Below are 72,089 nucleotides of genomic sequence, written 5' to 3'. Positions count from 1 at the left end.
TAGCTGAGTTCCTAGCTCCCCAAACAGAGAAATCTCCAAAATGGTAGGCTTGTTGAGTCAGTGATCTGGCCACTCCCACCCATGCAAATTAAAAAACCGCCCTCATAGGTAGGAATTCACAACTCACTCAGGATTAAGGTCATGTTACCTATGGTCATCTTAGTGAAATAAAAGTCTTAATTATGAACGACATTATATAAAGAGACTAAACATTTCGTGGTCCGGTCTTATACAAACTCCTTTGTATAGAATATCCTCGCTTGGATGTCTAATATATGAATGATCAGGGTCAGATCATTTATAGCACTTTACAACCTCACCTACAAAGCAGACCACACTCGTAGTGTTACCAGGATAAGGTATCCCTCCTTATCCATATACTACAGACCATTTAGGTTATCACATAAGACACGATCCACTTGTATGTCTCCACATACATGTTTAAGTTACAACGATAACCATGGATCTTAGTTTATTGGTTTGTGGTTAATGCAACTGAAATATCAAATATTTCAAAGACTAGAGTGAATAAAATATCATATATTAAAAATCACAAAAATTTTGTTTATACAAATGTTTACAAACTACAGGACCCTACAAGATTTAGGACATCAAATCCAACAAAAACAAGTAAGATTAGGGAACGTAACTCATCATAGATCGAACTATGTTCAACAAGGTTCGGTTTCTCCTTTCTGATACACCATTCCACTGAGGTGTACAAGGTGCCAAGAGTTGGAATAAAATTCCATGTTCCATTAAATAGTCCTGGAATTGTAAACACATATACTCTCCACTTTGATCAAATCGAAGTGTCTTTATTGTTTTACTTAATGTATTTTCAACTGCAGCCTTGTACTTTTTTAATTTTTCAAAGGTTTCAGATTTTTGATGCATTAAGTAAAATACCCATACCTTAAATAATCACCTGTAAAGGTGATGAAATATTTAATGCCTCCTCTTACCTTAACATTCGTAGGACCACAAAGGTCTGAATGTATAAGTTCTAAAGGTTCTTTGGCATGCGACCCTTTCTAGTAAAAGATCTCTTAGTCATTTTGCCTTCGAAGCATGACTCACATACAGGTAGAGAATTTTCTTCGAACTCACTTAAAAGTTTATTATTAACCAACCTCTCAATCCTACTGAGATTTATATGATCTAATCTTAGGTGCTAAAGATGGACATTGTCACACCCCACCCCCAGACCACTTTCTTAGCCTGGGAGAGGGATGCGATTGCAGCAGTTATCAACCCTTGAGCTGACACTTACTGCCTAATGATTCTTGCGGAATAACTCTGATACCATTCTATAACTTATACACAGCGGAATGATTAAGTCAAGAAGATAAACTATAATGGATTAAGTAGGCCTATCTTTTATTACGATAGTGAAATAACGTTTATACAACTTAAGAACTTAACAACAAAGTTTACAACGACAACCGTAAAAACCCATCCGAAGTGTAATTGGGGCACATGGCAGACCTTGACCTTAGCAACACCCTGGAAATCCTCATCTTCCGCTACCTAGGGGGGGGGGGGATTAAGAAAACATTTTGAAGAGTGTGAGCTACTAAGCCCACTGAGTGGTTCTTTTAAGATGAAATTCACTTTGAAAATCATCATTTTTGAGAAATCAATCACATAATAATAATCACAGTGTACCCATGCATGATCATGGATTTATTCATGCAATGATTAACCTTTATTCCAAAATGCTACACGTGGCATGCATATCATATCATCAATCAATGCAATCACCTATGGAAAGCTTCCTATGACCCTAATTCTCGCCAATGTGTACATCGACCATTTTATTTATCCTGCTAGTCATGTAGTCGGTGACGACCAGCGAGAAATATGGTCAAGTACCTAAGCATGATTAGTGGGATAAATAAAATGGTCGATGTGCACATTGGCGGGAATTGGGGTTATAGGAAGCTTTCCCTAGGTGATTGCATTGATTGATGATATGATATGCATGCCATGTGTAGCATTTTGGAATAAAGGTTAATCATTGCATGAATAAATCTATGATCATGCATGGGTACACTGTGATTATTATTATATGATTGATTTCCCAAAAATGATGATTTTCAAAGTGAATTTCATCTTAAAAGAACCACTCACTGGGCTTAGTAGCTCACACTCTTCAAAATGTTTTCTTAACCCCCCCAGGTAGGGGAAGATGAGGAGTTCCAGGGTGCTGCTAAGGTCAAGGTCTGCCATGTGCCCTAATTACACTTCTGGAGGGTTTTTACGGTTGTCATTGTAAACTTTGTTGTTAAGTTCTTAAGTTGTATAAACGTTATTTCACTATCGTAATAAAAGATGGGCTTACTTAATTCGTTATAGTTTATCTCTTTGACTTAATCATTTCGCTGTGTATAAGTTATAGTATGGTATCAGAGTTATTCCACAAGAATCATCAGGTAGTAAGTGTCAGCTCAAGGGTTGATAACTGCTGCAGTCGCATCCCTCTCCCAGGCTAAGAAGGTGGTCTAGGGGCGGGGTGTGACAGGCATTCTCTTTATAGTAAACCTTTTGTCTTTTGTTTTGAGTTACCATGATTTAAAATAATTCAGTATTAAGGAGGGCCTTTGATGCTAATGGCCTTAACACGTAAAGATTACTCTCTAACTTTGCATAACAAATCTCAACATCATTTTTATAAATAAACGCTTTATTCACATTAAAATTCAAAGTGTATGATTGTTCCAATATGCATTTTACAGAAATCAAGTTTCTTTTTAAATAAGAACTACATAAACATTTTAAAATGAAATCTTCTCACTGTCACAACTTTGAAGACGTGCCCAGTTCCTACTCACATCGTCATCTTACCAGTTTTCAACTACTACTAGGAACTAATTCCCTGAAATAAAGAACAAACATGGTTAGTGGCGCCTGAATCAATTATCTATGAAGAATTATCATTCTCTATTATACAAGTTTCCAACACTAATAAATCACATTTACCTTGTTTGGCCTTCTTCTTTTCTGCCAAATATTTGGGACAATTGTTGTTTTAGTGTCCCTCCTAGTTGCAATAGAAACAAATTTCCTTTGCAGCATTGGTATTCTTACACTTTTGGGTAGCAGCAGGGTTAGCTTTTACCTAACTTCCTTTTTTCTTATTCCACTTTGTGGTGTCAGAGGAAGAAGGTGCAGACTTTGTTCCAGAGGTCAAACCTCTATAGAAGTTTTTGGAGGACGAGGTAACATTTGCCTCATCCTTTTGTTCCTTGACTTTCATCAAGGATTAGTATGTTTGCAGCTCATTGAGCAGAGTGATCAGGTTGGAGTCAAGTTTGTTCATAACAACGTGCTATCAAACTATAAGAAACTTTTAGGTACAGTTTCGATGATGAAGCTAACTTGACTGCCTTAATCAATGACAGACCCGTTCATCTCTAATACATTGAAATGGACCATCATGTTTAGAACAATTCCTACTCATATCGTCATCTTACCGATCTTCAGCTGCTACCAGGAACTAATTCCCTGAAATGAAGAATAAACATGGTTAGTGGCACCTGAATCAATTATCTACGCAGAATTATCATTCCCCATTAAACAAGTTTCCAACGCTAGTAAATCACATTTACCTTGTTTGGCCTTCTTCTTTTCTGCCAAATATTTAGGAAAATTGTTGTTCCAGTGTCCCTCCTGGTTGCAATGAAAACAGACTCCCTTTGCAGCTTTGGTATTCTTACACTTTTGGCTAGTAGCGGGGTTAGCTTTTCTCTAACTTCCCTTTTTCTTATTCTATTTTTGGTATCGGTGGAAGAAGGTGCAGACTTTGTTCTAGAGGTCAAACCTCTATAGAACTTTTTGGAGGATTTGGTAACATTTACCTCATCCTTTTGTTCCTTGACTTTCATCAAGGATTTGTATGTCTGTAGCTTATTGAGCGAAGTAGTCAGGTTGAAGTCAAGTTTGTTCATAACAATGTTGCTACGAAACTGTAAGAAACTTTTAGTTACAGTTTCCATGATGAAGCTAACTTGACTGGCCTAATCAATGACAGACCCGTTCATTCCGCTATGTTGAAGTGGACCATCATGTTTAGAACATGTTCACAAACTGATGTCCCTTCTTTCATCCAAGCATTGAAGATATACTTGAGAGCGTCATGCTTGAGTTATGAGGATTGTTGTCCAAATATTCCCCTCAAGGATTCAATGATCTTAAGGGCCATGAGCATGAGTTCATGTTTCTTGGCCAATACTTCAGACAAGCTGGCTAAGATATACGTTCAGGTCTTTTCATTCTCCTTAACCCATCGCTCATATGCCTCCCAAATATTTTAGGCTACAATGGCAGCTGGGACTTGAGGACACGCCTCAACTAGGATGAATCGCAGATCATCATTAATGAGTACAGTGTTAATAGTATGTTTCCAGCTCGTATAGTTATCACCATTTAACTTAACAGTGGAAAGTAGATTTAAAGTAGTGCTCGTCATTATGTAAATGGTGAAACCATACAATTTATTTATATTAGTTATTTGACGTATTACCCAGTTAAACAACCAACCAATTTAGCAAAATTCTAATGTATCCTATGTGACATCTATTTTGCAATGATATTTTAACGGAATAGAGTAAAAGCTGCTATAAAGTGATTAGTTACCCTTCATTGAATTGAGACAATCTCAACTAATAATTACACAAGAATAACTCCTATTCCTGTAATTATTAGTCACCATTGTTTCATCTAGAAAATGTTAACTTGCTTAACATTTTCTGGTAAGTGTAACCTTTCATTTTTCCACCTCGATGAGCCAACCATAGGAAAAAACTGATTGGAGCAAAATCTAAAGCAATCCTATCAATTTATGGAGTTTGAGTAAAAATTCATGAAAATTCCATCCGTAGGGGGATACATGCAAAGGTGTCTCGAGATCGAGCATGGAAGTTTACTTCAAATTAATGAAAGAGATTGTGGGATGTGTTGATACACTTCCTTTTCCTACTTAATATAAACACTCTCTCCATTCACATTGTTATTGATATGTAAACATTACCTATAGGGGGACACAAGAAAATCTACCTCGAGGCCGAACATAGATCTCATGGTGTGAACTTTTAGGGAGAAACATGAAAGAAAAAAATGAAGTATCATATACTCCATTTTTCTCCCACTGGGTGTTTTACCTAGGGTTTATTAACTTAGAAAATTCGGTTAATTAATTTTACTAAGTGTTTGTTAACTTTGCCCAAAGTAACATTTACGTTTGATAGTTTAACAATATTGATTACTATTCATTAAACATTTTAAGAAATTTTAATCATTCAAGGCATTCTTGTAACAAATCTATCTAATTCACCTTCCAGGTCAGTTCTCAGGTAGAGGTTTTTCGTTTTCGTCAGCTTAAATACCCAACCTAGATAGAACTACCCTTAGAAAAAGGTCTCTTATAGATACATTTATTACAAATTTAATCTTTTATTCAATAAATCAATTTAATCCTAAGAAACTGAATTAACAAATTAAACATATTTCTAATCAAATTAGAAAATTGTTAAACACAGGTCTCATATGAAACCAATTATAAACTACTTAAAAACGATTCAACATATATTAGCATGCAATTCCTTTTTCATTACATTATACATAATGATTATATATAAAAGTAATGAAAAATATACATATATCCATACAACTAAACTATATATTATAATAATTATAATATAAATTATGCATGAACATGCTTGATATAGCACACAATCTTACAATATAATATTTATATTAAAAAAAAAATTATGCATGAACATATGCATATCCTATGGTGGAATTTTTTTTTATGAAATACATTGTGACATATATTAAAATAAAAAATCATACATCAAATGCATAAATAAAAGCATTAATTTGGACCAAGATTGGCTTTCTAAACCTTTAGTTAAATTAATATAACAATTATATTAATTTAATTAAACCAAATTACAATTCAAACTAAATAATTATAAAAAAATGAAGATAATCACTTAAACTGAACCACTAGGGAGCCAGACCGTCGGACCGTAAGTTGAACTCTTGAAATGTACGCGCCTCTTCAAATCTAGAGCATCGCAAAGCTCTTCACCAGTGTTGCAATCGCAACGTTGCAATGCTACGGCTAGAATGTTGTGACACTAAGGCTTTTGTCTTGTAGTGTGAGGGCAACGTTGTAATGATTAAGCCCGATGCTATAAGTCAGAATGCTTGTAGTTCTTCGACTGTTCATTTGTTATTCTCCATTCTTACTTCGTTTTCCACCAATTTGAAGCCGAAATGTGATCACAAACGACATGAATATCAAATATAGACTCGATAGCAAACAAATATGCCAAAAACAATACATAAATCAGAATTGTATGGCAAAAATTCTAAAACCAATCTCGGAAACATCAAAATGAGCAAACCACATTCAACATACATCTATGCAGAATAAAAATCCCACCATCATTTTTTTTCATTCGAAAATTAAAATTAGGACAACAACATTTGCTCTGATACCAATTGAAAGGATACGCAAGTATCCATAGCGAAAACAATCGTGTCCTAATTCTAATCTTACATAATATATTGAAAATATAAAGGACAGAAACAAGATATACATAATATAATAAAGATGTTTTCGTATAGAAATCAAAAAGGAAATACAAATCCAAAGATCACATACCTTTGAGACTAACCTATTGACAATTCCTCTCCGAATCTAGAACACAACAAACACTTCAATCGCAAAATCTCAGCAACAAAATTCAAACAAATTAAACACCATCAAGCAGAAATCTCGTTATTCTCAAGGTAGAGAATTGTTGAGAGTTTGTGGTCTTCAAGATTAATTTGAAAAAGGAAATAATATTGATTTGGGAGGGTAAAGAACACACCAAGGACCACCATCCCCTTGTGTTTAATATGTATTTTTATAAATCCAAGAAGAAGATCCATCTTCCTCATCTTTTGCACTTCCATTTCCACATTATAAATGAGAAATATAATGGAGGGAGTTATTCAAAATAACTCTCTCCCTGATAATTGAATAATTAAAAATTTATTTCTGAATTTTCAATTTTCAATTAATTGAATATATATATATATATATTATACTAAAACCATATGTTATATCTAATATAACATATAAGCTCTAGTTTATATTATATCACATATAATATAACCTGAAGTTTAATATTTTCTCACTTAACTTATAACAATTAATATTAATCAAATTCAAATAATTATTTTTTATAATGTATCATATATATTATATAATAACTAATTCTTTTTATTAATTTGAGTAACTCAAAATAATCCAAAACTAAATCAACTCTCATTAATTCCAATTATTTGAGCTAACAAGGAATCCTTATGTACCTATAGATTGAAGCTCCATGATACTTGATTAATCAATTAAACTCTTTAATTGAATTTAACTTTCATTAACTTTCAACCACTCCACTAAAGACCGACAACTATATTCTTCGCACTATAGATGTATTTCTGTGTCTATTGGATATAATCAATACACAGTACATTGATCTTTCAAAAATTGCTCGTAAGTACAACTAGGCCAAAATTACCATTTTACCCCTATAGTTACATATAACTCCTTAAATACCACTGATCCCTTTAATGAACAATAAATTATAGTTCAACTATAACCAAACCCCTCTCAGCCCAAGAGAGGATGGCGCCACATTATTAAAGCTCTGAAATCAACCCTTAAGGGAGCAATTTCTTACTTTCTCTAACTATAGAAAATGAGTGAATTTCTTCTTGTGTAATTGTATTCTTAGCTCCCGATCGGAGGAATCTCCAAAATGGTAGGCATATTGAGTCGACGAAATAAGTCACTCTCACCCATACAGATCAAAGGATCGTCTTCATAGGTATGAGTTCACAATTTACTTAGAATTCAGGTCGGTCAAGTCATCCATGGTCATCTTGGTGAAATGTAAGTCTCTTCTAGTAACGGTATTATGTAGAGAGACTAATCATTTCGTGTTCCATCTTATACAAACTCTTTTGGTAGAATACCTCCGCTCACATGTCTCCACAAGAATAATGAGGATAAGATCATTTGTAGCACTTTACAATAATTGTAACAACTACAAAGCGGGTTGTATTCGTAGTGTCATTAGGATAAGGTACCCAACCTTATCCATCTACTACAGACCGTTTAGGTTATTACTTAAACGTGATCCACCTATATGTTTCTACATACATACTTAAGTTACAAAAGAAAACCCTAGATCATAGTTTATTGATTTTTGTGGGTTAATGCCACTAAATGTCGAATGAAATATCTCTTGTTTTATTAGATAAATAATGTATTTGTACAATATTATTACAAAGTACAAGACTCACGAGATTTAAGGCATCAACCCCAACATAAGTTTACTATCATTCCATTGCTCAGAATCACTTTCTTCTTTCTATCATTTTTTTGAGTGCTCGTAGGTCATTTGTGGGGGACTTTTGGGAATAACCCATATGCACCATAGGTTGAAGGCCTACTAAAGGACATGGGAGTGTACCTTTCACTTGTCCCACATTGAAGAATTAAGGAATGGGTAGAAGATATATATAGAAGACCACTTCTATAGATTTGCAAATGTGGAAAGAGTAAGAGTAAAGACCCTTTCTCCACACGTGTGCTACCGCCGTTCATCCGATCGGATGGACAAAGAAATAGTTTGATTTCTTGTGTTTTAAATTTTTTTTACAAAATCTTAAACATCTAAAAATGTTTAGGGTTTTTTCTGGTGCAATTATTTTTCTATTCATTTCGTTGAGCTTCTTCTTCTTCTTCATAGCTTTACAAAACTAGAGCTCTCATATATGAAAAATAAGCTTTTGCATCCTTGTTTCGGCTTCCTTTCTTCTTCTCTAATTCTAAGAAAACCAAGCTTCTCTCATTATGATTCCAACCCTCCATTTGATGATTGCACGTCTGAAGGGGGGAGTTGTGTTAACCTTGGGAAGCAACCTTCAAGAATGATTAATACCACATTAATGTCGAATTTACTTTCAATGCAGTGATTTCCACGACGCAACAATTAGCTTTCAGATCTAATGACGAAAAACGAAACTAGTAACATTATATCTTCCATAAAAAATGTGGTGGTTGATAATAATTTTTGGATGATCTAAAGATTGGTTTTGAGTAGAGATGTTCATGTTTTACAATAGGAATAAGGCCCTGCGATACGCTCATGCAAATGGGGCAAGAATTCCTCATTTAGGCTAGAATTAGGGGAAGGAATGATGGAAAAATCTCCGTAACTAAAAGAAGACGGGGATGGGGATTGTTTCCCACCCTCACCCATACTTGTTTGTCCTTTTAATTTATTGTTATCATTATCGTTATGTTGTTATTATTATATAAATATTATATTAAACAAGTTTTATTGTTTAATAAATAAAATAATTGATATGTTTGAAATGAATATTTTAGATTTAGATTATATAGATGGATAAATTGATATGCAATTCATGCTACTAGTTCTAAGTAATTCTCTCTTTAATTCAAACGGTCCAAGTAGAATTATTCATCAAAATAAAAAAGAATTAGTGAAAAATTAAATGTTTGATTAAAACTTTTTAATTGAATTTATATACGTTCATAAGTTTCTTTTCTTTTTTTTTTTTTAACAAAATGAGAAATAATTCACTCTAGGAAATCCAATCTCTCGTGAATTCTTTGTGGGGAATTCCCTCCATTTCCACAAAATTAAATGGAGAATTTCGCGAACATGTTGAATGAAATGGAGAGTAGAGACAAAGACAAAAAAGTCATCTCTTGCCTTGCCCCTTGAACATCTCTAGTTTTGAGGAAATTGTGTCAACACTCTAAATAAAATAGCCTTAAATGTGTTTTGAAAGGAGCTTAAAGTACGTCACAATATAAAATAACCTTAAATCTTAATTCAACACTCTAAATCAGTCTCTACTATAAACAAAAAAGTCACTTAAAGTTTTAACTGATCTTGGACACCTTAAACGGGTACGAACATGTACTTGAATACTTGTTGGAGAAATATCCAATTAGGTCTGATATCAGTCCAACATTACGAAGAGAGAAGTGTTAAAGATTAGAATCTAAGTACAATACGTAAAACTATTTGAAAGGAGTCTAGAGAACTTTCAGCTATTAGAATGAACGAATGACTTAATGAAATTTCTCTTTCAAATTTGAACGAAGTAAATTTCAGCTACTTTGTCATATTCGTCAGATAGAACTACAAAGCCTCTATATAACCTATAAATTATGTAAGGACAACAATATTAGAACGAAAAGCAAATAATGGCATAGCCCTCAATGTCATTTGAAAAAGAAAAAAATATAACAAGAACCCATCAAGTTCCTAATACTTAAAACAATAAAAACAATTCAAGAGAAAATTTCATTAATTAAGGTAAAGAAACAATTTCCACTTGGTAATGTAAATAAATGGCTAAAGCCTCACTTGGAAACTAAAACTTCCTCTAGGAAACAAAATAGAAAACATCATCCACTATACTCTACGAAACAAAATAAGAAAAACATCATCCACCTTAACAAGTAGCTTATGAGACTCTGATTAAAGACACTAAATAAAGAGTTACAAAATGAATAAATCAAACTCAACCAATTGATACTTTTATAACAACACTTTAGTATGCCGATCACTACCATATCACCACAAGAGTACAACATACAATTCAAGAACGTTGATAATTTTAAAACATAACCATTTGGTAATTAAAACATACAAAATGCTAGCACACAATAAACCTACCTAACAAGTAGAATTATACTTACTAAAATTGTTTCTAAAAGAATCCAATTACTCCTAAACAACAAGAATAAGATTTTAGAGTCCAACTTGGTTCCAAAATTTAGACTCTAAAATCTTAACCAATGTACAACAATATTCAAGGACCAAAAATGATTTTTAGTATTTGAAAAATGAATGGATAAATAAAATACAATAGTATCTTTATTTGAATAAATTATTTTGAGAGACCATGGTGTAGAACTTAAATAATTTAGGGACTGAATTGAAAATCTAACAAGAAAATAAATATTTTAAAAATATATTATATATTTGTTCTGAAAGTCATGTATTCAAATTTATACGGTAGATAGTTGGTTGGGTTTGACCTTTAAAGAAAAAATACTTCATATGATTAAAATTTATAATATAGGAATAATCTTAATTATTATATATATATAATAAATCGATGAAGCGTTTGTAGTCCAACGGTTAGGATAATTGCCTTCCAAGCAATAGACTCGGGTTCGACTCCCGGCAAACGCACTTTTCTATTTATATATATTTTTTTCCCAGTTCAGTTTAATTTTATGTTTGTACTTTGATTAACATATGAACACATCTCCTTTCTCCTAAGCACACTAATTTCTTCTAATGCATATGACTTTAAACGAAAAATAATAGGTTAAATTTGGATGCCCATTTCTCGATGGTGTTCAAAGACCCATCAAAAGATATTGGATAAGTTTAAAGTTGTGTTAGAGATTAATTTAAAGGATGAGGTAGTAGAACCGATTGTTTATTTTGTTTTAGGTAATATAGGATTGCTTTCATTGCAAGTGTCAAATGCGGGTATATTTAAGTTTTGGTATAAGTTAATATATTTATGAGCTTAGATTTAGAGGGTAGGTGTGGGATGATTGCTTTGTTCATTTATTTGTTACAATGATCCTATGATTGATTCAAGTTTTAGGGAATTGTTATGTTTATAAATGTTAAAAGGAAAAGTTTATGTTTATGTTTAAGTTGTTTTGTTCGAGAAGTTTAACTAATTTGAGTTTTGAATGTTGCGTTGGATTTTGCATGCTTTATCACTTACTTGGTCTTTCATAAGCTTAATTTTGATAGATACTGAACCTAATTAAATATAGCCTTTATTAGGTATTTTGAGATGATGCAGAAACAAAAGAGTGTTATCAAGCTACGAGATAATTAAGGTGTGTGTTAGAGGCATTGGATCTCCAGATCGTATTTCCATAATGTTATGATATTGTCTACTGTTGACATAAACTCTCATGGTATTGCTTTTTGTTTTGACCCAAAAGATCTCATACCATTGGAGATAGATGTTCTCCCTTATATACCCATGACAATCCCTTTATCTAGCCAATGCCGAACTTTGATTGAATCTCAATAGGATCCATTACGACCAACTTACTTTTGTAATTTTATTATTTTTTTGTTGTCTTACTTTCATATGTACACATAAATATTATGACAAATTTTGGTTTGATTGAGATTTATATAATATATTTCACGTATTATTTTTGTGATTTAAATGAGATTTAGGTACACACCCACACAAATAGGCGCACAAATAGGCACAATGACAGATAAACTTTCTTCCAACAATATGTAGATATCATTGGGAGAAGTAACTATTCAGAAGTATGTCTCAAAGCCTCGTACTTAATATGTTATTTGAAAGAATGGTTGACTATTTTATATATGCAATTATCCATTAAAGAAAGATCCAAGGTTATTTTATGGAACTTAAACATGTATATAGTTGACATATATTGGTGCATCATGTTTAAGTAATAACCTAAATGATCTGTAATATATGGATAAGGTTGGGTGTCTTATCCTAGTGACCCTACAGATACGGTCCACTTTGTAATTGTTACAAAAGTTGTAAAGTGTCACAAAAGACTTGATTCTAATTGTTCATATGGAGAAATGCGAGTGAGGGTATCCTATACAAAGAGTTTGTATAAGATCAGACTGTGAAATGATTAATTTCTCTTTATAACAGCATTGACTGAAGAGATTAACATCTCATAAAATGACCATTAGTGACTCGACCTTAATCATGAGTGAGTTATGAACTCCAGTCTATGAGAGCAGATTTGTATGGGTAAGAGTGACCCGATTTAACTTAATATGCCTACCCTTTTAGAGATTTATTCGAGTAGGAAGCTGGGAACATAGCTATACAAGATGAAATTCACTCATTCTTGTGAATTGGACCATTAGTTATGAACTTCAGGGCCTCAATATGCTTACCATTTTGAACAATGGTCCATTAACATGTCTATGAACATAGTTCATAAACTGAATTCAACAGGAGATCATAGACAAGAGTTTATGACTCAATATGTCTACCATTTTAAAGTATCTTTCAATTCATGTTAAACTTCAAGATCGATTGGACCATTAGCCAATTTTGAGTACAGATTAGAGCCTCCATTGTTTATGGAGCCAATGAACAATGTGATGAATCAACAACACGTCCTCCTGTACTAAAAACTTACTCAAACGTTACAATAGATAGTGTAATTTCCAAAATATTACTAGCCATACGGCTAAGAACTTCAAACCGATGACTGTTTATCTTCCACCACTGAAGTATGTCAATATCACCTTCATTCTTAACAATGAATTCCAACGAATAGATATCAATCTCTTACCCTATGCGAAAGGTGTAGTCTCATCACCTTCAAAATCAACATCAGTATCATAGACAAAGTCTTCACCCAGCTTTTCAGTTACAACACAATCAATAATGGCATCTAAAGCCGAGACAATTGGTGTATAAGTACTATTACCGTTAGGCTCATTTCTATTCTAAGTACTTAAATACTCATGAAAGAGACATCTACAACATTGCTCCACTACATTTCCCATAGATTTGACAACCTTTGGCCCAAAAAATTTTTTAAGACAAAAAGATATAAACAATAGCATTTTTCGAAGATCCAACACAATAGTAATATACAACAATAAATTATTTTTTCATTGTTTCCCTAATACTTCGTAAATTTTTCCTTCATGAATTGGCCATTTCAACTAGCATTGCATTTGCACTACCAGAATTTAAATGTATACAATTCTAAACAATTGTAATATGATGAAAAACCATATTCGACGTGGTGTACAATAAGCCTAAAATTTTCACACATCATAAAAGACTTTTAAAAACCTAATCAACATCTTAGCATTTGTCCAATCTTTCTTATTTGGTGATATATCGTGTCTATAAGAAGTATATTCATCTTCTAATCTATCAAAGCCTTTTCAATCTTAACAACTGCCTCAAGCATGTGGAGTTCCATCTAGTGGGAACATCAAGATGCACATAACTCTTACAAAAAAAAAAAAAAAAAAAATTGATTTTAGTGCACTTTTTAAATTTTAAAAACGTGCAGGAGAAAATCTTATAAATCTTACAACATATTGAGTCCTATTAATGCAATCATTATGTTCCTTAAAAGCATCACATACTATATGATTTAATATATGGGGCACAACAACGAACATGCAGAAATTCCCCATTAAACAATAATCCCTTATTGAATCTTTTCAGAAGATAAGCAATTGCAATGTCATTTGAACTTGCATTATCAACCATCAAAGTTATTACCTTTTCAATGCCTCAATACTTCACATTCTTTTCAATGGTTTTACTAATAGTATCACCTTCATGATTCTTAATTGGACAAAAACTAAGTATCTTTTTATGTAATCTCCGATAAAAATATATGAAATGGACAATTAGTACCATGTAATTTATATTTTGTCCCAACGTCCAACAATCCATAGTGAGAAAGACTCTATACTTCTTCTTCTCAAACATGTCTTTCAAACTCTGTTTCTCATTAACATAAAACTTAAGTACATCTCTAGCCATAGTAAACCGAGACCGAAAAACAAATCTAGGTTGACTTGCACATGTTAATCTATCAACAAATTTCTTAAGTTCTTTACCCTCCACAAACATAAATGGCAATTTGTCTACAATTATCATTTCAACCAAAGCTTCCCGACAAATATTTGAACTATATGACTTACATACAAGTTGTGAAATATTATCCCCAACATTGTCTTTATCTTTACATTTGAAAGCTAATGTCATTTGGGTTGGACCTCTATTCTTCTAGTAGGGGTAATTTTTAAAATTTTTCAAATGATTCTTCGTAGTCCCAGTACCATTACATTTAAAATGACATGCATAGACTACTCCACAATATTTACATTGAGCATGAGGGTCTTTAGGATCATCTTTTAGCCTCTTAAAATGATCTCAAACTATGGATTATTTCATATTCTTCCTTCTTTTCGGTGGATTTAGAACATCTGATGTCTCATCTGAATCAACATCAACGGTATTTTTATTGGCATTTGTATCTGCATCTCGTACATTTTTTGAAGTATCAGTTCCATCAAACTCTATAACCGTTAAATCCATTCAAGTCTACGAATTCAAAATGCCAGTAATCAAAATTAAACCATCCAAATATATATGCATCAAGTAATAAAAACTGAAGACTCAACGATGTGAATTTGCCTCCATAGAGCACGAGTAAGGCAACAACAAAGATCTGAGATCATTTATAGAAATGATTGAGCACGTGAAACATAATTTTGTGGGAAAACATGCCCTCACATTTTATGTAATATGATATGAGATTGTATTAATAAGCACAAGCAGTAGGGACTAGGGAGGTTCAAACAAATTGAACTTCATAAATACATAGAATAAGAAAACATAAATCTCAGTCATTCTTCTTCACTTTACACCCTCCACTCAATCATCTGTGGTATGGTGTGGTAAATAATTGATGTAAATCTCACAACCTAAATGGAAAAACAACATTAAATTTCAAAATCCCATTTGGAAGAAACATTCAGAAGTAAAACGGAAAATAATAATGAAATCCTTTATTTTTAATGACAGACTAAGATATATGCCATAGCCAAAATTGCTTCAACAAAAACAAAGTTCCATAAATCAGAACAAAGTAAGGAAAGGAGAAGATTGAACCCATGAGATTGAAACCACTGTCATAAAAAAGGTAAGTTAAGACAAAATCCTTGTAAATTGTAGAAAATTAAACACGTTTTAATTAGACGTGTTATAGATGAATTAATTCATGAGAGTTGGGAAATTAAATGATTACAGTTAATTAAGTTAATGTAAGAGTCTTATATATTTAAGTATGAGAGTTTCATGAATTAAAGAATTGGAGTTAATATGGGTTTTTATGTATTTAAGTATGAGAGTTATTTACCCATGAGAATCCTATAAGTAGGATTGTAAAGCATCCAAGTGCGTAGAGAAGAATACACAAAAAGTCAAGTTTGAAGAGTCTTTCAAATAAAAGTGAAATTGTTTTCTCTCAAATATTCCTTTGTCAGTTACTTATTTGTGAGTATTCATCACACGCTTCCAACAAAGTGATATCAGAACTTGAGTTTCGGAGTTTGCAAAACAAGAATTGTTTTTGCAAATGACAAATGACAATTTGGTTCCCTTCTAAGTACCTCAACTGACGGAAGAAAATTATAGCAGTTGGTATATTTGTATGAAAGCTCTACTTGGTTCATAAGATGTATGAGACATTGTTAATAATGGTTATGAAGAATCAGAAAGTGATACGACTTTAAATCAAGGTCAACAAGAAGCTTTGCAAAATACGAGAAAGAAAGACCAAAAGACTCTCACCACGATTCATCAAGCCATTGACAATCCAAATTTTGTGAAGATTTTTGGAGCAACTATTGCACATCAAGCATGAAAAATTTTGGAGAATACTTACAAAGGAGTAGATCGAGTCAAGAAGGTTCGCCTTAAAAAATTGAAAAGTGAATATTGAGAGGTGATTATGAATCACTACATATGAAGGAGTCTAAAATGATTTTAGATTATACTTCAAAATTGCTAGCAATAGTAAATGAAATGAAAATATATGGTGAAACAATAAATAATGAACAAGTGGTAGAAAAGATACTTCACTTATTGGATGAAAAGTTCAATTTCATCGTTGTAGCTATTGAAGAATCAAATAATTTGAGTATAGTGTTCGTTGATCAACTTATGGGTTCTTTACAAGCCCATAAAGAGAAGCTTCTCAAGAATAAACAAACAATTGAGCAACCATTTTAGTCAAACTTGCATTTGAGAGATAAAGAAGATAGCCAAAAAAAAAAAAAAGGCAATCGAGGTCGAGAACGTGGTAATAATTGTGGACATAGTGATTTTAATGGTTGAGACCAAGAAAACCACGGTCAAAGAAAATATGATGAGAGCAATCCAAACTCAAATTTATCAAGAGGTCATGGAAGACAAAATTATTCGAGGTCAAATAGAGAAAGATTAAATAATGAAATGAGGTATGATAAAAGATAGGTTGAATGTTATAATTGTCATAAATTTGGCCATTATTCTTGGAAATGCTAAAATAAAGTGGAAGAAAATGCAAATTATGCTAAGAAAGATGAAGAAAGTGGCGAGTTGTTATACAGAAGATGAAAATAACTTCATTCAGTTACAGAATTAGTTACAAATCAAGCTACCTTTAAATACTTTGTATAACTAATTTGTACAGAGAAAGAGCATATTGTAATTGAGTGACTACACTTATCTTGAAGCAATCTTGAATAAAAACTCCCGTCAGCTTCTCCATGGACGTAGGCCTCCCTTGGCCGAACCACGTAAAACTATCGTGTTCTTCTTCTTCTCATCATCTTCCTCTATCGTATACCTTTGACCTACCAATCGTGTAGCTTTTAACCAACGATCGTTTACTTCTACAAGTCTCATCGTGTAAACAACCATCGATTAAACCACCTCGTCTAGACAATCTTCAGTAAAGCCTTCATCGTCTAGATGACTTGTGCCTTATCGTCTAGACGACCCCAGCTTACCTCCCATCGCTTAGACGACTGAAGACTCATCGCCTCTGCGATTTCCGGTAGCCTCCTGACGATTCTCTCTTTTCTTTTCTCTCGTTCTTTCTCTGCAAAAAGAAAAGAAAATATTAGTTGTTTGAAGTGCATTACCAGCAGAAAAGTGAAGCTCTAATCTCAACCATCAAAGTGTAAGGTCGAGATCCTTCATCACACGGATTGTGCTTTCAGCACGTTGTTTTGTGTTTGTATGAAGAAATAAGGGGGTTTTTGGTATACGTTTAAGGGCTATCGTATTCTAAAAGCCCAATAGAGTTAGTAAATCATTTTCCTTTAGCTCGTTTTCCGCAACTCAAGCCCAACAAGTGATATCAGAACCTGCAAAAAAGCTTCAAGATTAGTTAAAATTCAAAGAAGCAATAATCTTAGAGTCTTTCAGTTGAGTTTCAAATAAAAAAATGGCAGTTGCAAGGTATGACAATCGAGAAATTTGATGGAAAAGGTGACATTGGTTTGTGGAAGGCCAAAATTAAGGCTATCTTGGGACAGCAGAGGGCACACAAGGCCCTAGATGATCCAGCAAAGCTGCCAAGCACAACAATAGAAGAAGAGAAAGAAAATATGGAGCTAATTGCTCATGGAACACTAATTTTAAACTTGTCAGATAATGTCCTACGGCAAGTAATTGATCAGGAGACAGCTTTCAAGATGTGGAGCAAATTAAATGAGCTATATGAGACAAGAAATTTGCCCAATAAACTTTTCCTAAGGGAAAGGTTCTTTACATTCAAAATGAGTGCATCAAAGTCTTTAACAGAGAACCTAGATGATTTCAAGAGAATTACTACTGAGTTTAAGACTCAAGGAGAAGAAATTGGGGTAGACAATGAAGCATTCGTGCTTCTTAACTCATTGCCTGAATCCTACAGAGAAGTGAAGACAGCCCTAAAATATGGGAGAGATTCCATTATTACTGATATCATAATTTCTACTCTTAAGATCAGAGAAATGGAGTTCATTACAAGCAAAGAAGACAAGCCTAGTGCAGAAGGCTTGTTTGTTAAAGGGAAGTCAAAACAGAACAAAAAAGAAAAAGGAAAACAGAGCTCAAATGATGAAGGAGGAAAGGAGAAGTCCAAGGTCAGATGCAAATATTGTAAAAAAACATGGACATTTAATCAAAGATTGCAGAACATTGAAGTGGGAAAATGAGCAAAAAAATAAGCAATCTCAGCCACAACCCAAAGTCCAACCAAATCAGTCAGGTGAAGCCTCAGTTTGGGAGGACTCTTACTTTTATTCTGATGTTTTGGCTACATCTAATTGCAGGGCAGAAGAAGAAGCAAATAAGAACCTAGATTGGGTTCTAGATTCAGGATATTCATTCAACATGACACCTCACAAAGGCTGGTTTAGTACTTATAGAGAATTTGATGGTGGATCAGTCTACATGGGAAACAATAACTCATGTCCAGTGGTTGGGATTGGTTCAGTGTCATTGAAACTAGAAGATGGAACAGTCAAACTCTTAAGAAATGTCAGACATGTGCCTAAGCTGAAGAGAAATCTAATTTCGCTAGGCATGCTTGATTCTATTGGCTATGAATACAGAGACAAGGAAGGTTACTGTGAAGTTTTGAATAACAGTAAGCCTATCCTTAGAGGGTTGAAGATAAATGGAGTGTATGTAGTGCAAGGAGTTCATCAGGTACACTCAACTTTGATTGTGTCTCAAAATTAGCCTATTGAAGGAGATCTATGGCACAAGAGACTCTCACACATTAGTACCAAAGGTCTACAACCTCTAGCCAACCAAGGTATTCTACCTAAGAGAGTTCCTCAGAGCCTATCCTTTTGTGAACATTGTGTAATAGGGAAGGCTACTAGGCAGAGCTTTATGAAGGCTCAACACACAACCAAGGCCATCCTTGACTATATGCATTCAGACCTATGGGGTCCTTCATCTTTTCAATCATTAAATGGTGCCAGGTATTTCCTAACTTTTGTTGATGATTACTCAAGAAAGAGCTGGATCTATTTCCTTAAATCTAAGGATTTAGTTTTTGAAAAATTTAAAGAATGGAAGGTCATGGTTGAAAAAATGTCTAACTGTCAGATTAAGTGTCTTAGAATAGATAATGGGCTTGAATATTGTGCAGAAGAGTTCAATGTTTATTGCAGACAACATGGTATATCTAGACACAAGATAGCTAGGTATACACCTCAGCAAAATGGGGTAGTAGAGAGGTTGAATAGAACAATAATGGAGAAGGTGAGAAGCCTACTATCTGATGCTATACTACCTGAGAAATTTTAGGCGAAGGCAGCTTCATATACAGTTTATATACTGAATAGATGCCCTCATGCATCTCTTAACCTTCTAACCCCTGAAGAAAGATGGACCAAACAACCACTTAACCTGAATAACCTAAGGGTGTTTAGTTACACTGGCTTTGTTCATCAGAGTAAAGGAAAACTAGCTGCCAGAGCTGTGAAGTATATGTTTTTGGGCTTCACAGAAGGTGTTAAGGGGTTTAGAATGTGACACTCTATTGAGAAAAGATGCATAACTAGTAGAGATGTGATTTTCAGGGAAGATGAGATGTATATGTAGAAAACTAACCCTAATGTTTCAATACCTCAAGAGAAGAGTGATACAATTGAGGTGGAACAAGTTTTAGTTCCTACTTTTGATCCTTCAAACTTCGAATCATACTTTGATCAACTACCTCATCTAGAAGAAGAAGTAGAAGATGCTACTATTGATACTGAGCAAGAAAAACCAGAGTCGAGAAGTTACAGCCCAGCTAGAGATAGGCAGAGAAGAAACATTGTCCCACCATCAAGATATGAAGACTACTTAGCTTTGAATGCTTCTGATTTAACTAATGATGCAGAACCCTCAACCTTTGAGGAAGCAGTGCGTTGTTCTAAAGCTAAGATGGGGATAGAAGCTATGAATGAAGAGATTGATTCACTGGTGAGAAATAACACATGGGAGTTGCCATCTTTGCCTAAAGAATGCAAACCAATTGTATCTAAATGGATGTACAAGTTGAAGGAAGGTTTTTCTAATGATGAAATACCTAGATTTAAAGCTAGGTTGGTTGCTAAGGGCTTTACACAAAGGCCAGGTGTCGATTTTAATGAGATTTTTTCTCCAATGGTAAAACAGACTTCTATCAGATTATTATTATCGATTGTGGCTTAAAATAACCTAGAGCTAGAGCAACTAGATGTCAAAACAGCTTTTCTACATGGCTTTCTAGAGAAAGTTATCTACATGAGCCAACCGAAGAGGTATGAGGTCGAAGGGAAGGAAGATTATGTGTGTCTACTGAAAAAATCTATCTATGGCCTCAAACAGTCCGTAAGATGCTGGAACAGAAGGTTTAGTGATTTTGTTCAGAAGAATGGTTTCTATAGAAGCTTCTATGATAGCTGTGTTTATATAAATACAGAGTTCTATACTCATCCTATCTACTTGTTACTATGTGGATGATATGCTTCTAGCAGGAGCAACAATGAAAGAGCTTAATAAAGTAAAAGATCTACTGAAATTAGAGTTCGAAATGAAAGACATGGGAAATGCAACAAGAATACTAGGCATTGACATTATTAGAAACAGAAAAACAAGTATTCTAAGCATTGATCAGTCACAATACTGTAGTAAATTGTTAAAGAAGTATCAAATGACAGAGGCAAAAGTAGTAACTACTCCTATAGCTAACATTTCAAACTCTCAGCAGAGAATTCACCCAAAGATTCTGACATTGAGCATTAACAAATCATGTCAACAGTTCCTTATTCTCAAGTTGTGGGAAGTTTGATGTATTTAATGGTGTCTACAAGACCTGACATTACCTATGCTATTAGCCTAGTGAGTAGATACATGGCTAATCCAGGTAAGAGGCACTGGGAGGCTACAAAGTGGATTATGAGGTACCTAAAGGGTACTACTAATGCTAGACTAATGTACCAATAGCTACCAGACAGTGAACCAGAGCTGATTGGTTATGTAGACTCAGATTACGCCGAAGATCTAGACAAGAGGAGGTCATTATCAGGGTATATCTTCCTATTTGGAAGGTGTGCCCTAAGCTGGAAGGCTACCTTACAATTAGTAATGGCCCTTTCTACTACTAAAGCAGAGTTCATAGCACTATCAGAAGCAGTGAAGGAAGGCCTATGGCTAAAGGGTCTCCTAAGTGACTTCGAAATTAAACAGAACACAGTGAAGATTTTTTGTGATAATCAAAGTACAATTCATTTGTCAAAGCATCCTCAGTACCATAACAGAACAAAACATAAAGATGTAAAATATCATTTCATATGACAACAAATAGAAGCTATGCAGATTGAAGTTCTGAAAGTTCATACCTCAGAAAATGCCTCCGACATGTTGACAAAAACAGTCACTCAGCTCAAACTCCATAAGTGCCTTGATATAATAGGGTTTGAGCTAAGAGACAAAGGTTAAAGGAAAGAAACAGTCAGATCAGAGAAGCTAAAGAAAGCATGAAGTTCATTTCAAGGTGGAGATTGTTACACAGAAGATGAAAATAACTTCATTCAGTTATAGAATCAGTTACAAATCAAGCTACCTTTAAATACTTTTTATAACTAATTTTTACAGAGAGAGAGAGAGAGCATATTGTAATTAAGTGACTACACTTATCTTGAAGTAATCTTGAATAAAAACTCTCGTCCGCTTCTTCGTGGATGTAGGCCTCCCTTGGTCGAACCATGTAAAACTATCGTGTTCTTCTTCTTCTCATCATCTTCCTCTATCGTATACCTTTGAACCACTGATTGTGTAGCTTTTAGCAAACGATCGTCTAGCTTTTAGCCAATGATCGTTTACTTCTGCAAGCCTCATCATGTAGACAACCATCGTTTAGACGACCTCGTCTAAACCATCTTCAGTAAAGCCTTCATCGTCTAGAGGACTTGTGCCTTATCATCTAGACGGCCCCAGCTTTACCTCCCATTACCTAGACGACTAAAGATTCATCACCTCTGTGATTTCCAGCAGCCTCCCGCGATTCTCTCTTTTCTTTTCTCTCGTTTTTTCTCTGCAAAAAGAAAAGAAAAGATTAGTCGTTCGAAGTGCATTACCAACAGAAGAGTGAAGCTCTAATCTCAGTCATCAAAGTGTAAGGTCGAGATCCTTCATCACACGGATTGTGCTTTTAGCACGTTGTTTTGTGTTTATGTGAAGAAATAAGGTGGTTTTTGGTATACGTTTAACAGTCATCATATTCTCAAAGCCCAACAGAGTTAGTAAATCATTTTCCTTCAGCCCGTTTTCCGCAACTCAAGCCCAACACGAGTCATCATTGCTTCTAGCATGTAAAGGTGAAGAAACATTGAAAACAATGCATGGTATCATGATAGCGGTGCAAGTAATCACGTGTGTGGATGTAAGTTGATGTTTGTGAAACTTGATGAATTCGTTGGTGGTAATATCATATTTAGTGATGCCACAAAAAATCCTGGTAAAGGAAATACTAAGATTTTGATGAACTTGAAGAATGGAAAGCATAAATTTATCTCTGATGTTTATTATGTGATTGATATGAAGAAAAATATTTTGAGTTTGCGACAACTCTTAGAGAAAGGCTATAATATTTTGATGAAGGATTATAGTCTTTTCAATAAGGGATAATCATGATAATATGATTGCTAAAGTGCAAATGTCGAAGAATAGAATATTTTTATTAAAAATAAAACTAATGTTGCTAAATGCTTGAAGTATTGTTTGAAAGGTCCATCTTGAATTTAGCACTTGAGACTTGGGCATTTGAAACTTTGATTAGCAAGGAAAGACATGGTGAAGGACTGCCATATGTCAAACATCCAGATCGATTTTGTGAAGGTTGTCTTTATAGCAAGCAATCAAGGAAGAGTTTTCCATAATAATCTTCTTCAAGAGCAAGAAGACCACTATAGTTAGTACACACTGATCTTTATGGACGATCAAACCAAGTTCTTTTGGTAAGAATAATTATTTCTTATTATTTATCGATGATTTCAGCTGAAAAACTTGGATTTATTTTGTCAAGGAGAAATTAGAGGTATCTGGCATGTTTAAGAGATTTAAAGTTCTTGTTGAAAAGGAAAGCAGTTATTACATAAAAGCTTTGAGATTAGATAGGGGAGGAGAATTAATAAATTTAAAGTTTTTTGCACAGAAAATGGAATTTGTTGGCTAATGAAAATTCCATGGACTTCTCAACAAAATGGTGTTGTTGAAAGGAAGAATAGAACAATACTTAATATGGCTCAAAACATGTTGAAGAATAAGAAGATGCCAAAATAATTTTGTGCACAAATTGTTCAACGTGATGTATACTTGTCCAATCGTTCCCCCTACTAGAAGCTTATGGAACAAAACGCCTCAACAAATGGACAGGAAGAACACCATCCATTGCTCATTTGAGAGTATCTAGAAGTATCACTTATCTACATATACCTGATCAAAAGCTTAGAAAGCTTGATGATAAAAGTGATAAGCATATTTTTGTTGGCTATGATGCAAGCTCAAAAAGTTACAAGCTATATAATCCTGTTACTGAGAAGATGATGGTAAGTAGAGGTGTTGTGTTTGATGAATGATAGGTCTTTAAGAAAGATATATTTTCTACGTTAATTCCCTCAAAATTGTGTTGTTTGTATGCTTTTAATATTGCGAGTAGGGGTCATTTCGAGAAAATTGGGCTAAAAAGAATAAAAAATAACCAAGAAGTCAACAAAGTTGAAGAGAATTTGAGTAATTAGCAAAATGCCATCAGACCCAGCCTCACGACCCTCCCAAAAGCGTCGAGCAACGCTTGAAGACAAAAAGCATCCATCTGCTGCAAAACATGGTAGCATTGCAATGCTCCCAACAGCGACAAAACGCTTCGGATTTTGACGAGACTGTTAGCGCGTGGGTGCGTGCGCGTTGTGCAACCCAGCTTCAGGCCCAACGTCAAGACTCTAGCCCAATGCTTCTTGGCTTTTTTTTTACAATTTAGCATTGCTACGCCAGCCTCAGCGTCTGATGCTACACCTACAATTATAAATTGTATTCTTTCATTTTTAGTGAAAAAGGAGGCAAAATTCTTCATAGAGTCTAAAGTTTCTCTCTTCATCAGTTCAACTCATTGCTAACTTTGTCTTTAATTAGTTAGATTTTCATTTCTTTCTTTGATTGTAAACATTATAATGGATTTCTTCATAGATTTGTCTAAGGATTTGTGAAGTAATTTCTCAATCTTCTTTCTAGGGTTTCAAGAATTCTTGCAATCTTCTTGAGTTTTCTGCTTTTCTTTATTAATTGCATTATGAAATTATGGATTCTTGAATTGGTTTGAAATTCCAAAATCATGTTTAGGGATTTTTGTCTTTTAAGCATGTTAAGCCAAGATTCTTAGTTTTGCAATCTTGATTGGATATGTTACTAAGATGTATTCATGTATAAAAATGTCTAGATAAGGTCTACCAAGTGGCAAAAGAAGAACAAGAGGTAAGAGAAATAAATGAACTTAAAAGTCAAGTTCTTCAACTAACCTCTCTTGTTCAAGATTTGCCTATTAGGCAAACATAGGTTTTGCGTGGTCCTGTACGCGAACATTACCCTTCTTGGGAGATATCTAACCAAACATTGATGTAGATACATGCATCGTCCTCCAATTCAAGTACTTCTTTAGAAGAATTAGTTAAGGAGCTTTCTAATTAATCTTATGAGATGGTGTAAGAATCCTCCCTCAATCAGTAAGAATCCCTTAGTTTCCATCAAGATAACTTCAGCTTTGCAACTGAAATTAGTAATTTGAGTAACCTCGTTGCTCAAATTACTAAATCAGTAGGGAGACTAGAAGAGTCTTGGGATCATTAATCTTATAGTAATACCGAACCTTGCAGTGAAGTTGCTTACATCGACTATAATGTTGAGCAGCTAGTTCCTCGAAATATAGGTCAAGATAAGACTTTGGACTTTATTATGTGTGAACTTGCTAATTCTTCTTCCGAATGTGTGCAGTAACCTATTGAGTTCCACATAAGGTCTCAAACCCCCATGCTCGTTGAGGTAGAGTCTCTTTCTCAACTTGCACATCTAAGGCTTACACTGGAAAGTCGTTGAGAGCCTTTCATTATCTGTTGCACCAAGATCGACACGTTTGAGGAATTATCTCAATCGACTGACGGAGAAGGTATTTACTCCCTGCTGTACTAAAAACAAGTCGGTAAGGTAAAATATGAGGTCGAGCCTCATGTTGAGGAGTCTCAGGTAATATGATGAAAAACCATATTCGAAGTGGTGTACAAAGAGCCTAAAATTTTCAATGTCACATCATAAAAGACTTTTAAAAACCTAATCAACATCTTAGCATTTGTCCAATCTTTCTTATTTGGTGATATATCGTGTCTATAAGAAGCATCTTCATCTTTTAATCTATCAAAAGCCTTTTCAAACTTAAAAATATCATATATATGGAGTTCCATAATGTGGGAACATCAAGACATACATAACTCTTACAAGAATTTTTTTCGATTTCAATGAACTTTGAAAATTTTAGAAAACGTGGAGAATATGATCTTATAAATCTTACAACATATTGAGTCCTATTAATACAATCATTATGTTTCTTAAAAGCAAGTACTATAAGATTTAATATATGGAACCCAACAACAAACATGCAAAAATTCTCCACCAAACAATAATTCCTTATTGAATCCTTTCAGAAGATAAGCAATCGCAATAGCATTTGAACTTGCATTATCATCCATCAAAGTTATTACCTTTTCAATGCCTCAATACTTCACATTCTTTTCAATGGTTTTACTAATAGTATCACCTTCATGATTCTTAATTGGACAAAAACTAAGTATCTTTTTATGTAATCTCCGATAAAAATATATGAAATGGACAATTAGTACCATGTAATTTATATTTTGTCCCAACGTCCAACAATCCATAGTGAGAAAGACTCTATACTTCTTCTTCTCAAACATGTCTTTCAAACTCTGTTTCTCATTAACGTAAAACTTAAGTACATCTCTAGCCATAGTAAACCGAGACCGAAAAACAAATCTAGGTTGACTTGCACATGTTAATCTATCAACAAATTTCTTAAGTTCTTTACCCTCCACAAACATAAATGGCAATTTGTCTACAATTATCATTTCAACCAAAGCTTCCCGACAAATATTTGAACTATATGACTTACATACAAGTTGTGAAATATTATCCCCAACATTGTCTTTATCTTTACATTTGAAAGCTAATGTCATTTGGGTTGGACCTCTATTCTTCTAGTAGGGGTAATTTTTAAAATTTTTCAAATGATTCTTCGTAGCCCAGTACCATTACATTTAAAATGACATGCATAGACTACTCCATAATATTTACATTGAGCATGAGGGTCTTTAGGATCATCTTTTAGCCTCTCAAAATGATCTCAAACCATGGATTATCTCATATTCTTCCTTCTTTTCGGTGGATTTAGAACATCTGATGTCTCATCTGAATTAACATCAACGGTATTTTTATTGGCATTTGAATCTGCATCTCGTACATTTTTTGAAGTATCAGTTCCATCAAACTCTATAACCGTTAAATCCATTCAAGTCTACGAATTCAAAATGCCAGTAATCAAAATTAAACCATCCAAATATATATGCATCAAGTAATAAAAACTGAAGACTCAACGATGTGAATTTGCCTCCATAGAGCACGAGTAAGGCAACAACAAAGATCTGAGATCATTTATAGAAATGATTGAGCACGTGAAACATAATTTTGTGGGAAAACATGCCTTCACATTTTATGTAATATGATATGAGATTGTATTAATAAGCACAAGCAGTAGGGACTAGGGAGGTTCAAACAAATTGAACTTCATAAATACATAGAATAAGAAAACATAAATCTCAGTCATTCTTCTTCACTTTACACCCTCCACTCAATCATCTGTGGTATGGTGTGGTAAATAATTGATGTAAATCTCACAACCCAAATGGAAAAAATACATTAAATTTCAAAATCCCATTTGGAAGAAACATTCAGAAGTAAAACGGAAAATAATAATGAAATCCTTTATTTTTAATGACAGATAAAGATATAAGCCATAGCCAAAATTGCTTCAACAAAAACAAAGTTCCATAAATCAGAACAAAGTAAGGAAAGGAGAAGATTGAACCCAAGAAGATTGAAACCAATGTCATCAAAAAGGTAAGTTAAGACATAATCCCTTTAAGTATCAAATTGTTTAAAATTAAATACGTTTTAATTAGATGAGTTATGGATGAATTAATTTATGAGAGTTGGAAAATTAAAGGATTAGAGTTAATTAAGTTAATGTAAGAGTCTTATATATTTAAGTATGAAAGTTTCATGAATTAAAGAATTGGAGTTAATATGGGTTTATATGTTTTTAAGTATGAGAGTTAATTACCTATGATTTGAGGTCATAAAAACTTCTCGAAGACCTTCTTCAAAATAAACACGAACAAAACCCGCACACTACTACAATGAAACCTTGGTATTCTTAGAGTGAGAACCTAGGAATGGTGGGTTCTAGCTAAAGAAGGAAATTTTAAGGTGGCGGAGGAAGAAGATTGAGAACACTCAAGACAAACTCATAGAACGCTTCTGTAACTTCTCAATCGTTCAACACTTCCAACGTCATAGAAGAAGAAGAAGAAGAAAAATTATTTTATTCTTCTTACCATAATGAATAATCATCACCCCCACTAATGTGGGTGGAGAGAAAAGATCGGGAAGGGAGTTATAACTTCCTTCCTTATTATTCAAATAATAATAATATAATATAAATAAATATGATAACTAACTTATCATATTATATTTATATTAAATTATATGTTATATCAAATATAACATATAACCTATAGTTTTAATATTGTATCATATACAATATCAACTATAGTTTCTTTTCTCTAGTATATGACATTTAATATAAATCTCATTTATATTAAATTTTAACAACTATGAATCTCATTCATAGAAAATATATTCGAATCTCATTCAAATATTATATTTCCTACATTAAGCTTTGATGTATCAAATACATTATGACAATTATATCACATATAATTGAAATAATTTAATTATATCATATATAATTAAATCCCTCCATTAATTTGAACAATTCAAATTAATCCAAAAACTGATTCTCAACTAAATCCTATTGAACTTCAAGGGGACCTCATGGACCTATAGCTTGAAGCTCTATTGGTGCATGAATAGTTAATTAAACTCTTTAATTACATTATTCACCATCTGTTAACTGTTGAGCACTCCACTAAAGACCGACAGCTGCACTTTTCGCACTACAGATATATTTCTGTGTCCATTGGATATAACCAATCAACAAAACGATGACTCTTCACAAATTGTTCGTAAGTACAGCTAGGTTAAATAACCGTTTTACCCCTGTAGTTACATCTAACTCCTTAAGTACTATTGATCCCTCTAGTGAACAATAAATCATAGTCCTATTATGACTAAACCCCTCTCGAGCCAGGAAAGGGTGTGGCACCACATTGTTCAAGATCCAGAATCAGCCCTTAAGGGAGGAATTTATCTACTTACTCCTGCCTCGGGAAAGGAGTGAATTCCATCTTGTGTAGTTATGTTCTCAGCTCCCCATTAGACGAATTCCTAAAATGGTAGGCTTGTTGAGTTGGCGATCTGGCCACTCTCAACCATACAAATTAAAGGACCGCTCTCATAGGTAGGAGTTCACAACTCATTCAGGATTCAGGTCATGTTACCTATAGTCATCCTAGTGAAATGTAAGTCTTTATGAATGGCGTTATATAACGAGACTAAACATTTCGTGGTCTGATTTTATACAAACTTCTTTGTATAGAATATCCACGCTCGTATGTCTAATACATGAATGACCAGGATCAGATTATTTGTAGCACTTTACAACAATTGTAACACTTATAAAGCGGGCCATATTCGTAGTATCACCATGATAAGGTATCCAACCTTATCCATCTATTATAGACCATTTAGGTTATCATTTAAACATGATCGACCTGTATGTCTCCACATACATGTTTAAGTTACAAAGATAACCTTGGATGTTAGTTTATTGGTTTGTGGTTAATGCAACTAAAATATCATATATTTTATAGACAACGAATAATATATATATATATATATATTTTATTAATTACATAAAGAGTTTGTTCAACAATGTTTACAAACTATAAGACCCTACCAGATTTAGGGCGTCGACCCCAACAATCTCCCATTTGACCTAAAGCTAGTGGAGGTACAATATAATCAAAATAAAAAGTACACAAATAATAAACTAGGGCATACCACGCCCAATACAAGTACACAACATTTGCCCTAGTCCAGATGTGATCTATCCCGTAGATCCATACTGTGCGGGTGATCCTCGAACACCGTAGCCATGAAGGCCTTTGTAAATGGATCAACAACATTGTGCTCTAAAGCTATCTGCGTGACAATCACATCCATTCGATATACAATCTCTCAGATGATATGATACTTCCACTCTAGATGCTTTCCGCGCTTATGACTCCTAGGCTCTTAGGAATTAGTCACAATGCCACTATTATCACAATAAAGTGTGATGGGCTTTGACATGTCTGGAACAACTTTTAGATTAGTCAAGAATTTATTAAGCCAAACGGCTTTCTTAGTAGCTTCACAAGCCACTACATACTAAGCCTCCATGGTGGAGTAAGCGATGCACCCTTGCTTGGTGCTTCTCCATACTATTGCTCCTCCATTAAGAGTGGACACTGATGCTGATGTGGATTTCCTAGAATCCTTATCAGTCTGAAAATCAGAGTCTATATATCCCGTAAGGATCAAAGCCTTAAAACCATACACAAGCATGTAGTCCCTCATTCTCCGTAGATACTTGATGATGTTTTTAACAGTATCCAGTGATCTAATCCTAGATTAGATTGATATCTACTGCCTATCCCCAATACATAGTCGATGTCAGGTCTAATATATAACATTGCATACATCAAGCTTCCTACAGCATATGCATAGAGGATTCATCTCATCTCCTCAATCTCTTGAGGTGTTTTAGGACACAGTTCCTTAGACAATGTAACTCCGTGCCTAAAAGGCAATAAGCCCCTCTTAGAGTTCTGCATCGAATATTTGATAAGCATCTTGTCAATATACGATGCCTGAGACAATGCTACCATTTTATTCTTTTGATCTCAAAAGATCTGAATAGCCAGAACAAACTGAGTCTCTCATAAAGCTTTCATTTGAAGTTGGGTCGGTAGCCAATTTTTAACTGTAGTTAGTAAACCTACTATTGGGAATGTTTTAGAACTCGCAGTTCGTGTTAAACATTCTACTTTATCAATAACAATGACTTGTTGATTTTGCATCTTATTATGAAAATCCAAAAAACACACCCTTGGCTATAGTCTGAATGCTATAACTTTATGTAATGACATAAACAGGATTAAGTTGACCGTACATAGCCTAAATGGTCTAATAAGTATATGGATGAAATTGGGTATCTCATCTTGGTAACACTGATGCGGCCCACTCTGTAGTTGTTACAAGAAGTTGTAAGGTACAACAAATGATGTGATCCACAAATTGTTCATGTTGAGACATGAGAGTGGGGTCATCCTATCAATGAGTTTGCATATAAACTGGACCACAAAAATAGTCACTTTTCTTTAAAGCGATCTTTTATTGTTAAAACTGACTATTTCATTTATTATATAACCTAGGTTAACTCGATCTTAATCCTAAGCTAGCTATGAACTCCTGTTTGTTCAGGATTATCCTTTGATCTACAAAAGGTGAGAGTAGTCCAATAGCACTACTCAATAAGCTTACCATTTTGGGGATAAGACCAGATGAATAGCTGGGGACATAGCCTTGCAAAATGGAATTCACTCTTACCATATTTAGGGTTAGCAGATAGGTTGTTCTCTTAAGTACTGACTCTAGGTCTTGAACAATCGGGGCCCGGCTTTCTCATGATAGAGAAAGGATTTGATTCATAGTTATTATGAATCAGAATTGTTCATTAGAGAATCAATAGGAACTTAAGGAATAAGATGTATTTACAGGGGTAAAACGGTATTTTTGACCTAGCTATGATTACAAACAACTTGTGAATGATAGACTTATTGATTATGGTTATTAAGTGGACATAATATATGTGAAAACTGGATTTTCATTTTCCTTATTTAAGCAGGTGATTAAAGGAATTAACTAAGTCTAAGTTAAAATTTATGTTAAAGAGAAGGAAAATTCTAAGTGTTTAAATAGATTTGTTAAGTAGCTTTGAAATAAGCTTTCACTGATGAAAATTTGGTTAAGTATAACCATGCGTTGGAAGCCAAGAAAAAAATAGCTAAGTATTAGATAATACGTTGTCCTTGTGCTAAGCGTTAGTGTGGTGCCATGCAGTGGCCATGAACATTTGAGAGTTAGTTGGGTGTTAAAAGAGGCTATAGTATGGCCGAGAGGAAAGGCTATGCGAGGACAAGAATGCGTCAGCCAATGTCTTGGGAGGTTAGCAGAGCATGTGGTAGCCTCAAGTTGTGCGGACATAGGCGCTAGGCGCTGGAGATGCGTGCGCAGTTTGATCATGTAGTAAATAAGCAGTGCTACACGATAAGGTAGACGATCGTGTAGCTAAGGTGCAGCACTACATGATGAGATATGTAATCGTATAGTAAACGACCGGCACTACACAATGAGTAGGCGATCGTGTAGGCGGATAGACGATCGTATAGCAAATGCGGTAGGCGATAGTGCGGAACGGTGAGGCGCTAAATGAGCGCTATGCGATGGGCAATAGCGCTATGCGACAATGAGCTAGGCGATAGCGATGGTGCGGTAGACGATGGGCGTCAGCGCTACACGATGAGCAAGAGCCGTGCGGCAGACTAGTGCTATGCGGCAACGGTATGCGATGGTGCTATGTGGCAACACTATGTGATGGTGCTAGGCAGCAACATTATGCGATGGTGCGTGGCAACATTATGCGATGGTGCTATGTGGCAACATTATGCGATGGTGTTATGCGGCGGCCTTGCTAAACGATAAACAATGCAATGATGCTATGTGGCGGCCTAGCTAAACGATGAGCTAGGCGATGAAACAAGCTATGATGAACGCATGGTGAATTGTCTTTGTGTTGCTAAGGCTTGCGGTAATAAGGTTTATGAGATTGGTTGCATTGGTCTTGAGCAAGAGATTATGGATGTTGACAAGTAACAAGGACATACATGCGTTGGTCATGAGGGATGCGTTAGCAAGAGGCTAGGCAATGGTAAGTTATACCATAAAGTGTTGAGTTGAGACTTAGCTTGACTCAAGGGTTGACATGCGTTGGACATCCGAGGGCATGACGCATAGGACAAGGCTTGAGCAAATAGTATACGTTGAAGAGGGTTGGTCATAATCCTAGTTGAGCGCATAGGCCAAAGGTAATCCATGCGGGAGAGCAAGGTATGAGGGCAAGGATGTGATGCCTTGAGTTTAATGTGACTCAAGTTATGCGTTGATGAGAAAGCCATGGGTTGATGATGGCTAACCGAGAAAAGGACATGCGGCCAAGGATAAGCCTTGCGAGCATGTAGCATATGTGACCAAGTTGCGTCAATGGGATGCACAAGGTAAGGTTGCGTTAATGGTACAATAAGGATTAGAAGGTCGCATATGGGGAAAGATGCTAGGTGGCAATGTCTTGAAGGGTGTTATGTTGAGATTAAAAAACACTTCAAGGGCACAAAGATAGGATGGACGCATATGACGTTGGATGAACGCATATGAGATTGGATGGACGCATTCAAGGTCGTCATCCGGACATGTGGCTTGTTGGGAAGAAATCTTAGGCCTTAAGCAAATTAGGTGGATGCACAAGAAGACATGCAAATTTGAGGGTTATGCATTGGTAAAAGGGGAGTAAGACACCTTGAATTGCGATGACATAAGATCGCATTAATAGTGTAAGGAAAGGACACTTGGACATACGGCCAAGTAAGAGGTGTCGACCTTGGAGTGATTTTGGATGCCTATAAAAAGGGCCAAGGACTTCGGATGATAACTCAAATTCTCTTCAAAGGACGTTAGGAAGAGTGTATTAGGGTCGAGTGGAAGAAACTGTTGATGGAAGAACGCATGCGTTGGTAGCAAAAACCATGCTTCGGTCATGAAGTTTCAAAAGAAGAAGATGTTGTCGGACAGGAAGGTTTGGAAGTAGCAGCAACTTAGGACGAGGAGTTCTCCTAGAACACTCGAGCGTTTGGAGTGATTCCAAAGCCACCTGAAAGTTCTGAGAGTCTAATTTTTAGGGTAGGGGTGCCGGAGAAGAAGCTCCAAGGAATCGAGTTAGAGAATGATGAAAAGGCAGAAGGGTTGAGCTGTCGGGTAAGCTTAGGCCAGCCTTGATGTTTTGATTTCCGGTCAAACCACGAAGATTTCTAAGCTAGGATTTTAAGGTAAGCTTCCTAAAACATTTTAGAACATGTTTGCAGAAGGAAGTATCTTAAAATAAGTTCTGGAATTATGAGTAATCTAAGTTGATAATTGAATATGGAATTTAGGGGTTCAAAAAGGAAACCAAGGAAACCTAAGGAACTTCAGAAAGGAAAGTTCCTAACCAACCAAGGTGAGTAGTTATTCCATTGTTTGAATGGTTGATTTCTATATATATGTGTGTGATTATATATATAGGTTGTATTTTTACTATTTGCATAACCAGAGAATATGTTGCCTGGATTTGATTGTTGTTGTATTGTTGTCACAATGCATGTATATTTGCATTAGGAAATGGGATTCATACCCAGAAATATTGTTAGTGTGCTTGGTGAGACGCTTGGCTAAGATTGTCAGAATATTTGGCTGGAATTGTCAGCGTACCTAAACATGGCTAACAAGAAATGTCGACATGTGCACAGTCGAAGGGTTATAAGGTATTAAGCTTATGTCCACGTTGGTAATCATGCCAGAATTGTCTAGCTGACAGGCTGGGAAGATTACATTTTGCTATGTGATTATTGTTAATTGTGGAATTGTTTTCCCAAAGATGAATTTCTAAAATCAAACTTATGTTTGTTTAAAACTGCCACTCACTGAGCTTTGTAGCTCATGTTTTTCATGTATTATGTCTTCCCCCCCACGGTAACGAAAAGTGAGGAGTTCCAAGGTGCTGCTATGGTCAAGGTCTGCGACAAGTCACAATTACACTTTCAGAGGGTTTAAAAATGGTTGTTGTAAACTTTATAATTAAGTCTTGGAGTTGTATGAATATTACATTGTTGTAATATAAAATGGGCCTACTTAATCAGTTGTTGTTATCTTCTTGACTTTATGTTTACTGAGTGTTGTAAAGAGGTTCAGTTGGACAGTAGGTATCACAAAAGGGTGGTATCTGCGGTCCCTCACGCCTCTCCTAGGCTTAAGAGTGCAGGCACGGGGCGAGGTTTGACAATATATCTATAGTGAAGGGAGTTCAAATATGGGCTATAGTGGAGTATCCCATTAGTTAACAAATGGGGGTTAGATCAGACTAATGAGTTTAACCGATTAAGCTCGAATAATTGGAGCCCATGATCTGTAGATCTGCGAGATCCCCCTACTAGCTCGTAAATGGATAAGCTTTAGGGTAGTTTGAGAAATTAATTTGAAACGTTCAAATTAAACAGAACAAGAGAATATATATTTAAATATAATTTAAATATATGAAGATGATATTTGTGCAAAAATTAATTTAATATTTGATATTAAATTAATTAATATTTTAAATTAATTTAATAAAATCATTTTTGAATTAAAATGGTTTAGAAGTCATTTTATGTTTTAAAAGAAAAAATGGAAAATCGTTTTGCATGGTTGCACAAAATGGTGATTGAATTTTCTCCATTATCTTCATCTTCATGCTCACACAAAGGTCATTATCTTTTCTACATTGATTCTCCAAGCATGAGCTGCAAGCCATGCACTCCACTTCTTTGCATGTCCATCTACTATATCTAAAGAAGATTGGAGTCATTTGAGAAGAATGAATGCAAAATTTTTTAGAGAGAAACTTCTGTTAGAAGAAACAGTTCTTCTTGTCGGCTACTGTGAGTTCTTCTTGGTTCTTCACCTTTTCAAGTTGTTCTTGAGTCCCACAACTCTGCCTAAAGCTCCAAGAGGATATTAGGGAAGGCTTTTAGGTGGTTTACGGTGATATCAAGTGAAGACTGCTGTACACTTGTTTTCTTGGAGGGTTCTTCAAAGGTATGATCTTAAAACCCATTTTTTAAAAAAGCATGCTTTAGTTTTTGCCAAAATTAGTGAAGTTGAATGCTTATGGATCCTTGATACTTCCGCTGCATGTTATTTAACTCTTTTGCTTACATCATTCCCAATGAATAGGATATCATCTACATACAACACTAGAAAAACTACTAAACTATTGATGATCTTTTTGTATACACAAAGCTCATCAATGTTTTGATCAAATCCATAAGATTTGATCGCAGTATCAAACCTTATGTTCCAAGATCGAGAAGCTTGCTTCAGTCCATAAATGGTTCGATTAAGCTTGCAAACCTTTTTCTCTTGACCTTCGGTTATAAATCCCTCGAGTTGCACCATATAAATGGTCTCCTCAAGATTTCCATTCAGAAAAGTAGTCTTAACATCTATTTACCAAATCACATAGTCATAATATGAGGCAATGGATAGGAGGATCCAGGTAGACTTCAGCATGGCAACAAGCGAGAAAGTCTTCTCATAGTCAATTCCCTCTACCTAGGTATAACACTTTGCCACCAATCTAGCCTTGAAGGTTTGCACCTTCCCATCAGCACTTCGTTTTCTCTTGTAGATCCATTTACAACCTATAGGTTCCCCATTAGGCAAGAAATTTATTTTTTTTAATTTAATTAAAGGGAGGGAGTTACAACTCCCTCCTCCTAATTCTCTCAGGAAAAATGTTCAGTGGGTGGGGAACAGTTGAATGATTCATTCAATTTTCATCTTCTTCCTCTGAATGTCAGAGAAAAGTTATCTGTGAAAAAATCTTATTCTCCTTTCAAACTTTTTTCTCTCTTCCAAAAATTCAACCAAAGCCCATAACTCTTGCTTGAATTCTTAATCCCAAAAGAATACAGAGGGTTCTCAAGTGGTGGTGCCCAATTGGGTTTTCAAATTGGAGATCTAAGAGGAGAAGATCCAGGTCGAGTGAATACATGAAGAATTGATTGGTTTCAAGAGTAAGTGTATCTTCTTTCCTAATTCTCCTTCAAAGGCATGTTGTAGTTCCTTTTGTTTAGTAATGCATAATATCTGTTTTGATTTTATAATATTTATGAATTAAGTGAAAACTAATTGGAATGATCCCCACTTCCGCTGTGAAACCTTCGATAGTTTCCCTTCATTAAGTGCCAAATATAGGCATTAGAAGAAAATTTTCCTTTCTTATTTTGAGTTTCTGCTGTTTTAAACATCTCTATATTTAGAATGATTTTTGCCTCAGTTGGTTTTAACACATACAAGTTATTTTCAAGTTCAGCTGTACATATTTGAACACATTTTGAACTAAAGAACACTTCATTTACATCAAAAGTGACTTTATATATATGTTCCAGCAAACAAGATACAACGATTAAGTTTCTTTTCATTTTTGGTACATAATATACATTTTCTAGTAAAATGTAGGAATCTCCAAAACATAACTTCATGTCTCCCATTGCTTCTGCCGAAATGACTTCACATGTCCCACCTTGAAAGTCATTTCATTTTCTGATAACTGCTTCCAGGAACTAGTTTTCTAAAAGAAAGTGCAATGTTAAGTGAGAACTTTCCACAAAATATGCTTCTATTACGAGTAAATCTAATTTACCTTTATTTTCTTTCTCAACTTTCTTCTCCGTAAGATACTCAGGGTAATTACGTTTTCAATGCCCATCGATGTTACAATGGAAACATTTTCCTTCTGCAACTTTCTTCTTGCTCTTAGTAGCAGGAGTTTGTTTCTTTCCTTTTCCCTTTTTTCTTCATTTGGACATACTTATCCTTTGAAGATCTAGACTTATTTTCATAGGGTTTTGAACTAGATGAAGCACTCTTTTGAAATTATTTTGGGAAACAAATTTTGCTTCTCCTTCTTTATTTTTCATTAAGGATTGATAATTCTGGAGTTCATTCAAGAGAGTTGTCAAGTTGTAATCAATCTTATTCATTATTGCGTTTGTACGAAAGGTTAGAAAACTCTGGAAGAGATTTCATTATCATACTTGATGCTAAGAATTATGTGGTGGAAATATGGATGCTACGCATTGATGGAATTGTGTTGTGCACTCAAGTTTCCCCAGTGGAATCCAAGTGTAAATTCCTCTGAATTTCCTGGTAAGTTTAGGGTCGAACACAGGAACTTGTGAAAATAGATTGCATTGGTAATTTTTACGAAAACTTTGTGGTAATCAAGTAAATAAATAAAGTGTTGGGTGTGTTGTTGCGTTGATGAAAAGAAAATAAACAAACGCGTCGGATTTAAGAAAGACAATTGCGTTGATAGATACAATGAGTATGCGATGAACGGGTTGAGAAGATCTTTAGCTAGCGTTACTCCGGAATACGTTAGACTATGCGATCATGTTAAACCTTGCACAGCAAGTCATTTTCATATGTAAATTCGATGCTCCTAAATCTAGGACGCATGTGTTGAATGTAAAATGTCCATAGAGCTTATCCCTAAATCTCTACTCTCGTCCTATACGTTGATGCAAAATGTATGAAAGCAAGGTGACCGCATACAATCATATCCTATCTCTAGGATGCATGCGATGCGTTAACAACAATTAGTGCTCATTCCTAAGCACCTATCTCTCGTTTATGCATTCTAATCTGGTTCTTCCAAACCTAGATTCTGACCTGACCTTCCCAAGTTTAGATCCTGTCCTTAGACTACCCTCCCAAGTATCTCTAATAGACGAATGAAACATTCATAAACAAGATAATCGCAAAGAATGAAGATTCCCTGGTTATGCTAGCTAAATACTTCTCAACCCATTCAACTAATTTAGCTACTCATGCGTGAATAACAGAGAGTGAACAGATATAGAGGAAGAAATTACATTCTTATAAATGAGTTGAGTACAAAATGACAATGGAAAGTAAAGGTAGAGAGCCTGGTAGCAATTCCTTACTAACCGAGGCTTTTTCGACTGAATCTCTATTATGATCTAAAGATGTTCCCGCTTTTGCAGGCATCGGCCCTCTCTCTGTCTTGGAGCTTCCAGCGCTTTCCCAAGCTTACCGGAACAATCTACCGGCACAACTTTCTTCCTCGCATCCGCCTTAAAATGAAAGAAAGCTATGGACTGAGGCGTGAACTTGTGGGATAAAAGATTGTAAAAGTCAAGAACCCCCTTTCCGAAGAATGCACTTGGTATTTATAGAGCTTCCATGGTGAAAGGCAGCTTCTCCCTCCTAGTTGTATAGATGGGACAACTTTAATCCCTGACTGATGCATCGGATAATTGTCACCGATAAAGGTGAATGTACTTCGTGACCGTTATCGACTGTCAACTTAATTTGGATCTGATTATCATCAGCTTTCTGTCTCATCGCTCTTAATTATCCTTTCACCCCAATGCGTCCACCATGTTGCGCTGACCAAGTTGCGGTGATCCTTCTAGGGCAAATGTGTGCGAGCACGATCAACACAAAGTCTTGCGGTGAAGTTGCGTTCGACCAATGAATTCCTATGATCGCAATCTTTGCATTGCATTCACGCATATTCTACACAAAAATATAAAGATCAACTGTTCTAATGCGTTGGGCACATGCGACCGCAATATTATAGAATTTATGCTTAATGGACGCAATTTAACATATTTCATTAACGCAATCCAACATTGTTTAAGAATTTAACGCTATGATAACGTGTATTTCTGCCCGTTATCAATACTCATTTAACTCCTCTTGTGTACGACAGTCCCGTTTACTTCTGCTATATTAATTTGGACATGTTCTCTAACAAAGGTCTCCTCCTTCATACACGAATTATAAATGTATTTTATAGCATCACGTCGTGCTGATGAGGACAACTATCCAAACATCTCTCTAGCAGTGACCATGACTTCATGCTTTTTGGTAAGTATATCAGATATGCTTGCCAAAATATAGTTTTGTCTTTTTCATTAGCCCAGACCCATTTTTCATAGGCATCCCAAACATTTTGAGTTGCATTAGGGTTGGGAAGAGGAGGACGTTCCTCTGTTAAAACGAATCTTTGGTCATCAACCACTAGTATTGTGTTTATGTTTGACTTCCAATTTGAATACCCCTCTCCATTGAACTTATCGGAGGCTAAGAGTTGTATAATCAAGTCTGGCATGTTGAAACATAAATAAATTCTATGAGAAAATTTCATCTAAGTCCAATTTTAGCAAAAGTAATAAAGTACCCATATTTTTTATTTATTTACAACAATACTTTAGTGAGTCAGAATAGATGCTACTAAGGTATAGTCAAATATTCCTTCAGTAAAACAAGATATTCTTAACTAAATACTATATCCATAATAACTTTTATTCCTAGTCATTTAGTTACCGTTTTCGGTAAAGAACTTACTAACACTTAGTAACTCTTTATAAGTGTGACCCTCCATTTTCAGATTTCGTAGAACGGTATGAATATTCCCCCGAATTGGAAGACAATGATCAAGCCAAAACTAAGAAAAACAACTAACTAGTGCCGCCTAAAAATGACAACAGATACAACATAAGAATCTCACAATTCAAACAAATAGAAGAGACCGTAGGATATGTTGACACATTTCTTGCACCCACTTACTATAAACTACCTTCCCTATTCACCTTGTTATTGACCTTTGCAAACATTTTTCGAATGGAGCAGTCGTGGTAAAAGCAACATGAAGCCAATCATGGATCTCAAGGTGTGAACTCTTAAGAACGCGAGAGCAAAAAATAATATATCATATATATTATTAATCTACTATTGAAGTGTTCTAATTATTTAGATATCTCTTGTACTTAGGTGTAAGTCTATGTGGTTTATCCAAATATAACATTTATATTTGGATTTAACCTATGATATCTAAGTGATAAAACAATTTTATTACCTCATACCGCTCACGCATGCTCATAAAACCGGTTAACAATGCTCAGCAATTCGGCTAAAATCCCATGGTAGAGGTGTTATGTAAATCGACAACTAAAGTACCTCCAGCCTTAGACAAGATTATAGTCAGATTGAGTTTGTAACCGTATTTTATAAGATAACGACCTATTTTAACTATTAAAACAAATTGTTATTAAACCTAAGTGAGCTTGCATCTTATCTTTGTATAGATTTTAAATGTCTAATTTATTTTATAACTCTTATAAAATTATAGACATACTATATTGTATACATAAGAATTCCATACATTAATATAACAATTATATTAATCTTATGAAACTCTAATCATGCATACTATATACATTATAACCAATTTATAACATATATTAATGCATGAAACATGCTTTCCTGTGGTAGAATTTTAAATCTACATGACATACAATATGCATATACATGTTTAATTTAAATATAACATACATCACATGCATAAAATATTTTAACAACACCGATATGGACACCCTTAGGCATATTAAGCAAGAAAAAACTAATTTATTAAAAAATTAATCAAAAATGGCTTGAGGATGCCTATGGACCGCTCAAACCGACCCAAATCGGCCCTTCAAAGCTTCAAAAGAGGCTGAACCGGTCCAAAAATTGTTGAACCAAACCCAAGGAAGCTTAACCAATCGAAGCAGACTCCTCTCAACATTGCAACGCCTTGGGTTTCAGGAAGAACAACGTTGCAACGCTGTATGGGCAGTGTTGCAATGCTGCCTACCAATGGCTTCTTCTCCAATTTTTGCAGCTGATTTTGCTTGCTTCAATCTTCAATTAAAACCTAGTTTTAACTCTATTGATTCCAATAAAACTATAGACTTATAAACACACAATTAAGCTCATCAATCAAGAGCCAATTACAAATTTAACAACAGAATCAAAGAGAAATCTAATGCCAAAGTTAAATTAAAACCATAACAGTCATCCAAACATGCATTACTAGAATTTCACCCACCAAACTCAAATTAATGTTAATCGAGTGTTTAAATCATGCTCTGTTACCAATTGATAGAGAAAGGATGTATAAAACGGAAGCTAACAAAATCAGTAAGTACTCTAATTACACTTAATTTGAGTCAAAAGCATGCTAAAACATAATTTTCAAATAAATAGGATTTTAGATGTATAACCTTTGTAGATTTCCACTTGCTCCTTATTAAATCCATGAAATTGACCTTCAATTTCTTCAGTAGACAACCAAAAGTATCTTCTCTACTATTCTCAGCCTTGGATTGAGTGGTAGAAACTCAAAATTAAGATGAATTAAAGTGGTATTGGAGAGGTGATAACAGGCAGAAATGCACATTATCATAGTGCTAAGTTCTTAAACAATGTTGGATTGTGTTGATGAAATATGTTAAATTGCGTCCATTAAGCATAAATTCTATAATATTGCGGTCGAATGCATTCAACGCATTAGAACAATTGATTTTTGTATTTTTGTGCAGAATACGCATTGACGCAATGCAAAGATTGCGATCATAGGAATTCATTGGTCGAGCACAACTTCACCGCAAGGCTTTGCATTGATTGTGCTCGCAAACATCCACCCGAGAAGGATCGCCACAACTTGGTCAGTGCAACATGGTGGACGCATCCGAGTGAAAGGATAATTAAGAGCGATGGGACAAAGAGCTGATGACAGTCGAATCCAAATTAAGTTGACAGCTGATAACGGTCATAAAGTACATTCAGCTTTATCGGTGACAATTATCCGGCGCATCAGTCAAGAATTAAAGTTGACCCATCTGTACAACCAGGAGAGAGAAGCCGCCTTTCACCATGGATGCTTTATAAATACCAAATGCATTCTTCAGAAAAGGGGTTTACCACTTTTACAATCTTTTGTTCCATAAGTTCATGCCTCTGTCCATAGTTTTCTTTCATTTTAAGGCGGATGCAAGGAAGAAAGTTGTGTCGGTAGATCATTTTGGTAAGCTTGGGAAAGCATCGGAAGCTCCAAAGACAGAGAGAGGGCCGACGCCTGCGGAAGCGGGATCATATTTAGATCAGAATAGAAATTTCAGTGTAAAAAGCCTCGGTCAGCAAGGAAATGCCGCCAGGCTCTCTACCTTTAACATTCACTGACATTTTGTACTCAACTCATTTATAAGAATGGAATTTCTTTCTTTATATCTGTTCACTCTCCATTATTCACGCATGAGTAACTAAATTAGTTGAATGGGTTGAGAAGCATTTAGCTAGCACAACTAGGGAATCTTCATTTTTTGCGATTCTTGTTTATGTATGCTTTATTCGTCCATTAGAGATACTCGGGAGGGTAGTCTAAGGATAGGATCGAGACTTGGAAAGGTCAGATTAGAATCTAGGTTTGGAAAATCCAGATGAGAATGCATAAACAAGAGATAGGCGCTTAGGAATGAGCATTATTTGTTATCAACGCATCGCATGCATCATAGAGATAGGATATGATTGTATATGGTCATCTTGCTTTCATCGCATAGGGCAAGAGTAGAGACTTAGGGATAAGCTCTATGGACACTTTTGTATTCAACACATGCGTCCTAGACTTAGGAGCATCGCATTTACATTGGAAAATGACTTGCTGTGCATGGTTGTAACATGATCACATAGTCTGACGCATTCCCGAGTAACGCTAGCTAAAGATCTTCTCAACCCGTTCATCGCATACTCACTACATCTATCAACGTAACTGTCTTTCTCAAATCTGCCGCCTTTATTTATTTCTTTTTCATCAATGCAACAACATACCCAACACTTTATTTATTTATCTGGTTACGCAAAAGTTTCTACTTCATAATAACTAGCATCAAGAGGTTTGAGAGCAAAACTCATAAATTTTCAGAAGTTTCATAAAATTCTGAATGCAAAGAAAGTAATCCTTAGAAATTTGAAACTTTTATTCAAGTCATCTATGCAAGCACTAAGCTACAACACTTTGACACTTAAAAATCCATTTGAGATTAGTGGGAAAGGTGTAATTTTGTGGATTAATCCATTAACAACATCAAAATGTTGGATAATCCATTAAGACCAATTTCAAATATAATAATGTTTAATTCAATTTCTAGTTTAACTAAATTAAACCAAAATTCAATTTTCAAAATTGAATTTCTTAATTTGAAATTGATTTGATTAAATAATTAATTAAACAAATTTAATTAATTAAATGATAATAATTTAATATCAAATATTAAATTAATAAAACACCTAATTGAAACATGAATCCTATTCATGTAATTAATATTTAAATCATCATTTAAATATTTTGAACTCTCCAATTACGTTTAAATTTCAATAATTTTAAACGTTTAATTATATCTAATATATTTATCCAAACCCTAAATTGAAATTAAACAATTCAAATTCAAACCCTAATTTTGAATTTGAACGCTTCAAATTCGCTCAATATTCTAATCCAAGGTTTAATCTTTTACGAGCTAGTAGAGGAACCTTATGCATCTACATATCATGTGTTCCAATGTTTTGAGATTAATCGGTTAAACTCTTCAAATCGAATTAATTAATATTCATTAACCATCGAGACGCACCACTATAGCTCGATGGTTGCACTCTCCTCACTGTAGATATAATTTTGTCCACTTGATTTAACCATAATCAGTAAGTCGATCATTAACAGGTCCTTCGTATTTACATCTAGGTAAAAATTAACGTCTTACCCTTGTATTTACATCTTACTCCTTAAGCTCCCATTGATCCTCTATTGAACAATTGGTTTATAGTCCAAATAATAAACCATATCGCTCTCGACCATGAGAGGGCGAGACCCCTTTATTCAATACCAGGAATCAGTACTTAAGGGGACAACCTATCTGCTAACCCTAAATTGAGTAGGATTGAATTCCTTCATCCAGAACTATGTCCCTAGCTATCTATCCAGTCTTATCCCCCAAATGGGAGGCTTATTGAGTAGTTCTATTAAACTACTCTCACCTATACAGATTAAATGATAATCCCAAATAAATAGGAGTTCATAGCTAGCTCAGGATTCAGATCGAGTTATCCTAGGTCATCAAATTGAAATAGTCAATTTTAATAGTAAACAGTTGTTTATAAAGAAAAAGTGACTATTTTGTGGTATGGTTTTATGCAAACGTCTTTTGCATAAGATGCTCTCACTTGCATTTCTCCACATGAACGATTTTGGGATCACATCGTTTGTATTAATATACAAAGTTGGCTACATCTATAGTGTCCCCAAGACGAGGTACCCAATCTCATCCATATACTTATAGACCTTTTAGGCTATATACTATAACTTGATTCTCTTTTATGTCTCTATATAAAGTTAAAGTATTCATATTATAATCATCGGTTCGTTTATTGGATTTTATAACAGAATGCAATTTCAAATGCAATTTTAATAATACTCTTATTGATAAATAGAATATGTTTCTAAAATTACGAACTGCGAGTATTAGGACATTTCCAACAGTTCGACCACGAGAAGACATGAAATTAGTTCTGAATACTGTTTAAAATCTTTGTCTTGATATTGGTGCTGCAGGAGCATATTCGAGACATGAAAAATGGAAAATGTCTTATCCAACATATTCGCACAAGTAATTTTCTCTCCACATAATAACAATTTGGAACTGATTTTAAATAATTCATAGTTGTAATCACTTACTGATTTTAAATCTTAGATCCTTAAATGCATCCATTCATAACGAGTTTTAGGAAGAATAACTATCTTCTGGTGATCATATCTTTCTTTCAAATTCTTCTATAAGATACGATGATCTTTAGGTTTTAAATATCTCATTTTCAATCCCTCATGGAGACGATGACAAAGAAAGATCATGACTTTTGTCTTTTCCTGACTGGATATCGTATTAGCTTCTTTAATTGTTTCCCCGAGGTTCATTACATCCAGGTGTATTTCGGCATCAAGCACCCACGACAAATAATTATTACCATTAATGTCAAGATCGGTGAATTCTAGTTTTTTAAGGATTTGTCATGATAATATTTCAGAGCCTACCTTTAGTGAGGGAAATGATGTGAGCTCATGCTGATAATGTGTTGTAAAATTGAGGAGCACAACAAAGCACAAATACCAAAAAATTATGATATTAAAATAAACAAATAAAATAAAATAACAATAGTAAAATATAGAAAAATTCTAGAATGAAAATCATGCAAATTATAAAATTTCTTTAGATATCTCTCCTAAAAATGTCTACAAAATCCACAAAATGCAAATATATATAGGCAATTTGGCAAGTAGAATGTCGCACTAATTGGACACTGAGGATATATATTTATAAGCCACATGGATAATATGTATTAAGACATATGGAGGGATGGGAGATCAAACACTTGTTCTTTTTAGGACGGGCAATGAGGAATAAGCCACTTGCTTTTAGGACACTAAGTATGAGTACTAATCGGCATCTATTTTATTATAATATTTATAATATCTCTATTTTTTATTTTTTATAAATAAATTTTAAGTTTTGGTAACACTATATTTCTTTACTTTAATTTTTTTAATGGGTCTTGAATTTTCAATATTGAATCTATTTGATTTTCAAGAAATATGAGGATGAAGATTGAATTCTTAATTTCACAAAGATATTACATGTCAATTATCGTTGAGTTAATGTCACTTTACCTTTGATCCCGATTTATTCACTCAAAAGCAAAGGACTTCTTGTTAGGAATGACTCACAAGTCACATACGCACTTTAGGCCTAAGGCCTACAACGGCACATGGGAATAACACCTTTCACTTGTCCCACATTAGAGAATTAAGGAGTTGGGTAGGTAGTATATAGAGAAGACCACTTCTAGGGACTTGTAAAAGTGTGTTGGTGATAGAAGTATAACATTTTTATCACGTGCGTTTGCATAAAAAAACGCTTAGGATTTTTAGTGATGCAATTATTTTTCCAAATCCAAATTTATTACTTTCCAAGGGTTCTCATATCTAAAAATGAGTTATTTACATCTCTGTTATAGTTTTTCCTTTTTCACTGATCTTTTCCTCCGATTCTGAGCAAACGCTTCTCTTGTTGTGATTCCAACTCTCTATTCGATGAGCAGTACGATTGTGTGGAATTTACTTTCAAAACAGTATTTTTCATGACAAATCAACTAGTTTCCAGATTTGTTGATGACTAACACTTCTGTTCCCACATTTTCTAAAAGAAAAAAAAAATTGTTGAACTGAAAGATAGTCATTAGGGTTTACTAAAATTGGTTTAATCGGATGGTGTCTGAAGAGCAAGTTTATTCTGCTACAATTTTCGAAAAGTCATATTATTATTATTATTACTATTATTATTACTACTTAAAACGAGAAAAAAAAAATACTACTATGGTTAGTACTACTTAAAACGAGAAAAAAAAAAATCGAAGAAATGCGTTTGCCGGGAGTCGAACCCGGGTCTATTGCTTGGAAGGCAATTATCCTAACCGTTGGACTACAAACGCACAGTTGACAAAAACTCCTGATATATAGATTTAATTTAATCAATTTTAGTATGTTCTTTTATAACTTCTTAAAAAAAACAAATTGTATTATTTAGACCCATTTTGATTATTTATTTTAAAAAAAAAAAAAAAAAAAAATTAAACTTATTTTCTCTCATTTTTTAACATGGTTCGTATCTTTCTTGAGTACACCAATTGAATTTTTAGCCAAATTCTAAAAACAAAAACAAATTTCTAAAAGCTACTTTGTTAATTTTTAAAATTTGATTTCGTTTTTTGAACTATGGTTTCCTTTCGTTAAAATGAATAATCTATAGAAAAAAAATCTCATTTGATAGTGTTAGAGCAAATTATTATAAGAGAAATGGATTTCAACAAATTATGCATTTCCGGCTGATTGGAAAAGTGGAAACATTTATGATACTGAAATTCAAATCAAGGATATTATTATGGAAAATTGCCCACCTCAAAATTGTGGTGTCAAGCCATGGAGATGAAGGGAAAGATAAATTTATGAGTTGGGTAAATTTATTTTTTTATTGAGGTTGATTTTATAAGCATAGTTTAAGAAATTTGAATATCTAACCTCTTGATCAAGGGCAAACGAAACGAAGTTATATTTATTCTTTTATTTGTATAATAGAATTCTATTGCTACATTAATATTAATATTAAAATCTTAAAGAAAACAAAGGACAAGCATACTCCTTATTAAATCTCTATTTTTTTTTATTTAAAAACAAAATATATCAAATATCTACTAGCTATCAGCTATCAGTTAGAAACTATCTTAATTTTATTTAGGGATTCGACAATTGTTAGTAGTTTTGTAACCATAAAAATAAAGAAACCAAGATTCAATCAAATATTGATCAAGCATCACTACAACAAATATCACATTTGATAGCTTTTAAAAAACACTCACTACAAGAATTCTAGGCTTTAATGTCGGTTTAAAACTGACATTAAAAGGCTTTAACGTCGGTTGAGAACCGACATTGAAGATCGTGTTATAAAAGGTCTTTAATGTCGGTTGTCTTTAATGTCGGTTTTAAACCAACATTGTACACCATCTTCAATGTCGGTTTAAAATCGACATTAAAGACAACCGACATTAAAAATCTTTTATGATATGATTTCTATCTTCTTGTATTTTGATTTTCATTCGACTACATCTCTATTTTTTGGTAGATAGCTAGCAGTTTTTTATATTTGATTTCCATTAGATTTCCATCTGATTACCTTCTGGAAATCCATCTGATTGTGAATACTAAGAAATCTCAGTTTTCTGATTATATATATATATAATAGCATGTCAAATATATTTAAGAAGAAGAAGAAAGAAAAGAACAAGAGAGAGATAAGGACATAGAAAAAGAATGACAAATGAAAAAAACAGGTAAGAACATTCTTTTCATACTAAGTAGCCATTTGATACACTTTGATTAATATACATGGAAATGTGTGTTTTGATAAAAGGTTGAAGAATATAAATCCAAAGAAGAAAATGAAGATATAAAGACAAAGAAAAAATATGACAAAGAAAAGAAAATGGTTGCTCTTTGCTTTCCATGTAATTGCTTTTCAATTACCTTATTAATATCTTATACTTGCTTCTAATTCATTCTCTATTTGTTTTAGGTTATTCAGAATAGAACGCAGACAAGAAAGTCTTCACAAGATAAGCCTAGAGTAGAATATGAACGACCAAGAAGAAAAATAAAAACCCACACTTAAGGCTGTTGATTTGAAAATGGCGAAAAAACACAAATCTCCAAAGAAGATACAAAATACAAGCATTGTTATTGAACCACCGTCTTTTGATTTGTACATTTCACAACCAAAATGGAAACAAATTTCTTTTGGTAAATTTTGTAGACTTTGGTGTTGGGACTTTCTACACTAGTTTTATGTTAGTTTTTTTGTTGATAATTTCTTCAACAATATTTGTTGACATATTGTTAGACAGTTAGAATATTTTTGTTGATAATGACTTTGATATTAGCACATACATTGATAGTGAAATAGATGTACTTGTTATTCGGGAAATGAAAAATTCTTAATTACCTAAACTGTGTGTATTACATATATAACATCGTTATTCATTGTCAGATAGTGATATAACTATTAGATTTTTTTTTTATTACTATCTGATTAACTTTTAACAGAAATATATGCAAGAGCAACATAACAATGTAGATTATGAATTTAAAGCTTGGAAAACAAGTTTAGAGATGGAGATTTCTAAAAAAGAAAACTTGTTATAAAGAAAGGGCAAAACGTTCTGATTGCCATGTGATTGCATTATAAATGTATTCTGATAGTTATCTGATTGTATCCTGATTACATGCTAATTTTATTTTATGTTTCTTAATTCTTCTCTATTCCAAATTGCAATAGTTTTTTGTCATATTTTCATCTGATTACCTTTTAATATCAATGTATTCAAGAGTACCTGAAGATAATACATTGAGACAAAAGAATATCACCATTATAATACCTGAAGATATTAAAAGGTGAATAACACCATTATAAGTTGATGCCAATGTGCTAGTAAGATAATACATTGAGACAAAAGAATAAGAATTTAATCCAAGAGTAGGAATAACAACAAGAGCATGACTGCTTGGTATTTCTTCCAAATCCCAAACACGACAAGTGCAACTATTATAATTCAACTTTACCAAAAAGGTTTTACCTCCATCAAGTACCAATAGGGTTAACCTAAAAAATGTTATAAAATCAAAATAAGCAATATAAGTATGACATAGACAAGAAAATAACTCCTAAACTAATTCATAAGTTTAATACAATCAATATAATATGACAATCAGACAACAATTTGACAACTATCAATATAAGATAACGATGCAGCAATCAAATATAAATCAAATAGCAATTACATACAGTGAAACTTCGTGATTCATCAGCATATTTTTCATCACTTCTTCATCCCAACTAGTCAAAATACTCTTCAAAGAGGATGCTAATTTACTTCTATCATAAAATCATCACTACTACAAAAATTGGATTACTTGACGTTTTTCCAATGTCAAGTAGAGGGTATACTTGACGTAAATAAAAGCGTTGCCTATTCGGCTGTCAAGTATAATGTCATAACTTGATACTGTAAAAACGTCGAGAGAAATAATTCTTGATTCAATTTTCGTATCAAGAAATATAATACACTTGACACTAATGACATGTCAAGTGTATTAATTCTTGACACTTATTATTCTGATTACTCTTGACATTTTTTTATTTGTCAAATATATTTTTATCTTGACACGAAATATATTTTTATTTGTCGAATTCAAGTTGCGAGTACGAGCTCCTCGTATCAATCTATAAAACATAGAAAGTGAGATATATATATATTTATTTACTATTTACACTATCTATAACGTTACAATATATATATGTAGTTTAAAGACATATCGCATCAGTTATAATATTCTTCTCTTTAGTCACGATTTCTCGCATATATCTCATAACATAATACCCACATTCGACAGTTCCACTTGTAAAGGACACTACAATACAAAGCCAATAATTAGCCAATAATTAATACTATACAGATGCATTAAATAAACATCATTCGAATGCCACTTCAAAACTACAACAAAGTAATCCAACCTACAAAAAGTTCAATAATAATTGTTACAAAACACAAATTCCAGCAACTATGTAACCATTCCAAAAGAGTTTCAAGGCCTCAATACCTATCAAAACGTCCAAACAGTTAACTTTGCTTTCAATCCCTAGAAATCTTTGAATTGAAAATAACTCAATTATTTGACCAATACTTCAATGGGTAACAAAAAAACTATTAATACTAACCTCCAAACTAACCAAAACCTTGCAAAGATCGGGGTCAAACCTATTGGACAGCAACTCAACTCTTTCCAACACTTCAAAAATCATAGAACACAAATCAAAAATCACTTTTAACTTTTAAGCCCAAATCTAACGAACCAATAATTCCAAACTTATCAACATGACTTATCCAAAAATTAGGCTAAAATCCAAATCCGCTTTATTACTTCACCAATGGACTCCAACCTATGCATAAGTCACAATTAAAGCTCACGTAACCAATTTCTAGTAATAACAATCAACCAAAAAGGGTTTCAAAACCTTCATACTCACTAAAATCCTTCGAAACAACTTCAAATGTGCTGGAAAATGACTTATGACACACCAAAACAATCTTCCCCCCGCTGGACAGTATCTCAAAACCTTCGAATCTCCAAATCTAGCCGTGAAAGTTTTGAATTGATATTGAGAGATCTGCACACGATGTCGCCTCCGATACTGAGAACAACCTGCTGAAAAAAAAAGCCCAAATCGAGTGCACTGCAACCAACGCCTCTAACCAGTGTAATCACGCACAGACCCGCCCGTCTCTCTTTGTCACTGACGACCGGCGAACCTACGAAACCCACCAGAAGCAAGGCGCTGCCCAGACCGGATCGGACACCTGCGCGGACACCACGTCGTCGGACACCCACCTGCGAATGACGAGTACCGGCGCCAGACAGCACTTGACGCCGACTCACTGTCGAACTCGCTGGACGAGAACGGAATCTCTGCCGCCCACTAGTCTGCAAACTCGCCGGACGAACCACACACACTCGCGTGCTTCTCCTTTCTTCCAAATTACGGCTGCCACTCTTTGGGTGCCTTAAAAAAAATCGGCTGCCCCTTTTTTTCCTCTAGGAGTCTCATGAAATTTCCAGCGTTAACGAAGAAGATGGGTTTAATTAAAAAAAAGTCCTTTGCCTATAATTACCAGAATACCATTGGACTTTTAATTTAAAAAAAAAAAAAAAACCCAATAAGACCATTTAAATTCCTTGTTATTTTCTACGCTATAACCAAAATCAAGTGGATAAACCAAAATTAACTAAAAAAAATTCATGATTCTCTTTACCCACTAGATCCCCCACCGGTCATGGAGTTCTCGACGGCGGGGGGTTTGACGATCGACGACAGCAACGAAGGGCAACGAGCAGCGTGAAGGGGTTGGGTAGAGGACGAAGAAGATGAAGATTTGGGGGGAAAGGTCTGACGGCGTGAGGGTGAACCGAGAGAGAGGGGGAAATAAAAAGAAGAAAGAAGGAAAAAAGGGGATAACTTTTCCATTTCATTCTATTAAATTCATTTCCCCCAAATCTCCAAAAGCAACCCTTCCCCTTCCAATTTAAAAATAATAATTTTGGTCTAGGACATTTAACTTTAAAATAATAATTTTGGTAGGAGGGAAACCAAATTTGAGAGGGAAATAAAAATGGGAGAGGGAAGGGAAAAAAATATTATTTTTATATTTTACTTGATACGAAAAATATGTCAAGTAAAAGCTTCTTATACTTGACACGAAAAACATGTCAAGTAAGATCTTATATTATTTGACACGAAAAACGTGTCAAGTAATGGATCGCATGAAAATATCTGAAACATTTCGTCAATCTCCACTTTTTTTAACCTTTTTACTTGATATTTTCTTTTCTAAAAGGTCATTACTTGACGTTTTTTTCAAAGAAACATCAAGTAGTGTCAAGAAATGTAAATTTTGTTGTAGTGCATAGTTGAAGTAAATCTTTGATTGCATCAAGTAGTGAAGCGATAGGTAAATTTCTATCATTTTTCAACACTGAATTCAAACTCTTGGAACTATTAGTTGTCATCATTTGGTATCTTATTTGCTTAGAGTAGAAACGGGCCCACCTCTCAAACCTAACATTCCTAAGATATTCTCTAATAGATGGGTATACTAACTCCATCCATCTCATATACAACTCAAAATCATCTATTGTATATGATTTTGCACACTAGCGAAAAACTTTTTCTATTGTAGAATCTTTGAATAAAAGCCTCAAGTTATTCAAGAGATGTTCCATACGAACACAATATTGAGCCAATGGAAACACATCTAAAACGGCTTTTGAAATGCTTATATGTCTATCAGATACAATAACTTATCTCTCCCAATCTCCGAAACAAACTTTTAACTTCTCAAAAAACTACTTCCAAGAGGCATCATTTTCTGAATCTACTATACTGAAAGCAAGAGGGAAAATATTACTATTACCGTCCATCGTTGATGCAGTCAATAACGTTTCAGCAAATTGGCACTTTAAAAATATCTCATCAATAGAAATATTTGATCTGCAATATGTTCAACCTTCAATTGATAACCCCATAGCCATGAAGCAATATTTAAAATGATCATTTGAATATAATTTATATTCAGTAAATAACCCTACAAAAAAGAGGAGAAAAAATAAAACACTTCGTATACGTACAAGTTGTTCACTAATATACTAATTAATAAGTATATTAGTTAATTGATTACTGACTGGTTATAGTAAAATTGATCAATATCATACCAAAGTAATTGAAAAGAAAAACCTAGATTCATTTCTTTTAACTTCAAAAAGAACTTGGGAATCAAGCCATAAGAATCACCAGCATCTCCTTTCAATATCTTCATAATGGATTCTTTTGTTCTCAAAGCTTTATAATAACTAACAACAACTTCATAATTCATTCGCATATGATGTATTATATCCTTTGGTGTTGAATGATCATAGTTATATCTAAACTTTTCAACCATACAATGACTAATAAACTGTGAAGATGCCTATCTATGAGAAGCACGAACCATCAAAGAACAATTATGTTCACTAATATACATTTAAATCATTCATAATTCACTACTTTTATAACATGATGTTCTAACAAACTATTGATAACCATCTTGAGTACATTTCAACTCAACACATTTTTTATTTTTACCTTAAAATTCTAAACTCAAAATTATTCTAACAGTTATGAACTGAAATGACTTCAACAAAATTTGCTTACTAGCATACAAGTCATTCTTCTTCATTGACAATGCAGATGACATATGTTGATATGAAAATCTCTAAGAACTTCTAATTCACTTGTAGAATAAGGAGAAGCAACTGAAACCTCTAAAAGCATATTCACAACATAAGCAACTAAAGGATATTTCGTAAACTCATCCTTACCATAGTCAGAAACCAACATACATCATTATCTTCAAGAATCTTAACAATATGTTGAACCCCAATACTACCTAAGTTCAATAAAACTGAGAGCTCAATAGATGAATGAAACTGAAGTTCCTTCTATATGAAGTTAACAACAGAATAAAACAACATTGCTTCCTCAACCAAAACATCGATGGTTTTGTAACCTACATAGCATTGTCGATCATCTCATTGACCACTATGGAAAACGACTATTGAAAGTTAACTATAACTACATAATGCTGCAAAAATATAAAATAAAATAAAATAAATATATAACTCAATATCGTAATCTGATTGCCATTAGAAAGTAATCACATGGAAATCAAATAGAAATCAGATAACAAACACAATGATATAACTTACATTGATATATTAGTAAATAATACAAAAGATAGCTGTCGCATGACAATCAAATAGAAATCACTAACTACTAAATACTAAGTAGAAATCAGATGTCAATTAGATAAAAAAACACAAACTACGTATTATCAAATAGAAATCAGATAGCAATGTTAGAGTAAAATACAGTATCATTCTTCTCTATTTGTGAAAAAAATCACAAACAGAGAAGGTAGAAACTGAGAAATTCGAAAGCAACCCTCCACAAACTGAGAAATTCTTCTCTATTCCAAATTTACTAAGATATTTGATACTAAAAATAAGAGAATCGAGATCGATAATGACATATTTGAAAACAAACCCTCCACAAATTCCAAAAATACCAGGTTTGTTTTTTAAAACAAACCATCCATAAAATTGAAAATCACATGTTTGTTCTAAAAAAAACTCTACAAATTGACTGAGAAATTAGAAATCAAAATCTAACATATTTGAAATAAGAACATAATTGAAACCTGAGAAATTCGAAAACAAACTTGACAAATTTGAAATCAAAATATAATCCGAACCAATTGAGCACGATTTCTAGTGTTGGTTGTTGTAACAACCATTTACAAATTCGAATTTCTCAGCTTTGATTTCGAAAAGAAGAAATCCATAAATTGACTGAGAAAGTAGAAATCAAAACTTGAGAAACTCGAAAACACGAGAGAAAGTTGAATGCACAACACGAGAGGAATTGACTGCAATTCTTACAACTGGTTACAAAAACTTGGATGCTGAGGGAGAAGGAAAACGCGGGAAGAGACAATTCACACTATGAATATTTGGGAAATATACCTTGTGAGGATAATTTTAGAATAAAGAAAAAAATTCTACAGCAAATAAAATCTAAAATTTTTTTTTATATTTTATTTATATATATTTACCATATTTGCAATTTAAAAAAAGGATGATATGGATGCTAAGATATATGTTAAAAATGCCATTTGATACAATTTTCCAAAAAAAAGAAAAAAAGAAAAAAGAAAAAAAGAAAAAAAAGTCAGAATAAGAACTAAGAAGGAAAAAATTGTTGATTAATTGCGTTTGCCGGGAGTCGAACCCGGGTCTATTGCTTGGAAGGCAATTATCCTAACCGTTGGACTACAAACGCCACATGCCAGGGTACGCATAAATACATATTTACATCGTTATGTAGTATCATTCCTTTAATAAAACTTTTAAAAATATGTTTATATTATGTCTTGCCTCTTCTACATTATTATTATTATTATTTACCATATTGAATTTAACTTGATTTAAGATTTATTCAAATAGAGAAACTAAAATAAAATGAAACTCAAAGTAATAGATACATTACTATTTTAACCTAAATATTACTTAGTAAGTCATATTCGGTTTATTAAGGACAATAATTTTGTAATAATTTATGCTTAAATTATAGTCAACGATAATTTATATGTATTACCTCATTTGAAGGGAAGATATTCAAAATCTTTAGGCTCCTATAAATTATATAGAATCATCCTAAGCATTTAAAGTTTCCTTATTATTATTATTTACAACAAATGATGAAGATTTTGTACCTTAAAAGATGATTTAATCATTGAGCTAGAAGATTAGTTTCTGGTGGAAAACAAAGCTATTGATCCAGTTGAGACAGTTCAGGGCCAGACCAACTACTCCAAGAGCATTCATCCATACCTTTCTTTTTTAGTTACATTATATAGGATGGAAGATTTAAACCTCTAACTTTTTCGTCGAGATTCTATATTTTATATCAATAAAACTTCTAAATATCTAAAACATTCAAATTTTCCTTTAGAGTTGTACATGGGTTGGGTTGGGTTGGGTTGGGTTGAATTGAATTGAAGGTATTTTTTTAACCAATCTAAAAATTCGGATTGGTTGAGTTTGCAACCTAAAAGACCCAAAATAAAATCTTCAATCCAACCCAATCCTTAAATTCAGGTTGGTTGTCGGCTTACAATTTTTTTTTTCATGATTAATTTAAATTTATCTGCAACACATGGCCAATAACTAAAATCTCATAAAATTCGAAAATTAAAAACAAAGCTTTCAAGAAATGAAAACATCATAACAATTTTAAAAGAAAAATATTGAAAATTCCTAAATTCATTAACTCAAATTAGTCAAACTTTAAACAATATATATATAATTCGGGTTAGGTTGGGTGATCCCAAATTTTTATTTAGCCAATTCGAGACGCAATCCAACCTATTAAAAATAGAAAAAGTTCAATTAAATCCAACCTAAGAACAAAACTAATAGAACCTAATCCTTATCGTTTGGGTTGGATAGTCCAAATTGTTCGAATTGTCAGATTTTTTTAACATCCCATATTTCCTTAATGTTTTGATTCTTTTTCTCTATAAAAATTTTCATTAATTATCGTTGATAGGTATTCAAGTTGGGTAAAAAAGAAAAAGAAAAAAAAAAAAAACCTTACACTATGTCCAATATTAAAAAAATGGTAGCTCACTGAATGGGAAAGTTTAGACTAAAATGTAAGGGAAATAACAAATTATATGTGTTAGGACAACAAATCTCTTCATAATTACACAACACTATAATTTTGTTTTATTCAAACTAGACCTAATTGATTTTACTTTTTGATGGTTAGACATATTTAAATAATAATATGTTTAATTAAAGTATGAATTATGTACGTGGATTAATAATTTATTCTATTGGCTTATTTTATTAGATTGACTCGATCTAATTAATTAAGACCCTAGATTCCTAATTGAATATGTATTTAATGAGTGTAGAAGTCCATTCCTAGTTAATTATAATAGGAACCCTAATTGAACTAATATATAAAGAGATCTTAGACTATGGTCCCCGATCTATCAAAACAATAAGCACTCAATTTTTTTTAAATTCTATTTAGAGAGAGATCCCACTAAAAATATTGAGAGTTTTGGTTGAGGAAGACTATAGTCATCTTAAAATCATCGTCATCTTGAAGCTATCATTAATCACAACGGAATCTGGTATGTTATTTATTCATGACAATTTAGCATAAATGATCCTAGGGTTAAATCTATTTGATATAGATTTAAAGTGATTATGCTAACAAGTGAGAGAGTGAATTTCATTTGGATTATTGGTTTAAGTTTGTTTTCCATTGGGATTTTGATTTTTGATTAAAGAATTTAAAGATTATTTAAAAGAAAAAGAAAAAAAATATTGAACAGAATGTTCAGATTTTTTTCTTGCGAATTTGTGTTCTTTTGCAATCTGATTTGTGTTTTTTAGCATTGTAATGTGATCGAAAATTGGCATGAACACAATTTTTATTTCAATTTTATTTTTCAATGTTTTTTGCAATTTGTGCAAGTTCTTGGGTAGGCAATTTGTGTTCTTACACAGTTTTTTTTTTTTCTTTTAATCGATGAGTTTGGTAGATTCAAGACCAAGAACTGATTACTCAATTTTGTTAATAATTAATCAATCCAATTTTTTCAATCTAACATCTATTCGGAATAAAACAATCTATTTGATTTTACCGGCGGTTTTTGTTTGATCTTGCCGATGATTCTTGATATTAATTATTGATAATTTAGTGAATTTAAAATCAAGATTTTTAATTGATAATTTTGTGAATTCGGTTTTAATTTAAGTGAAAATATTGTCGATTTAATTTAAATTTGATTAATCATGTTGTGGACTAAATTTAAATTTGATTGATATTTTAGTGAATTTAAATTTAAATTTGAATGATGATATTTAGTGATATTTATATGTTTATGTAGCTTTAATTGTATTATGTGTATGCAATTATTAAGTGAATATTGGTAAAGACTATATGGTATTCTTCCTCCTTTATTTTTGTACAATAATATTATTATATTATAGTGTCTTATATTTTCGATTGAATTGCTCAAAAGTAATATGTCGCCAAAGTAGTCTCTATTATCTAGATCGGTTTAATTATGAAATATAAGATTTGCATATTCATGAATTTATGTGGATAATTATCGGTCCAAAGGAAGATAATTATTTGGCCAAATTGTGGGTATGCATGAGGTAATGAGTATGAGAAAATAATAAGAATTGCTCATGTGAAAAATAGTCGGTCTAAAGAAAAGCTATTTTTTTACAGAGTTTATTGTCAGTACTTATTGATTACTACGTTGAGAGTACCACAGTTGGTATTTTTTGCCCAAAGGTTGGACATCATTGTTTGGCTAGATATCTTGTTAAAGGGACCCACCACATATATGAAATTATTTTGTTATATTTTAATTATGAGCATATGTTTTGTTGTTTATTGTTTTAGTTGGTCTTACTCAAATATCTGGAAATCTGAGTTCAATCCCTAAGTTGAATGGATCGAACTTTAAGATTTGGAAGGAAAGACTAGAGATACTTCTCGGGTATATGGATTTGAACCTTGCATTAGGGACTGATAAACCTACTTCTACTAAGGAACAACCAAATACCGCTAATATAGAGAAGTGGGAACGGTCAAATCGCATGTATTTCATGATCATTAGACACTCCATTCTGGAGTCTTTTCAGGGCTCTATCACGGAAAGTGAAAATGTCATTGAGTGCCTTGCTTATATTGAGAAATATTTTGCTAAAAATGAAAAAGGGGAAGTAGTCTTCTGACTTCTTTAACTTCTATGAAGTATAAGGGCAATGGAAACGTAAGGGAGTACATTATAGAAATGTCCAATCTCGCGGGTAAATTAAAGGCACTTGATATCAAGATAAATGAAAATTTACTCGTGTATCTGGTACTTATCTCTCTTCCTTCACAATTCACTCAGTTTAAGATAAGCTATAATACTCATAAGGATAAATGGAGTATTAATGAGCTTATCTCACAATGTGTGCAAGAAGAAGATAAGATCAAAAGAGAAAGGACAGAAAGTGCTCATTTGGCAACAAGCTCTTATGATAAGAAGAAAAGGAAATTTGTAGATGTTGCAGAGGGGACATCTCAGCAGAATAAAAACAAGAAACAAGCTACTGAAAATCCTTGTTTTTCCTGTAAAATGAAAGGTCACTTCAAGAAAGACTCTCTCAAGTACGTCAAGTGGCGTGTAAAGAAGGGTAAACTTCCTACAGATACATGGTGGGTAGATTTGGGTGCTACTACACACATAAGTATATCAATGCAGAGTTGCCTATGGAGTCGAACGCCAAGTGATGCTGAAAGATTCATCTACGTGAGCGATGGCAAAGCAATTCCAATTGAAGCTATTGGGAATTTTAGATTACTTTTAAAATCTAGTTGTTATTTGGATCTGAATGAGACTTTTGTTGCACCGTCATTTAGATGAAATTTAGTTTCTATTTCTAGTTTGGACAAATTCTTGTTCTTTTGGAAATAATAAAGTTTGTCTTTTCCAAGATTCTAAGCTTATTAGTACCGGTTCTTTAATTGATAGTCTATATATGCTTGATTCTTTTGCTTCATTTAACAAGATCTTGTTATCTAATTCTTGTGGTACAAAGCGTAAATTAAATAAGAATTCCACTATGTTATGGCACAAGCAATTAGATCACATCTCTAAACAAAGAATTCAGATACTTGTTTCAAATGAAATTCTCGATTCCCTTGATTTAAGTAACTTCAACGTTTGTGTGGAATGTATTGAGGGAAAACAGACAAACATACGAAAAGTAGGTGTCAAAAAATGCTCAAACGTCTTAGAATTAATACATACAGACATTTGTGATCCATTCCCTATGGCCTCTTGGAATGGACAAAAAATATTTTATTACGTTATAGATGACTATTCAAGATATAGGTACCTATATCTAATTCATGAGAAGTATCAATCCTTGGACGTTTTCAACTCTTTCAAAACTGAAGTTGAACTTCAATTTGGATAGAAAATTAAGGCTATCAAATCTGATCGTGATGGTGAATATTATAGTAGAGATGATTGATCAGGTGAACAACGTCCAAGGCCTTTTGCCAAATACCTAGAGGAATGTGGAATCAACCCGCAATACACTATGTCGGACAAATCTAGCATGAATGGTGTAACGGAAAGGCGAAATAGAACACTTAAGGATATGGTAAGAAATATGGTTAGTCATTCTTCTCTACTAGAATCCCTTTAGGGTGGGGCGCTAAAGACTACAGCATATATCCTTAATAGGGTACCTAGTAAAGCAGTAGCTACAACCCCTTATGAGCTATGGACAAGAAAGAAGCATAGCATTAGGCAACTTCACATCTGGTGTTGTCCAGCTAAAGCTAGCCCTTACAGACCTAATGAAAGAAAATTGAACTCAAGAACTATTAGCTGTTATTTTGTTGAGTATTCTGACTGCTCTCGAGGCTTCATGCTAGATTCCTTGAGGATGTTGAGTTTGGTGTGTGTGTGTGTGTGTGGGGGGGGGGGGAGATAACATAAGGAAAGTTGTCTTTGAAGAGGAATTAGTTTCCTTTCCTCATGTGGTTATAAATGATATTCAAGCTTCAATTCCTGACTTTACTATTGAACTAATTATACAACAAGACAAAATTGAAGTCCCCGTTATTGAACATGAAGTTCAAACTCAACAACCTCAGGAAGTGATACTAAAAAGATCTACCAGAGAGAGAAGAAGTGTAATTCCAAATGATTATATTATGTTTCTTCAAGAACATTAGGATGATATAGGCATAAGGGAAGATGATCCAATCAGCTTCCAACAAGCTTTACAAAATTCTAACTCTCGAAAGTGGATAAGTGCTATGGAAGAGGAAATAAAATCCATGAAAGACAATAACGTTTGTGAACTTATCGAACTGCCATCAGGAGTGAAACCCATATGTTGTAAATGGATATTTAAAACCAAAAGGGATTCACATGGCAATATCAAAATATATAAAGCTTGTCTTGTTGTAAAGGGTTTTACTCAAAAGAAAGACATTGATTACAAAGAGATTTTCTCTCCGGTTTCATCGAAAGACTCTTTTAGGGTAATCATGGCATTGGTAGCTTACTTTGATTTAGAGCTACACCAAATGGATGTAAAAACTGTGTTTCTCAAAGGGAATATTGACGAGACGATTTATATGGTATAACTAGAAAACTTTATGTCTAGGAGTTCAAAGTCTGTGGTGTGCAAATTGAAGAAATCTATCTACGATCTCAAGAAGGCTTCTCGCCAATGGTATCACAAATTCCATGAAGTGATAACCTCCTTTGATTTTAAGGTGAATATAGTGGAAGATTGTGTATACCACAAGTTCAGTGGGAGTAAATCAATCTTTCTGGTGTTATATGTCGATGACATACTCATGGCAAGTAATGATGTAGGTTTATTATATGACACTAAGAGATTTCTCAAAAAGAATTTTGAGATGAAGGATCTTGGTGATGCTTCTTTTGTATTAGGAATTGAAATACTGCGAGATCATTCTCAAGGTATTTTGAGATTGTTACAAAAGAACTACATTGAAAAGATTTTGAGTAAATTTGGCATGAAAGATTGTGCATTGGGAGATACCCCGAAAGCTAAAGGTGATAAATTTCATTTACATCAATACCCCAAAACCACACTCGGGACCAGGGAGATGCAAAAGGTTCCTTATGCATTGGCTATTTGAAGTCTAATGTATGCTTAAGTATGCATGCGTCCAAATATTGTGTTCAGAGTTGGAGTGTTAGGCAGATATTTGAGTAACCCGAGGATGGATCATTGGAAAGCAGCCAAATGGGTTATGAGGTATTTACAGAGAACAAAAGATTATATGCTCACTTATCGGAGATCAGAAGTTTTGGAGATCATTGGGTATTCTGATTTTGATTATGTTGGATGTCAAGACACATTACGATCTACTTCAGGCTATATCTTCATGTTGGCTGGAGGAGTTGTATCCTGGAAATGTGTTAAACAAACACTTATGGATTCTTCTATCATGGTTGCGGAGTTTATAGCATGTTATGAGGAATCCAATCATGGAATATGGTTGTGAAATTTTGTCACTGGGCTGTGGATAGTAGTTGACATAGAAATACCACTAAAAATATTTTGTGACAATAAGTCGGCAATGATGTATTCCAACAACAATAGAAGCAATACAAAGTCAAAGCATGTAGACGTGAAGTTTCTAGTTGTTAAAGAAAGAGTTCATAATGGTCAAATTTCGATAGAACATATTGGAACAAACTCTATGGTAGCAAATCCATTGACTAAAGATTTGTCACTTAAAGTTTTTCATGAGTATGTTGCTCACATAGGTATTAGTCACTTTTTTTATTCCATAGTTTAGTGGGAGTTTGTTATCGAGGATGTTCTTTGACCTTATTTTGTTTATTTTCTATATAGAATAAAGTTTATGGTTTATGTTTTATTATCTGAACTCGTTTATTATGCATGCAATTTAGCATAAAGTTTTTTAAGAATGATCTCACTAAGGAATTTGGACTAGTTGAAAACAGGCATGATCTAGATCACTTTGCATGTAGTTTCCATGTTATCCATCTGTACTTGATCTATGTCATTGAATGTATTGGAATTGGTGATCATGGAATGTTTAGTTACAAGGGTAGTGATGAAAGTTGCCTTGATTCCATACTAATACAAGAGATGGACCAGATTGAACTAAAGGAGAATTCTATTATTAAAATAACCTATTTATGCACGCTTAAGGTTTATGTGATTTAATTATACCAGATACATAGACATAGCCTAAGTGGGAGAATGTTAGACATATTTAAATAATAATATGTTTAATTAAAGTATGAGCTATGTATGTGGATTAATGATTTATCACATTGGGTTATTTTATTAGATTGGCCTATTATGTGATCTAATTAATTAAGTTCGTAGATTCCTAATTGAGTATGGACTTAATGAGTAGAAACTCATTCCTAGTTAATTAGGAATTAATGAGAACCCTAATTGAACTAGTATATAAAGAGACCTTAGGGCTATGGTCCCCGATATACCAAAACAATAAACACTCAGTCTTTCTTGAATCTCATCTAGAGGGAGATCCCACTAAGGGTATTCGGAGTGTTGATTGAGGAAGACAATAGCCATCTTAAAGCTATCATTAATCACAATGGAATCCGGTATGTTATTTATTCATGACAATTTAACATGAATGATCCTAGAGTTAAATCTATTTGATATAGATTTAAAGTGATTAGGTTCATTGAGATTTCTTATACCAATGAATATATGTTGGTATTTTACCTATATATTATTGTTTATTTCAAATTTAAAGTCAACATATGAAAATATATTTAACATTATATCCTAATAATATATTAACTTAACAAAGTTGATATTTAATGAAATTAGTTGATCTGCTAATTAGATATAGTAGGATAATTATTTAGTATTCTAACCCTTTAAAAGGGTTTTTTTTTGAAGAATTTGACAAATTTGGATATAATATCTGAATAATTAATAGTTTAGTAGGATCTTCAAAACCATTGTGCATGTTCATGAATTTTTAAAAACCCATACACCAATATTACTATAATATGCTAACCCATGGATTGCTCTTTATATATACAATGGGCATGAACAATAGAAAGAAAAGAAAGCTTTTCCATTTAAATAATTGTATATAATATAGTATTAGATCATTTTGATTTGTATATATCTTTATATTCATTATTATTCTATACCTTGTTTCCAAATACCAATAGACCCACAAGTTAATCTATTATAGGTTAATATATAAATTTAAACCTTTTCATTCTATTTTTCAACACTTCACATGGATTCAAATATTAATTTAATTGATTCATGAATCCCAACATGATCAAAGAGAAATAATCTTACAATAATTTATAGCTTGGATAGCATGGTTATCCTAGATTCAAGAATTTAATTTATTACATCATTTTATTCAAATGCAAACCATTAACTTTTGTCTATTTTTCTAAGGCCATGCATTAAAGTCAACAATTCAAATAATTCCAACTACAAATAACATCAATTGATCAAATACAATTTGCCTTCTTGGAAGTAACATTGTTGATAATTATTCAAATTCAAACATTTATTATTTTTTTTTTTTAACAAAAAAATCTATGAAGCAACTATATATACCTCGTCTTCCTTCATTCTTTTACATAAATCATATAGATATCAATATATATCTTCATAAAATGGTTTGGTTTCTTAGTTTATTATTCTTCTTTCTTGTTTCTTCAGTTAGTGCTTGTGATCGTTGTATTTATCAATCTAAGGCTGCTCATTATTACGACGATAGGCCTACCTCATGTAAAGATTTAAGTTTCACTTTGAATATTTGTTTTGCATTATTTAATTAAAAATTTGAATAAATTTATAGAAAGATACATCTTTTTAAGAATAGAAAGTTGGTAAAAAGAAAATTGAAATTGATTGGAGAAGTGGTATGATGATATAATAGATGGAGGGACATGTGGATATGGAAACTTGGAGTTTGATATCTCCAAAGGATACTATACAGCTGCTGGGCCATCCCTTTATAAAAAAGGAGTTGGATGTGGTGCATGCTATCAGGTATATATATATATATATATATATATATTTATATTACTTCTTCTTCTTCGTTTTCTCTCCATTTTCTCCTTCTATGCTCCATTAGTTTAAAAATTCTAATTAATACAATTTAATCTTTTACATTGTTTAACTTTAACGGTTGTAACTATTAATGAAAATATCATAATATAAATATGTAGGTAAGATGTAAGAACAACAGATTGTGCAACACAATGGGGACTAAAGTAGTTGTGACAGATCAAAATTATGAAAACAAAACAGAATTCTTTATGGGTAGAAAAGCTTTCTCTAGCATGGCTTTAAAGGGCAAGGCTGAAGAACTTTTGAAAATGGATATTCTAGATGTCGAATACAAGAGGTAGATATATCTCATGTATAACTTTTGCACTTTTTATTTGTTGAGCCTAAGTTAGTTTAAAATTAGTCAACTAATCTTTTTTTTTTCCTTTTGGCAGGATACCATGTGAATACAAGAACAAAAATTTGATGGTGCAAATTGTAGAATGGAGCAACAAACCATACTATTTGGCTATCAAATTCTTATATCAAGGTGGCCAAACTGATATACATGCAGTTAATATAGCTCAGGTCACTTTGAAACTGTACAACCTTCCTCAATAACTAAGTGTAATGATTCACCAATAATCGATTTTTTTAATTAAAATACTAAATATTGTTGTTATTTGTGCATTGAATTATCTAATAGGTTCGTTTTCCAAAATGGAGCCCTATGAAAAAGCATCAAGGTGCTATTTGGGATAGCAATGACGTACCAAGAGGAGCATTACAAATATCAATGATGATAACTTCAGGATATAATAAGAGATGGATTTATGCAAATTATGTTATTCCTGCTTCTTGGAGAAATGGAGAAATTTATGACACTGGAATTCAAATCAAAGATATTGCTGCTGAATATTGTCCACCTTACAAATGTGGAGACAAGCCATGGAAGTGAAGGAACTTCACCAAATTTATGTGTATTTCTTTCGTATTTGTATACCAGTGTCTCTTAAGAATTCAATAGAATTCTACTATTAAAACAATAATGAAATGTTAAAGAATTCAATAGAATTCGGTTTATATCATAAATAATGAAATATTTGGGATGTTTTGAATTATGGTTTCCTTTCGTTGAAATGAATAATCTATGGAAAAAAGCTCATTTGACAGCGTTAGAGCAAAGTATTATAAGAGAAATGGATTTCAACAAATTATGCATTTCCGGAAGATTGGAAAAGTGGAAACATTTATGATACTGGAATTCAAATCAAGGATATTATTATGGAAAATTGCCCACCTAAAAATTGTGATGTCAAGCCATGGAGAAGAAGGGAAAGTTAAATTTATGAGTTGGGTAATTTTTTTTTTTTTTTTATTGAGGTTGATTTTATAAGCATAGTTTAAGAAATTTGAATATCTAACCTCTCGATCGAGGGCAAAGGAAATGAAGTTATATTTATTCTTTTATTTGTATGATAGAATTCTATTGCTACATTAATATAATATTAAAATCTTAAAGAAAACAAAGGATAAGTATACTCCTTATTAAATCTCTATTTTTTTTTTTTTTTTTTGTATTTAAAAACAAAATGTGCCAAATATCTACTAGCTATCAGATATCAGCTAGAAACTATCTTAATTTTATTTAGGGATTGGACAATTGTTAGTAGTTTTGTAACCATAAAATAAAGAAAACAAGATTCAATCAAATATTGATCAAGCATCACTACAACAAATATCACATTTGATAGTTTTTAAAAAACGCTCACTACAAGAATTCTAGGCTTTAATGTCGGTTTAAAACTGACATTAAAAGGCTTTAACGTCGATTGAGAACCGACATTGAAGATCGTATTATAAAAGGTATTTAATGTCGGTTGTCTTTAATGTCGGTTTTAAACCAACATTGTACACCATCTTCAATGTCGGTTTAAAATCGACATTAAAGACAACCGACATTAAAAATATTTTATGATATGATTTCTATCTTCTTGTATTTTGATTTTCATTCGACTACATCTCTATTTTTTGGTAGATAGCTAGCAGTTTTTTATATTTGATTTCCATTAGATTTCCATCTGATTACCTTCTGGAAATCCATCTGATTGTGAATACTAAGAAATCTCAGTTTTCTGATTATATATATATATAATAGCATGTCAAATATATTGAAGAAGAAGAAGAAAGAGAAGAACAAGAGAGAGATAAGGACATAGAAAAAGAATGACAAATGAAAAAAACAGGTAAGAACATTCTTTTCATACTAAGGAGCCATTTGATAAACTTTGATTAATATACATGGAAATGTGTGTTTTGATAAAAGGTTGAAGAATATAAATCCAGAGAAGAAAATGAAGATATAAGGACAAAGAAAAAACATGACAAAGAAAAGAAAACGGTTGCTCTTTGCTTTCCATGTAATTGCTTTTCAATTACCTTATTAATATCTTTTATTTGCTTCTAATTCATTCTCTATTTGTTTTAAGTTATTCAGAATAGAACACAGACAAGAAAGTCTTCATAAGATAAGCCTAAAGTAGAATATGAACGACCAAGAAGAAAAATAAAACTCACACTTAAGGCTGTTGATTTGGAAATGGCGAAAAAACACAAATCTCCAAAGAAGATACGAAATACAAGCATTGTTATTGAACCACCGTCTTTTGATTTGTACATTTCACAACCAAAATTATTCTAACAGTTATGAACTGAAATGACTTCAACAAAATTTGCTTACTAGCATACACGTCATTCTTCTTCATTGACAATGCAGATGACATATTGTTGATATGAAAATCTCTAAGAATTTTTAATTCACTTATAGAATAAGGAGAAGCAACTGAAACCTCTAAAAGCATATTCACAACATGAGCAACTAAAGGATATTTCGTAAACTCATCCTTAACCACAGTCAGAAACCAACATACATCATTATCTTCAAGAATCTTAACAATATGTTGAACCCCAATACTACCTAAGTTCAATAAAACTGAGAGCTCAATAGATGAATGAAGCTGAAGTTCCTTCTATATGAAGTTAACAACAGAATAAAACAACATTGCTTCCTCAACTAAAACATCGATGGTTTTGTAACCTACATAGCATTGTCGATCATCAATATGGAAAACGACTATTGAAAGTTAACCATAACTACATAATGCTGCAAAAATATAAAATAAAATAAAATAAATATATAACTCAATATCGTAATCTGATTGCCATCAGAAAGTAATTACATGGAAATCAAATAGAAATCAGATAACAAACACAATGATATAACTTACATTGATATATTAGTAAATAATACAAAAGATGGCTGTCACATGACAATCAAATAGAAATCACTAACTACTAAATACTAAGTAGAAATCAGATGTCAATTAGATAAAAAACACAAACTACGTATTATCAAATATAAATCAGATAGCAATGTTAGAGTAAAATACAGTATCATTCTTCTCTATTTGTGAAAAAAAATCACAAACAAAGAATGTAGAAATTAAGAAATTTGGAAGCAAACCCTCCACTAACGGAGAAATTCTTCTCTATTCCAAATTTACTAAGAGATTTGATACTAAAATAAGAGAGTCGAGATCGATAATGAGATATATGAAAACAAACCCTTCACAAATTCTAAAAATACTCCATAAAATTGAAATCCCAGGTTTGTTCTATAAAAAAAAAAACTCCACAAATTGACTGAGAAATTAAAAAACAAAATCTAACATATTCAAAATAAGAACATAATTGAAACCTGAGAAATTCAAAACAAACTTGGCAAATTCAAAATCAAAATATAATCAGAACCAATTGAGCATGATTTCTAGTGTTGGTTTTTGTAACAACCATCTACAAATTCGAATTTCTCAGCTTTGATTTCGAAAAAAAGAAATCCACAAATTGACTGAGAAAGTAGAAATCAAAACCTGAGAAGCTCGAAAACACGAGAGAAGGTTGAATGCAAAACATGAGAGGAATTGACTGCAATTCTTACGACTGGTTGCAAAACTTAGATGCTGAAGGAGAAGGAAAACGCGGGAAGAGACAATTCACACTATGAACATTTGGGAAATATACCTTGTGAGGATAATTTTAGAATAAAGAAAAAAATTCCACAGCAAATAAAATCTAAATATTTTATTTATATATATTTACCATATTTGCAATTAAAAAAATGATGATATGGATGCTAAGATATATTTTAAAAATGCTATTTGATGCAATTTTTCAAAAAAAAAAAAAAAGAAAGAAACAAGGAGAAAAAGTCAGAATAAGAACTAAGAAGGAAAAAATTGTGGATTTATGCGTTTGCCGGGAGTCGAACCCGGGTCTATTGCTTGGAAGGCAATTATCCTAACCGTTGGACTACAAACGCTTGGTAAAATAAGTAGTATTTTACTTAATTAAAACATTCAAGTACAATGGATGTAGTGATGGGATGTCGAGATATACTATCTATAAGGGGTTGTTTGTTTTCTCTCCATTTTCTCCTTCTATGCTTCATAAGTTTAAAAATTCTTATTAATTCAATTTAATCTTTTACATTGTTTAACTTTAACAGTTGTAACTATTAATGTAAAGGTTATAATATAAATACGTAGGTAAGGTACAAGAACAAGAGATTATGCAATACAATGGAGACTAAAGTAGTTATGTCCAATCAAAATTAGGAAAACAAAACAGAATTTTTTATGCGTAGAAAAGCTTTCTCTAGCATGTCTTTAAAGGACAAGGCTGAAGAACTTTTGAAAATGGATATTCTGGATGTCGAATACAAGAGGTAAATATATCTCATATATAACTTTTGCACTTTTTATTTATTGAGCCTAAGTTAGTTCAAAATTAGTCAACTAATCTTTTTTTTTCTTGTCTTTTTGGCAGGATACCATGTGAATACAAGAACAAAAATTTGATGGTGCAAATTGTAGAATGGAGCAACAAACCATACTATTTGGCTATCAAATTCTTATATCAAGGTGGCCAAACTGATATACATGCAGTTAATATAGATCAGGTCACTTCAAAATTGTAAAACCTTCCTCAATAATTAATCGTAATGATTCATCAAAAATCGATTTTTAAACTAAAATACTAAATATTGTTGTTATTTGTGCATTGAATTATTTAATAGGTTCGTTTTCCAAAACGGAGTCCTATGAAAAAGCACCAAGGTGCTATTCGGGATAGCAATGACGTACCAAAAGAAGCATTACAAATATCAATGATGATAACTTCAGGATACAATAAGAAATGGATTTATGCAAATTATGTTATTCCTACTTCTTGGAGAAATGGAGAAATTTATGACATTGGAATTCAAATCAAAGATATTACTGTTGAATACTGTCCACCTTACAAATGTGGAGACAAGCCATGGAAGTGAAGGAAAATTTATGTGTATTTCTTTCTTATTTGTATACCAATATCTCTAAAGAATTCAATACAATTCTACTATTAAATAAATAATAAAATGTTAAAGAATTCAATAGAATTCGGTTTATATTATAAATAATGAAATGTTTGGGATGTTTTGAATTATGGTTTCCTTTCACTGAAATGAATAATCTATGGGGAAAAAAATCTCATTTGACTGTGTTAGAGTAAATTATTATAAGATAGAGTAAATTATTATAAGAGAATAAGGAAATAACAAAATCAATTAATTCAAACTCAACGAATTCACATTATTTTTCTTTAAGACTATTTTGTTTCTTTTACGGTTTCAAGATTATCCTGAACTATTGTCTCACACTTCAACCACAAGACTCAACGAACACTATGGTATATTACTTTCATAGAAAAGAAAAAAGAATTGAACAAACAAATTCTTTGTGTTTTTTTTGTGTATATATATAACTGATAAAAAAAATGACATATTTATAGACTCTTGTTGAAAGTTAGTGCAAGTTTAATTGTGTTAGTTGTTAGTTCTTTGCTATTAACTATAAATACTTGTAATGTTTCTACTTCAATGAATTTGATCCTTTATTGTATTTTGTGTTTTAATTTGCATAATTAAATCCAATAAAGCCAAATCCAAGGCTATGTACATGACACTTGAGTTAGTTAACATGTAGCTAGATCGTACTAATCTATACTATCTAAAATGGGCTATGGGGAGAAACATTTGATTTTCCTTTTTGCTCTTTGATTATAGGGTTATATGATGTAATTTGATATTTAAATCATTAAAAATTTTCATATTAAATAGTTTATAATTCACGTAATCTAATTTGGTTTAAAATTTGGTTACTCTAATATTTGAATTCTAATAGTTTACAATTCACATGAATTTCTATTCGCTTAAAATTTGGTTGTTTCTAATATTTGATTCTAATGTTTTATTGAAGATCCAAACTTTATCATTAAAAAACAAAACTAATCATTCACATGGATAAAAAAAGGTTTTAATTTTAAATAGTGTATAATTTGCATAAATTTAATTGGTTTAAAAGTTGGTTATCACTAATATATTCTAATTAGTTTATAGTTTACATCATTTTAATTGGTTCAAAATTTGATTATCTCTAATATTTGGTTCTTTATCGTTACTGATTTAAAATCTAAATTTTCTCTATAAATAGTTAAATTAAATATCTTTCCGTAACTTATCCCCCTTTTCGCTTTTTTTTTTTTTTTTTTTTAATTTAACTCGTGATCAAACACGTGTGATGTACGTGATTTAAATTTTTTAGATATAAATTTTTAATGTAAAATTTTAATGTTGAATGCAATATATTTTTTTATTCATTTAAAATAATAAGATTTGATATTATTTGAAAAAAACAGTGAAAGGAAACATGGATATAATTGTGTATATTTTGGCTTAGGTTAATTTACCATGAATAAGATTAAAATCTCTGTAACATAAATTATGGGGTAAAATATATATTCTTATTTCATTTTGTTTATATTAAATTTG

At 32.9% G+C, this 72,089-nt stretch overlaps 1 protein-coding gene, 4 non-coding genes and 1 pseudogene across 5 annotated transcripts; 3 read left to right on the top strand and 3 right to left on the bottom strand.

Moving 5' to 3' along the window:
• The first annotated feature begins 11,225 nt into the window (after positions 1-11,225).
• On the top strand, positions 11,226-11,297 carry TRNAG-UCC (transfer RNA glycine (anticodon UCC)). Its single transcript has one exon. It is a non-coding gene; the product is annotated as a tRNA-Gly (tRNA).
• Positions 11,298-47,208: 35,911 nt separating this feature from the next.
• On the bottom strand, positions 47,209-47,280 carry TRNAG-UCC (transfer RNA glycine (anticodon UCC)). Its single transcript has one exon. It is a non-coding gene; the product is annotated as a tRNA-Gly (tRNA).
• Positions 47,281-55,760: 8,480 nt separating this feature from the next.
• TRNAE-UUC (transfer RNA glutamic acid (anticodon UUC)) lies at positions 55,761-55,832 on the bottom strand. Its single transcript has one exon. It is a non-coding gene; the product is annotated as a tRNA-Gly (tRNA).
• An 8,953-nt stretch (positions 55,833-64,785) lies between these two features.
• LOC120072277 (expansin-like A1) lies at positions 64,786-66,122 on the top strand. Its single transcript, XM_090311303.1, has 5 exons — positions 64,786-64,900; positions 65,052-65,164; positions 65,344-65,522; positions 65,620-65,752; positions 65,871-66,122. Exons 1-5 carry the CDS (start codon positions 64,786-64,788, stop codon positions 66,120-66,122), a joined length of 792 nt encoding a protein of 263 aa, XP_090167429.1.
• Positions 66,123-69,469: 3,347 nt separating this feature from the next.
• On the top strand, positions 69,470-70,550 carry LOC120072078 (expansin-like A1; annotated as a pseudogene).
• TRNAG-UCC (transfer RNA glycine (anticodon UCC)) lies at positions 69,471-69,542 on the bottom strand. The gene has a single exon. It is a non-coding gene; the product is annotated as a tRNA-Gly (tRNA).
• Positions 70,551-72,089: the final 1,539 nt, after the last annotated feature.

The sequence above is a fragment of the Benincasa hispida genome, chromosome 2 (genome assembly GCF_027475165.1).
Source record: "Benincasa hispida cultivar pf3 chromosome 2, pf3_genome.v1.1, whole genome shotgun sequence".
In the NCBI taxonomy this organism is placed as follows: Eukaryota; Viridiplantae; Streptophyta; class Magnoliopsida; order Cucurbitales; family Cucurbitaceae; genus Benincasa; species Benincasa hispida.
This window is presented reverse-complemented; position numbering and strand designations above follow the sequence as displayed.

Bases quoted from the DNA above. Each gene is read 5' to 3' on its own strand.
- LOC120072277 (XM_090311303.1), top strand. From the start codon at position 64,786: ATGGTTTGGTTTCTTAGTTTATTATTCTTCTTTCTTGTTTCTTCAGTT. The intron at 65,523-65,619 runs GTAGATATATCT...TCCTTTTGGCAG, and splicing joins CTAGATGTCGAATACAAGAG to GATACCATGTGAATACAAGA. The intron at 65,753-65,870 runs GTCACTTTGAAA...ATTATCTAATAG, and splicing joins ATGCAGTTAATATAGCTCAG to GTTCGTTTTCCAAAATGGAG.